The sequence below is a fragment of the Nomascus leucogenys genome, chromosome 8 (genome assembly GCF_006542625.1).
Source record: "Nomascus leucogenys isolate Asia chromosome 8, Asia_NLE_v1, whole genome shotgun sequence".
NCBI classification, from domain to species: domain Eukaryota; kingdom Metazoa; phylum Chordata; class Mammalia; order Primates; family Hylobatidae; genus Nomascus; species Nomascus leucogenys.
Genome location: NC_044388.1, coordinates 112,819,398 through 112,884,335, shown reverse-complemented (window position 1 = coordinate 112,884,335; position 64,938 = coordinate 112,819,398). Strand labels below are relative to the sequence as shown.

The following is a 64,938-nucleotide window of genomic DNA, read 5'->3' as shown; positions in this document are numbered from 1 at the left end:
CTTCTGGTCACACCTCACTATGTCCCCTTAGCTCCTATCTCTGTATGGCCTGGTTTTTCCTAGGTTATGATTATAGAGTGGGGATTATTATAATATTGGGATAAAGAGTAATTACTACCAACTAATGATTAATGATGTTCATATATAATCATATCTAAGATCTATATCTGGTATGACTATTCTTGTTTTATATTTTATTATACTGGAACAGCTCGTGTCCTCGGTCTCTTGCCTCGGCGCCTGGGTGGCTTGCCGCCCACATCTCCCACCTCAGCAATGCCCCTAGGACCCCTCTAGGCTCTCTGCAGCATCAGGAGGCAGGAGAGCCACCTGTGGGAACCCCTGTCAAGGCACCTTGCTGGCCCCGGCTGGCCCTCCTCTCTGACCGCTTGTCCTCTGCTTTCTTCCCAGGACTTTGGGGCTGCAGGGAGCCCCCGCCCACTGGGGCGGCTACTGCCCAAGGTACAGGAGGTGGCCCGGTGCCTGGGGGAGCTGCTGGCTGCGGCCTGTGCCAGCCGGGTGAGTGTACCCCAAACCCCCACGCCCACGCTGGGGCCCAGGCCAGTTTAGTGCTTCCCAGCCCTCGTCCAGGCCTGCCTAATTCTGCCCTCCTGCAGGCCCTGCCCCCGTCCTCCTCCGGGCCCCCCTGCCCTGCCCTGACGTCCACCTCACCCCCGGGCTGGCAGCAGCAGACCATCCTCATGCTGAAGGAGCAGAACCGACTCCTCACCCAGGTAGGGCAGGCATGGGAGGGGTGTGGGTGGGGGACTCCTCACCCGGCTAAGGCAGCCGGGAGGGGTGCAAGGGTGGGGGCGAGGCCTCGCAGGCCTTGACCAAGCGCACCTGCCCAGGAGGTGACCGAGAAGAGTGAACGCATCACGCAGCTGGAGCAGGAGAAGTCGGCGCTCATTAAACAGCTGTTCGAGGCCCGCGCCCTGAACCAGCAGGACGGGGGACCTCTGGATTCCACTTTCATCTAGTCCTCGTGGGCCACGTGGGCCCCCAGGGCCGGCCTGGCACTCAGCCCTTCGAGGGTGGGCGCCCCATCGCACCCACCCTCTCTGGCTGGAGACCCCCGGCAGGCCCAGGCACAGTCCCGGAGTGGGCCCCAGGCCTGTCCCCGGCTGGCCCCTGCACCAAGCGCTTGACTCCGTTTTGGCTCCTGGTGCTGACATGGGCTGGGGCTCTCTTGAGTCCGCATAGTCCGCAGCTACTACTGCCGCTGTGAGTGGACAGTGCGGTACCCCTCCACGAGTTACCGCCCCCCCCCCGTTTCCAGCGGTGCTGCCCTGGGTCCCATCTTCAGGGAAAGGCACTGCCCATGCCAGGCTGCACTTCCGACAACGGCCAGCAGAGGGCGCGGGGCGACTCCGACGCGGGTCCAAGGGCAGCGTCCCCGCTCAACCAGGGCACCAGGACGAGGTGGCTGTAGCTCGGACGGAAGCAGATGGAGGGGGTGGGGATGGCCTGTAAGCGGGGGGTGCCTGCCTGGCAGGGGAGCCCCAGGGATAGCAGTCGGACTTCAGGTCCTGGCCAAGGCTGAGGGACTGGCTGCAGCGGATCGGCACGCCGGGTGGCAGAGAGCTTGGCCTGCATGTGCCCTACAGACCTGCAGTGACCGCCTTCCTCCTCCTGGCCGGGACACTGCCCCACATTGAGTCCCACACAACAACCTGTGAGCCTGGCTCCCCGGGAGGGCCCCCAGACAGCTCCCAGGCACGTCAGAGGCAAAGCCTGTCCCCCCCACTCAGGATTCCCAAGGTCTAGGGTCCTGCTTACCCCCCTTTCCTCTCACGCCCAGCCTGACCCCAAGTTTCAGCTGGGAGAGGCCACTTCCCTCAGCCAAGGAAAACGAGAACCCCCAGGGTACAGGAGGAGGCCGGGGCAGCTCCCCTTGGGTGTCGCTCCCTCACCCCCTGCCCAGGCCCACTCCCGCTGGTGCTGGAGTACGCACTGGTGGGGGGACCCTGCTCAGCCCAGCCTGGAGGGTCCCAGCGTCACCAGAACCAGGGGCACGGCAACATCATCGATGGGTTCTGCAGCCCAGGGTCCCCGGATGCGGGGTCAGCGTGTGTGTGGGGGGCAGGGCCCCTGGATGCGGGGTCAGCATGTGTGGGGCGCAGGGTCCCCGATGTGGGGTCAGCGTGTGTGTGGGGCGCAGGGCCTCCGATGCGGGGTCAGTGTGTGTGTGGGGGGCGCAGGGTCCCCGATGCGGGGTCAGTGTGTGTGGGGGGCAGGGCCTCCGATGCGGGGTCAGCGTGTGTGGGGCGCAGGGACCCCCTGTGTCCAGGGCACTTTGGTACACTGTCCCACAAGGCACCTGTCTCAGAGGAGGGGTCCTGGCAGGCAGTGTGGCAACTCCCTTCCGGAACCCGGCTCCATGCTAACCTGCCCACAGCAACCCCACAGAGCCACATCCCCTGCTGCACCTGGCCTGCAGGGGTGTCCCAGGACAGGCCCAAGTCAGCCCAGCATGCAGCTGCCCTCCTACCCTGAGGATGGGAGTGGGCTTTCCAGGGGACATAAGGACGCCAGTCCTGGACCTCCTGGGCAGGAAAGGCAGCAGGTCCTGAGGGCCTGTGCCCCACAGCCCCAGCACCAGGTGGACCGCAGTGCAGCGGGTGGGCCAGTGGCCGCCAGGGAAAGCCCCCCATCAGCAGGCTGGGGTCTGCCCACTGGGGCCTCCCCACGTCTGCCTTTGAGGGTGCCTGCCATGCCCTGGGGGATCCTGGCATCTTTACTGGACTGGAAGCAGGAGACAGAAGTGTCTGTCCCGGGGTGACTTCATCAGGAGACCGCCCACATAGAGCTGGACCCCGAAGCTGAAGCGGAAATGCGAGACAGGCCGGCACCTCCGGAAAAACTGCCTTTCAGCCTTGGTGTTCCATGCAAGGTGCAAAACAATAGGTCCTCCAAGTTTACAGCTTGAAATCAGACTAGTGTGTGGTCCTGGAGACCACGAGCGGAGAATTTAAAGTGGCCCCGGCTGGCAGGGTCGGTGGCTGGCAGAGGCACATGCAGACTCTGCCTGGAGCCTGCCCTAGGAACGCTGGGTGGGTCAGTCTCCATGCAGGATGTGAGCAGCGTCCCTGGGCTCTATCCGCGAGGTGCCAGTAGTGTGTGCAGGTACATACACATGCATGCACACTGTTAAGAGATCTGGAAATGTCTCAGGACGTTGAAATGTGTCCTTGGGGGCAGAAGTGTCCCCGGTTGAGAATCTGCCCCAGAGGACACAACCACACCAGGCCTCAGGATTTTGTGTTGATCAAGTTCCAAGGAAAAGGAACATCTCGGCCGGGTGTGGTGGCTCACGCCTGGAATCCCAGCACTTGAGGCCAGGAGTTCGAGACCAGCCTGGGCAACGCAGTGAGAAACCCCATCTCTACAAAAAAAAAAGAAAAAGCCAGGCGCGGTGGCTCACGCCTGTAATCCCAGCACTTTGGGAGGCTGAGGCGGGTGGATCACGAGGTCAGGAGATCGAGACCATCCTGGCTAACATGGTGAAACCCCGTCTCTACTAAATGTACAAAAAATTAGCCAGGCGTGGTGGTGGGGGCCTGTAGTCCCAGCTACTTGGGAGGCTGAGGCAGGAGAATGGTGTGAACCCGGGAGACGGAGCTTGCAGTGAGCAGAGATTGCGCCACTGCACTCCAGCCTGGGCGACAGAGCGAGACTCCATCTCAAAAAGAAACAAAAGAAAATGAGGTCCCCAGGTTTAAAAATTCATGAATACCACAAGGAAACAATACACTATGAGACCCAGCAGAAGCAACAGATTGCCTCTGTAGACCCAGATACTAGAATTATCAGAGAGAATATAAAGTAACAGTGTTTTATATATCTAAAGAAATAAAAGAGATTTCTGGAAATATGAACAAGGAGTGGTATTTATAGTTTCTTACTCCATAAAAAGCATCATCTCTTAATGCTATAAAGAAGACTAGGCCGGGCGCAGTGGCTTGCGCCTGTGGTCCCAGCACTTTGGGAGGCCAAGGTGGGTGGATCACCCGAGGTCAGGAGTTTGAGACCATCCTGGCCAACATGGTGAAACCCCGTCTCTACAAAAAATACAAAAATTAGCCAGGCGTGGTGTCGGGCGCCTGTAATCTCAGCTACTCGGGAGGCTGAGGCAGGAGAATTGCTTGAACCCAGGAGGCAGAGATTGCAGTGAGCTGAGATGGCACCACTGCACTGCAGCCTGGGCTACAGAGTGAGACTCCGTCTCAAAAAATAATAAAGTAAACATTTATCGGTCGGGTGCAGTGGCTCACACCAGTAATCCCAGTCTTTTGTGAGGCAGAGGTGGGAGGGTTGCTTCAGCCCAGGAGTTTGAGGTCATTCTGGGCAATACAGCAAAACCTTGACTCTACCAAAAATACAAAAATTAGCCAGGTGTGGTGGCTCATGCCTGTGTTCCCAGCTACTGGGGCTGCTGAGGTGGGAGGATCACTTGAGCCCAGGAGTTTGAGGTTACAATGAGCTATGATGTGCCACTGCACTCCAGCTGGAGTGACAGAGCAAGACCCTGTCTCAAAATAAATAAAAGAAAGAAAAGAGAGAATTCGAGAAAGCCCAAACTTTGGGATATTTTTTTTTTGAGACGGAGTCTCGCTCTCTCGCCCAGGCTGAAGTGCAGTGGTGCGACCTCGGCTCACTGCAAGCTCCACCTCCCAGGTTCACGCCATTCTCCTGCCTCAGCCTCCCGAGTAGCTGGGACTACAGGTGCCTGCCACCACGCCTGGCTAATTTTTTGTGTTTTTAGTAGAGACAGGGTTTCACCGTGTTAGCAAGGATGGTCTCAATCTCCTGACCTTGTGATGTGCCCATCTCAGCCTCCCAAAGTGCTGGGATTACAGGCATGAGCCACCGCGCCCAGCCCAGACTTTTGGATATTAAAGCACACACGTCTAAACAACTTATGTGTCAAATTTAAAAATTAGTTGGTGTGGTGGCGCATGCCTGTAGTCCCAGCTACTCAGGAGGTGGAGGTGGGAGGATTGCCTGAGCCTGGGAGGTCGAGGCTGCTGTGAGGCCAAGATTACATCACTGCACTCCTGCCTGGGCGGTAGGGTGAGACCTTGTCTCAAACACACACACAGACACACACACACACACACACACACACACACACAACAATAAAGGTATAAATAGGTTTTCCTCTTTCATGAAAAAAATAGTAAAATAGGAAACAAACGTGACAGAAACTTGATTGAGAAAAAGTACACAAAACATTTGGCTAGATTAATCAAGAAGAAAGAGATAAGGCACAAATAAATGATATCAGGAATAAAAAAGAGCGAAATAGTCACACATGCTGCAGAAGTTAAGCTGATTGTAAGAGGACATTTTAAATGAGATTATGCCCATTTAGTTGGAGTGGGTAACTTCCTAGAAAAATACAAAATCGGCCACATGGGCACGCTCACGCCTGTAATCCCAGCACTTTGGGAAGCTGACGCGGGAGGACTGCCTGAGCCCAGGAGTTTGGAACCAGCCTGGGCAACACAGGGAAACCCTCCATCTCTACAAAAAATAAAAAAAATTGGCTGTGTGTGGCGATGTGCACCTGTGGTCCCACCTACTCTGGAGGCTGAAGTGGGAGGATCACTTGAGCTCAGGAGACAGAGGTTGCAGTGACCTGTGATTGCACCATAGCACTCCAGCGTGGGCAACAGAGTGAGTCCCTGTCTCTAAAAATAATACTAACAAATCTCAAAAAACAAAAAAGAAAGAAAGAAAAGAAAAAAAATACAAAATTGGTTCAGGAAGAATAGTTATAGGGGTCTGGCCCTGTAACTATCAAAGAAATTGAAACAGTACCGTAGAAGCCAGCACAGTGGTATATTCCTGTAGTCCCAGCTATTCCAGAGGCTGAGGTGGGAGGATTTTTGAAGCTCAGGAGGTTGAGTCTAGCTTGGGCAACATAGTAAGTCTGGTCTCTAACCCATCTCTTAAAAACAGAACATAAAACTTCCTACAGAAAAATCGGGCCTAGGTATTTTTTTTTTCAGGTGAGTTCTACCATAAATTGCAGGAACAGATAATCCAAATATTATGCTAATTTTTCCAGCTAATTTTAAAAAGTTAAAGCAATTTGTTTGTTTGTTTGTTTTTGGTAGAGACGAGGTCTCACTATGTTGCCTAGGCTGGTCTCCCAAAGTACTGGGATTACAGGTCAGGCTATCATGATATCAAAACCGTAGAGAAGGCCGGGTGCAGTGGCTCACACCTGTAATCCCAGCACTTTGGGAGGCCAAGGCAGGTGGATCACCTGAGGCCAGGAGTTTAAGACCAGCCTGGCCAACACGGGGAAACCCCGTCTCCACTAAAAATACAAAAACGAGCTGGGTGTGGTGGCACGTGCCTGCAGTCCCAGCTCCTCAGGAGGCTGACGCGCAAGAATCCCTTGAGCACGGGAGGCAGAGGTTGCAGTGAGCTGAGATTCAGCCACGGTACTCTGGCCTGAGTGACACAGCAAGACCTTGTCTCAAAAAAAAAAAAAGCCAAAGGGAAGCCAGCCATAGTGTGGACCTGTGGTCCCAGCTACTGCAGAGGCTGAGGCAGGAGGACCGTTTGAGGCCAGGAGTTTGAGGCTACAATGAGCTATGATTGCACCACTGTAGTCCAGCCTGGGCAACAGAGCAAGACCCTGTTGCTAAAACAAGCAAACCAAAGACCTGTTACCTACTTACAGGGAAGAGGCAGCGGGTGGCGGGGGAGGGGAGAGACTGTTACCAAAACACCAGGGGTTCAGTCCAGGTCCTGCTGTTTGCTGCACAGAAAGCCAATCACTGAGACCAGGAGCACCGTCAGGGGGAAGGCTTTAAGCCGGCTGCAGCCAGGGAGATGGGTGCTCAGTCTCAAATCCGTCTCCCCGACCGACTAAAATTAGGGGTTTGTAGAGCAGGGAAGCCACGTAACTAGGTGTGAGAAAACAGGAATTAGGGGCAGCTAAAGAAGAGGAGCTGCTTAACAGGAAGCTGGCGGCTGGTCGGGCAATCTTGACAGCTGGGGGTTCTGGCGTCTCACTGTCGAGACACCGTGATCTGGTGGGTTTTAGCTCTTTCATTCTATCGGGGGCCTCATGGTTGGTTTTCTGAGAAAGAAACTCAAATAGGACAAATGTCACTTTCTCAAATTTTAAGACTAGGAGGATCAATTTCTGTGTTTATTCAAAGAAACCATAAACATCAGTTCCATGGGACAATTGAGCTGGTTTCAAAATGAAAGAAGGCCAAAGCCAGGCGGGGTGGCACACACCTCTAGTCCCCAGCTACTCAGGAGGCTGAGGCAGGAGGACTGCTTGAGGCCAGGAATTTAAGACCAGACTGGGCAACATAGTGAGGCCCTGGTCTCTAATAAAAGGAGATGGGGGGCTGGGTTTGGTGGCTCACACCTATAATCTCAGTACTTTGAGAGGCCAAGGCAAGTGGATCACTTGAGGTCAGGAGTTTGAGATCAGCCTGGCCAACATGGCAAAACCCTGTCTCTACTGAAAATACAAAAATCAGGCTGGGCACAGTGGCTCACGCCTATAATCCTAGCACTTTGGGAGGCCAAGATGGGCGGATGGTCGGGAGTTCGAGACCAGCCTGGGAGCAACACGGTGAAACCCCGTCTCTATTAGAATGCAAAAAAATTAGCCTGGTGGCGCACGGCTGTAGTCCCAGCTATTTGGGAGGCTAAGTCAGAAGAATTGCTTGAACCGGGAGGCAGAGATTGCAGTGAGCCGAGATCACATCACTGCACTCCAGCCTGGGCAACAGAGGAAGAGTCTGTCTCAAAGTAAATAAATAAAATAAAATAAGATAAAATAAAATAAAATAAAATGCTCATGGCGCCAGCTGGAGCCATCGTTCAGAAAAGAATTTGGCACTTGCTAGAGAAGCAGAACACACACTTGCCTGACAACCAGCAGTTCGGTTCCAGGATGCTCCCCAGAGAAGTGCTCGAAAGAGTGCACATGCGGCCGGCGCGGTGGCTCACACCTGTCACCCCAGCACTTCGGGAGGCCGAGGCAGGCGGAGAGGCCGGGCGTGGTGGCTCACACCTGTCACCCCAGCACTTTGGGAGGCCGAGGCGGGTGGGTCGCCTGAGGTCACAAGTTTGAGACCAGCCTGGCCAATATGGTGAAACCCCATCTCTACTAAGAATACAAAACTAGTGGGGAATGGTTACAGGCGCCTGTAATCTGAGTTGCTCAGAAGGCTGAGGCGGGAAATCGCTTGAACCCGGGAGGTGGAGGTTGCAGTGAGCTGAGATCGCGTCACTGCACTCCAGCCTGAGCGATAGGGCCAGACTCCACCTCAAAAAAAAAAAAAAAAAAAAAAAAAAAAAAAAAAAAAAAAGAGTGCATATGTGCAGAGCAGCAATCTCAGCAAAGCCTAAAGCCAGACAGTGTGTTCACCAGCTGCAGTGACACGCCATCTGCATGTTCTCACTCACAGGATGGAACACAGCAAGGAACAAAGGAGCCACACCTTTCACTGTCAACAGGGTGAATCCCAAACGCCTAACGTGAGTGAAAGAAGCAAGTCCCACAACAGCACGTCCAGCACATCAGAGACCACCGATGGGGTCCTGCCGCTGCCCTGGCATTGCTCTTACCAACTGTGCATATGTGCACCTCCCATTCTGTTGTGTCTCCGACCTCGAACAGGACAGCACAGGCTTCCCCGCCTCCCGGGGGCCTTTGCAAAGTCTGCTCTCCCCAGGCCAGTGGGTGCCCTCCCCACGGGGCTCACTGTGCATGCATGGAGCCTGCCGTGCTTTGGGCCCACAGGAGGTACTCAGCAAGCGTTTGTTGAATGACTTAATGAGTACCTGCAGAAAGGGAGCAGTGAGTAAAAGGCCTTTCACAATTAAACAACTAAGGTGTTTCCGCCACAGCACAAGTTTCTTTTTTTTTCCTTTGAGATGGAATCTCGCTCTGTCGTCCAGGCTGGAGTGCAGTGGCGCAGTCTCAGCTCACTGCAACCTCCGCCTCCCAGGTTCAAGCGATTCTCCTGCCTTAGCCTCCCAAGTAGCTGGAATTACAGGTGTCTGCCACTACAGCCGGCTAATTTTTTTTTTTTTTTGACTCGCTCTGTCGCCCAGGCTGGAGTGCAGTGGCACGATCTTGGCTCACTGCAAGCTCCGCCTCCCAGGTTCACGCCATTCTCCTGCTTCAGCCTGCTGAGTAGCTGGGACTACAGGTGCCCGCCACCACGCCCAGCTAATTTTTTGTATTTTTAGTAAAGACGGGGTTTCACCATGTTAGCCAGGATGGGCTCGATCTCCTGACCTGATGATCCACCCGCCTAAGCCTTCCAAAGTGCTGGAATTACAGGCATGAGCCACCGTGCCCGGCCCACAGCCGGCTAATTTTTGTATTTCTACTAGAGATGGGGTTTCACCATGTTGGCCAGGCTGGTCTTGAACCCCTGACCTCAAGTGATCCACCTGCCTCAGCTTCCCAAAGTGCTGGAATTACAGATGTGAGCCACACAGCACAAGCTTCTGATGGGGAGACTGAGGCAGGGCAGCCAACATCTCAGCAGGCCTCAGGAAAGCCCTCTCCCTGGGAGGTCTGAGCCCTGTGTGGGAGGGAGGCTCTGAGTTCCCTCCCCCAGAGGTTCTCCCCTAACCCCTCTGCATCCGCATGTTTCCAGCTCAGCCTGGGCCAGGCCGTGTGCAGCACATCTGGAGCCCCGGTCCCCGAGAGGGTCCTGGAGGCCGAGGGCTGCCCCACCCAGAGGCCCCTCCACCCCTTCAGCTCCTGCCAGCTTCCCTCTGACGCTCTCCCAAGTCTGCCTTCCAGGGTCCCTGAGTCCATGCCAGGAAGGGGCGTTCCCCCGCCCTCACTCTGTCTCAAAGAGAGCTCAGCCTCAGCCTTTGTCCTGGCCGCTCTCGGCTCCCTGCCTCTCCCTCCGCAGGCGAAGCTGGGCACTCGGCCATGAGCCTGTCTCCCTGGGGCAGAGTCCAGCTCCCCTCTCCCTCCCCATCCTCTCAGGCCTGGCAGGCCTCCCGCTCCCTGGCCTGAGTTTTTTGTCCATGAAAAGAGTCCAGAACACCAGGAAGCCCCGCTGGGCCTGGAAGGAAGCAGGGGCACCGCAGGCCAGTGGGGGTCGCAGCACCCTGCCTCTGGGAGGCCTTTGTTCCTTCCTTTTCAGGCGTGATGTGCACTGTGCGTGCCTCTCCCTCCTCTGGGGTGTCAGGGGTGGAAGAAAGGCCTGGGGTGAGTGGGGGGGAAACTGGGGCCTGGGGCCTGGAGCTTAGCACTGGCCACACCCAGAGATTGTCTGCTGGAGCCCCGCCAGGCTGGGCTGTAAGGCTGTGAGGCAGCAGCCCCTCCCTGTGGGGTCCTGAGCTGGAAGAAAGATGCCTTTGCTGGGCCTGTGGCGCCAGACCCTCAGCCCAGGCAGCAATCCCAGCACAATTGTCACTGCCCGTTCCAGAAGGCCGGGCATGGTCTGGACCCTGCCCCGTGGGGCTGCCCTTTGCGCCCCAGCAGCCTGCACTCCCTGGTGGCCTTGCCTCGTGGCTCCCTGACGCTGTGTGGCTGGAATTATTGGGACAAGAATTCCCACTTCGCAGCAGGCGCGAAGGGGGTGGCCCCTGGCCGGGCTGGGATGCGGGGCCTGTGAGGCGTCAGAGCCGAAAGGCCAGCCATGTCGTGGGACGGAGGGGCAGGGCTTGAGTCTGGGGCCAGCTGCGCTTCGCCTGCCCCAGCCATCCCCAGAAGCCTGTTGCTGACCCGCACCCCAAGCCTGGCCTGGGGACCCTCTTCTTTGCCTTTCAGGCCACGTAGAGGCACCACCTGTTCCCGTCTGGGGGAACCCTCCTCTGGCCTCCGCAGCCCAAGCCTCTGTGCCCCTCAGGCCAAGGGGGCAGCCGGCGCGGCCGAGGCCCTGGGCTGGGAGACAGGGACCTTTGGCCCGGTCTGTGCCGCTTCTCTTCTGTTTCTCGGGTCGGTGTGACCTGGGCCGTCCCTGCCCTTCCCCGCCCCTGCGTCCTCACCTTCACCTCAGTACAGAGCTAGGTGAGGTGGATCTAACTGGGCCTCAAGGGTAGGTCCGGTCTGGGTCGGCTGAGTGTCTCTGGAGCTGACCTGCGCTGGCTCAGCGCCGCAGGCTGGCGGATCCTTGCTGGCCGGGAGGGCATCCCGCAGGCCAGCCTGGTCCTCATCAGCCCTGGGAGTTGGCGCTCAGGGCCTTGCTCCACAAACAGGTGCTGGCCCTCGGCTTCCCCCTGAGTCCCCAGCCCGGGCCCCGCGTGGCTCCGCAGCCGACAGTGCCTCATTCGTGCAAGCGAGTCTGGCCTCCTTTCCCGGGCCCAGGAAAAGCGCGGCTCTCCAGCACAGGACCCTCCGAGCCGGCCTCGCCCGCCCACCTCCACGCCAGGTCTCCTGCCTCCACGGCCGGGGGATCCCCTTGCTGAGTGGGTGGGAACGGGAAGGTGGGCCATAGCCGCGGGGCGCCCGGGCTGAGAGCCGGGAGCGGGGGAGCGGCGCCGCTGACTCAGCCGCGCCCGCGTCTCTCACCTGCGCGGGCCGGACGGCGGAAGCTTGGGAGCAGAGGCGAAACCCGTCCGCCCGTGGGCGTGGCCGGTGGTAAGCGGGGCGGGCCCGCCCGGCCTCCCGCCCCTCGTCCCGCCCCGGGGCCCCTACCCCGCGGTCCCGCGGCCTCGCCCGCCTTCGCCTCCGGCTCCCCGCACTCTCTGGGTCCACGCGTCGTCCTCCCGCGCGCCCGCCCGCCCATGGCCGTGAAGGTGCGGTCACTGCTGCCGCCGCTGCTGCTGGCTGCCGCGGGCCTCGCCGGGCTCCTACTGCTGTGCGTCCCCACCCGCGACGTCCGGGAGCCGCCCGCCTTCAAGGTGCGCGCCCGGGCACCCAGTGCACGTCTGAGGAGCAGCGGGCCGGGCCCGGAGCCGGGGAGGGGGTGCGCGGCTGGGAGCCTGAGCAGGATCAGCCCGGGACCCCCACCGTGCTCTGCTCCCGGCGGGCTGGGTGGGGTCCCGGGTTCCGCGCTCTGCGCTCCCCTACCGGGTACGCGGGGTGGCGGTGGCGCTTCCAGGACGACGCGGTGCTGGAGGAACAAGTCCCGGGAATTCCGCTCCCGCCGCCGAGTCCGTCAACGCAGCCTAGGGGGCTGTGTCCCCGCTCCCGGGATGCAGCCCAGCGATGCCCGCTAGGTGCTGCCAGACGCCCGCCCCCAGGCCTGTGCGGACCCCCATGGGCACTCCGGGCCACTTCTGCCCTGTGCCGCCGCCCCAGAGGGTGCCGTTAGAGGCACATCGACTGGGATTCAGCCCAGATGGGGATCCACAAGCCCCAGGACCCCGGGCCCCCTCCAGGACACGGGAGTGGCCCAGAAAGAGAGGAGGGCTTGACCGGAACAGCCCTGGCCGGTCCTCAGAAGGTTGGAGCAGGCTATCCCGGATCTGCACTCCAGCAGGCCCAGGGACCTCCTGACCGGCCCCTTTAACCCTTTATTGGGCTTGTTGGGGGTGGGGTGGAGAACCAAGCCCCCCAGCCCGGTGGGGAGTTAGAAGCAGGGAGCTCTGCGGCCCTGCAGGACGGCCAGGTGGCAGTGCACGCGCTGGCTTGTTGATGCTCTGGGCTCTGGGGAGGCCTTGGTCGGGATGGACTGGTGCAGCCCTTTCGCAGGCTGGAATTGGCGCCCGGGCCTGGGAGGCTGGTCCCCAGCTTTCCAGGTGGATCCAGGATGCTGGGGCAGGAGCTGGAAAGGGGCATTTACAAGCTCATGCCACCCAGGTCTGCAGGAAGGCCCACCCAGTGCCCCCAACAAGGCAGGACCAGCTTCTCTCTCTGGCCCTGGCTTGGAGGCCCACGGCCAGCCTCAGCGGGCCTTCTTCACCTGGGGACCTGCCTCCTGCATCCTCAAGTTGGGCTGCGGTCAGAGGGGTTGGAAGGAGACAGGGGAGGAAGAAAGAGGGGAGGAAGGAAGAGGGGAGGAAGGAAGAGCGAATCTAGGGGCTCCTCCTGCAGTGGGGCTTCCTCTCCCTGAGCCTGGGAACTTTGTGCCCCAGGGAAAAGTCCCTGGGGACCCTCTGTCCCTCTGTCCCTGACTCAGTCCCTTAGTCTGCCCTTGCCAGGAAGGCTGCTGCCCAGACCCTGGCATGCTGGGTTTAGGTAGTCAGGAGGGAAGAGTCACCTCCCCCCCGGTTCTCCTTCCAACCACGGTTGTCCTGGCCTCCTCTGAGCTTCTGCATGAGGCACATGACTGAGTTGGGGGGGGGGGGTGGGGGAAACTGGAGGAACCCAACTTCACGTTTGGTGTCAGGGTGTCAGGGCCCCCGGACACCCCAGGCTGACTCCCTCCCCTCCCCCCAGTACGGCATCGTCCTGGACGCTGGCTCTTCACACACGTCCATGTTTATCTACAAGTGGCCGGCAGACAAGGAGAACGACACAGGCATTGTGGGCCAGCACAGCTCCTGTGACGTTCCAGGTGAGGCCCAGCCCAGCCCAGCCAGGACACCCACTCACTGCAGGGTCTCTGGGGCCCTCTCCAGCCTTAGCCGGTACAGGTCCAAGCACTTAGGGCCTTCTGCCTATTGTTGGGTGGGGCTCACTCCAGGCAGAAGCCCTGGAAAGAGAGAGAGGCTGGGCTCCCTGCGCCTGAGTGGGGCCAGGAGTCGTTTGCATTCTAGAAAGGAAGCCCAGGCAGCAGGTGGGAGGTTTGGGCCTTGCCGGGCCCAATATTGGCTTCTGTGCCCCAGATGGAGCAGGAGGAGGTCTGGGGGCCTGGCGGGCACACCCAGGCAGGCCTCAGGAGGCCAACCTGGGTCAACCATGCCCAGGGCTTTGTCCTAGCACCTGCACCCACACCCTCTCAGCAGGCAGCAGCCTTGGTCTCTGGGTGGCACCTGGGCCCCTTTGTCTCCAACCTGGGCGTTTCTGGGGGCTTAAGCTGGGAAGGTGTGCCGCCTGGTCTGGGAGCCCACGGCCCCCACCCCCACCCTCACTCGCCTGGCCTACGGCCCACGTAGGGGCTGCCTGTGAGGCACAGGCTCATCTCTCTGCCTCCCTCTAGGTGGGGGCATCTCCAGCTACGCAGACAACCCTTCTGGGGCCGGCCAGAGTCTTGTTGGATGCCTTGAACAGGCACTTCGGGATGTGCCCAAAGACAGACATGCGGGCACGCCCCTCTACCTGGGAGCCACAGCGGGTATGCGCCTGCTCAAGTGAGTGTGCCTGTGCCCTGGCCCTGTCCCCATGATAGCCTTTGGCTGTGACCCCTTGTGGGGCGGACCCCGAGCACCCCCACAGCAGGCTCACAGCCATCTGGGGAGGAGGCCTCTTGGAGTTCTCTGTGTTTTGCAGCCTGACCAATCCAGAGGCCTCGACCAGTGTGCTCACGGCAGTGACACGCACACTGACCCAGTACCCCTTTGACTTCCGGGGTGCACGCATCCTCTCGGGCCAGGAAGAGGGGGTATTTGGCTGGGTGACTGCCAACTACCTGCTGGAGAACTTCATCAAGGTGGGCCCAGCAGCCAGCCGAAGAGCCAGGGGGCGTGGGCGCCCTGGGCCCCGGTTGACCCCACACTCCCCTCTCCACAGTACAGCTGGGTGGGCCGGTGGTTCCGGCCATGGAAGGGGACGCTGGGGGCCATGGACCTGGGGGGTGCCTCCACCCAGATCACCTTTGAGACGACCAGTCCAGCTGAGGACAGAGCCAGCGAGGTCCAGCTGCGTCTCTACGGCCAGCACTACCGAGTCTACACCCACAGCTTCCTCTGCTATGGCCGTGACCAGGTCCTCCAGAGGCTGCTGGCCAGCGCCCTCCAGGTGCCCCTCCACTCTGGCTCACCTGCACTGCACTGTCCCCTCCTGGAGCAGAGCCTGGACAACCACCGTGCTGTGGAAGGCTTCTCCAGGCTGGGCTTTAATTGGCTGGAAAGACAGGTGGGAGGGTCAGAGCATGAGCAAAGGCCCAGTGGCTGGGCCGGGCCTGGAGGAGGGAGGGCCAGGGACGGCTCTCAGAGGGAGCGTGGTCAGGGGCGTTGGGATCTGTCAAGCAGGCAGTGGGGAGCCATGATTGCCCCTGAGCACAAAAGTGAAGTTGCCAGAGTGAGACCCGTGGGAGGTTCGTCAGGCTGGTCCTCTGGAGTGGCTGTGGTGCCACCCTGTCACACTGGTGATTCCCCCAGACCCACGGCTTCCACCCCTGCTGGCCGAGGGGCTTTTCCACCCAAGTGCTGCTCGGGGATGTGTACCAGTCGCCATGCACCGTGGCCCAGCGGCCCCAGACCTTCAACAGCAGTGCCAGGGTCAGCCTGTCGGGAAGCAGTGACCCCCACCTCTGCCGAGATCTGGTTTCTGGGCTCTTCAGCTTCTCCTCCTGCCCCTTCTCCCGATGCTCTTTCAATGGGGTCTTCCAGCCCCCGGTGGCTGGGAACTTTGTCGTGAGTAGGGGCAGGCCGGCGGCTGGGAACTTTGTCGCGGGTGGCTGGGAACTTTGTCGTGGGTAGGGGCAGGCGGGTGGCTGGGAACTTTGTCGCGGGTGGCTGGGAACTTTGTCGTGGGTAGGGGCAGGCGGGTGGCTGGGAACTTTGTCGCGGGTGGCTGGGAACTTTGTCGTGGGTAGGGGCAGGCGGGTGGCTGCAGGTGCTCTGAGCCGCTGGGGTCCGGTCGCAGTGTGACTGCGCCCCCTACAGGCCTTCTCTGCCTTCTTCTACACGGTGGACTTCCTGCGGACTTTGATGGGGCTGCCCGTGGCCACCCTGCAGCAGCTGGAGGCAGCCGCGGTGAATGTCTGCAACCAGACCTGGGCGCAGGTGAGCCCCGCTCCCCCTCCTCCAGGGCTGTACGGAAGGGCTCAGCCTCCGCCTCCGCATGCCTCCCCAGCCCTGCATGGACGGGCCTCTCCGAGCACCCGCTGCAGTGGGGGCGATGGCAGGCATTAGGCTGACTCCAGAGGTGGCGGGGCTGTGGCCGGGAGGCTGTGAGCAAGTCGGGCGGGTTGGAGAAGCGTCGCCAGGCCCGACCCTCATCCCAGATCTGGAGGGCAGAGGGGAGGCCGGTGCCCAGGCTTCTGGCTTCTGCCACTGGTCCCCTCCATGGTGCCACGCAAGGGAAGATGGAAGTGGGGCTGGGCACAGGGAGTGTGCCCACCAGAGAGTCCAGGAGAAACGTTCGAGTAGTCCCAGGACTGGGGTGGTGAGCGAGGCCCCATTTTGTCTGCCCAGGGCCTAGTCTCAGACAGACTGGGGTGGGGGAGGTGGGGACAGGCGGCGAGCCAGCGGGCAGACTCGGGCCTGGAGCTCATCCTGTTCCTCTGGCCACACACCGAGGTGTTGCTGCCTCCTGCTCCCTGGTGGCCGTGCCTGCTGTCGCTCCTCACGGCCTTCCAGGCATGGACGCTGGCCGGGGAGGGATGGAAGCGTGCCCTGCCGGGGGTGCCCCTCGGACTCGGTCTTGCCATTCGTGTCCGGGCCTGTGTGGTGGTCTCTGGCCTCGCACGGCCCGTGTGTGTCTGGGGAGGGGTGAAGCACGCCGCCGGCCCCCTCTCCCCGTGGGGCCGAGACCTCCTGGTGGTCGCCTGCCTGACAGTGTCCCGCTCGCGTCCCAGCTGCAAGCTCGGGTGCCAGGGCAACGGGCCCGCCTGGCCGACTACTGCGCCGGGGCCATGTTCGTGCAGCAGCTGCTGAGTCGCGGCTACGGCTTCGACGAGCGCGCCTTCGGCGGCGTAATCTTCCAGAAGAAGGTGGGCTGGGGGCGGGGCGGGGCCGGCCTTGGGGGGGCGGGGCCTCTCGGGAGCTGAGGCCACGCCCTTCGCCGCAGGCCGCGGACACTGCAGTGGGCTGGGCGCTCGGCTACATGCTGAACCTGACCAACCTGATCCCCGCCGACCCGCCGGGGCTGCGCAAGGGCACAGACTTCAGCTCCTGGGTCGTCCTCCTGCTGCTCTTCGCCTCCGCGCTCCTGGCTGCGCTTGTCCTGCTGCTGCGTCAGGTGCACTCCGCCAAGCTCCCGAGCACCATTTAGGGGCCGGCGGGGGCAGCTGCCCCATCCCTTCCCCCACCCCTGTATCCCCACCCCGTACTCCCACCCCTCCTCCAACCCCTGTACCCCCCACCCCTGTATCCCCACCCCTCCACCCACCCTCACCCCTCTCCCACCCCTGTACCTACCTCTCTCCCCACCCCTGTATCCTGCATTCCTCCACCTGCCCTCCGTCCACCACCCCTCCACCCCACCACTGTATTCTCCATCCTTCCACCCCATCCTCAGCGTCTCTGCCCCTAAGGCAGCCCAGGAAATGGGAACTGAGACTCCGGTACCCACAGAGGCCTGGGTGGGCAAAGAGCGCTCAATCCAGCTCCTTGAACCCGTCCAGCCCGCTTCAGCCTGGGCATCATTGCAGGCCCCGTGCTCCTTCTCCTCCTCCTCAGGGCTGGGTCTCCAGAGAGTGGGGCCTTGGTTCTGAGAATCAGCCCTTAGAGGCTCCTTCTGTGGAGTTTGGGTCTGTACTGGGGAGGGTCACAGCCCACGGGCTGGCAGCCAGCCCAGCACCTACTTGTAAAAATTTTGTAATAAAAAGTTTTTCCTATAGATGTGAAAGGAGAGTGTCTGTGGGGTGGGGCATCCTTGCTGTGGCCTGTGCCCTCACCTTCCCGCTGTTCTGGCCGCACGGGCCCGCCCCTGGTCCTGAGGGTGGACACCAGCCCTCCCTACTGCCTTCTGCTCTGGAGCCAGGCCTGGGGCACTGGCTGCTCCCCTGCTGTACCGTGGCAGCCTAGAGTAGCTGCAGGATGGCTGGCCCGAAAGAACATTCCTGGGACCTTGAGTCTTCTCTGGCCAGCAGAGTTCCCCAAAACCATCACATCCAGATCTGCGTTGGTGACCAAGGCCAGACTGAAGGTTGGGTCTTGGTACAGTGAACCTGGGGGTGAGGGTAGGGGTCAGGGAGGTGGCGGAGAGTGGGTGGCAGCCAGCCAGGCGGCTTCCTAGGGGGCAGTCAGTGCTGGTAGAGACTGGAGGGAGGGCAGGCCCTCATCAGGAGGTGGCGCAGGAGTGGGAGATGAGATCAGGACCAGGACCCACAGACAGGAATCTTGCACAGAACCTGGCTGTGGAGCCAAGCCATGCAATGGCACAGGGCACCTTGCCCTTCTGACCTGGGACTGAGTGTCCTGCACCTCCAAAAGGCATCCTGCAGCCCCGGCCCTGCAGCCCCTCCCCAAGCCAGTTTTTTCCAGGATGGGAAGGCCTGGTCTTGCCCACTCGCCTCCTCACCTTTCTGGGAAGTGAGCTTAGACACTGTGTCTCTGCTCGGTGCCCTGGCGAGGAGGGTGGTGGTTCTTATTCTGCTCTTCCCTCCCCTCTTCACTTTTTTTTTTTTTTTTTGAGTCATTTGATAAACCTGAGGGCAGCCAGCCCCAGCTTTGGAGTTCTGACACTGGAAAGACCAAGGGGACACCCCGGGTTGGAGGGTCTGTCTCACTCTTGTTCTCGGAATGACTAGTCAAAGGAGGTTTCTAGTGGGATGGGGAGGGCGCGCTCTTGGGAGGCAACAGGTGAGGTGCAAGGGGGGCATCAGAGATGCCCGTTGTCAGCTGGGCACAGTGGCTCAGCCTGTAATCCCAGCACTTTGGGAGGCTGAAGCTGGCGTATCACCTGAGGTCAGGAGTTCAAGACCAGCTGAGGCAACATGGTGAAACCCCGTCTGTACTAAAAATACAAAAATTAGTCCGGCATGGTGGCACGCGCCTGTAATCCCAGCTACTCGGGAGGCAGAGGCACGAGAATCACTTGAACCCGAGAGGTGGAGGTTGCAGTGGGCCAAGATGGCACCACTGCACTCCAGCCTAGGCGACAGAGACGCTGTCTCAAAGAAAAAAAAAAAAAAAAGATGCCCATTGTCCTGGGGGAGCTAAAGGGCTGTCACCTGGGGACCGTGAACACCTTGGACAGCTCCCAGCTCCAGTCCTCAGTGGCTCCGGGTCACTCTTGCCCCCTGGTGGCCTCACTGAGCGCGGCCGCCGCGTCTCCAGCCAAAGCTGCAGTCGGGGCCGGGGCCGTTCTGTGTTCCTGTATTTGCTTTTCCCGCGAGTGGGGGTGCCCCTGCCTCTGTGGGCACACCTGTGCCTCCCTGCGCACCTGCCCAGCTCGTGAGCACCTGTCTGCGTGCGCCCGGCGCTCCTGTATCCCTGTGCGCTCGCGAGGCTAGGCCCACGCAGGTCCTCTGCGCCATCGCGGGTGCGGGTGAGGGGCTGGGAGTCCTACCGGGAAGAGGCCAGAAGGGAGCGCATCCCGGAGAAGCTCACCCGCGGCCCAAACCCAGCCGGACTTCTGGGAACTGCACCGGCCCCGGAGGCCGCAGGTGCCGAGACACCCTGAGGCCGGGAGCGGTCCAGAGAGGCCTGGAGAGGGGACCAGAACTGGAGCAGGGGGAGGGGGCGCAGTCTGGAGCCGCCCTCCCGCCCCCTCAGGTGGAGCGCGCAGGCGCAGTCTCCGCGTGCGCGCCTCGCCGGCGCCTCCATCCCGGATCCTTGCTGCAGCGTCAGCGCCGCCGCCCGTGCCTTTCCTCTTCCTCCTCCTCCTCCTTGGCCTCCGCCTCCTCTTCCTCCTCCGTCCTCCCCCGCTGCCTCCGCTGCTCCCGACGCGGAGCCCGAAGCCCGCGCCGAGCCCCCGGCCTCGCGGTGCCATGCTGCCCCGGCGGCGGCGCTGAAGGATGGCGACGCCGCTGCCTCCGCCCTCCCCGCGGCACCTGCGGCTGCTGCGGCTGCTGCTCTCCGGCCTCGTCCTCGGCGCCGCCCTGCGTGGAGCCGCCGCCGGCCACCCGGGTGAGTGAGCGCGCTGGGCGCAGGCCGCGGGGCGCCCCGGGGCCGGGATCGCCGGGCGGGGACCGGGTTGCCGGGCGCCGCCGCCCTCGTCCTGCCCAGGCCCGCAGGCCCTGCAGGCCTGGTCCGCTGGTGGCGGCGGCCCCGCCTCGCCCAGGATGGAATAAACAGGCCTGGCCGGAGGGCGCAGCACGGAGCCTCCGAAAGGCCGCGCCGGATGGGGCTTCTGCCGGTTCCCAGAGGCGTACCTGAGATTCATGGTTTCTTCCGCCGGGAGCCCGTCTGGCTCAGGCCTCGGCGCCGCGGCCATCTAGCTCTGGGCGGGCCCGCCTGGAGTCTGCCTGTGTGCGTCTCTGTGTGTCTCCGTGTTCGGGGCTCCTGCGGGTGTGGGGCTGGCCCTGTGTGCCTGCCGGCTTTGCTGCCGGTGCGCGTCCCGGGGTCGGGGTCTCAGTGCTGCTCTGCCTGTCCTCACGCCTTGGGTGGCGCTGGGCACCGGCCTTGTGCGCCATGGTGGGCGCTGAAGTTCTGGGGGCACTTGATGGCGCAGGCTCAGGGTCCTGTTCTAGCTTCAATAGGAGGGAGACTGTCGTAGCCTCAGAGCCTCCTTCTGCATCCCCTGCCCTCGAGGGCACTGGCATTCTGTCTTTGGGACTGAGGGCTGCAGGTGGACTCCGGAGGAGGGTGATAAGCCCAGGGTCCTGGGACACCCTCCCAGCTGCACAGATGGGTCCCGAGGCTCCAGAGAGCAGAGCTCCCTGCAGGAACCCAGGATGCAAAGCTGACCTTTTTCTGGGGGGACTGAACTGGGAGACTTTGCGACTGCATTCGTGCAGTCCTCCTGGCAGCCCTGCAGAAGAGGTGCTGTGAGCCCATTTTACAGGCAAGCAAACTGGGGCGTGGAGAAGTTAAGTGGATTGTGGCACAGCTTAGGCGCTGACCTGGGCAGCCTGGTTCTGCCTGTGTGGCCTCAAGGGGCCAGAGTGAGGCCGGCTTCCTCCTGGGCTCAGTGCCCCTGGATGGGAGGTGGGCATGAACCGGAGACGCTTCTGAGAATCAGAGCATGCTCAGCCAGGAAAGGCGGAGGCCACCTATTCAGGAAATGGGGCTGCAGCTGCTGTTCTGAGCCCGGGTGGGTGGTGGGTGCCAGTCCTCAGTTCACCGGCCTCTGTGGCTTCGTGTCTGCCTCACCGGGAGACCTGGCCGGGCCCTCCCTAGGCAACCCCTCCCACTCCCAGTGCCCAGTGCTTGGAAGGGAGGGCCCTCAGGCAGCCCAGACGTTGGCGAGGGGGGGGCGGGTGTGCCAGCCACTGTCCAGCTGCTCTTGTTCCTGGGACCTCTTCTCAGGAGGAGGAAGTGGGAGGATGGAGGCTCCTGGGCTGGGGAATAAGGGGCTGGGAGGGGCCTGGAACCCAGACCCTAGAGCCAGCTTTGTACCTCAGGCCCCTACCTTTGGCGTGGTGGACTGTGGCTTATCAGCACAGGAGCAGGGACTGCCTCACTCTCCAGGTGCCAAGTTGGCGGGTGGGCCCAGGTGGACCTGCTGGCACAGGTTTAATGTTTAACGTGCCCGAGTCCCGGCCCACTGATACTGGAGGCTGCTGCCCCAGGTCGTGGAGGGTGTGCAGTGCCTGGCGTTGGCTCCTGTGCCCACCTGCCACTGCGGCTGCTGAGGCTGCTGGAACTGCCTTGAAGGGAGGCGGACAGCCTGAGGGCCCTGAGTGTCAAGTTACCAAGGAAACCAAGCCAGCCAGCCAAGGTCTGGAGAAGGACGATGCCCCGTGTGGCCCCGGTGGCCCTGCCTGCAGTGTGCAGCGTGGGGCTGGGCAGAGAGGAAGAGTCCTGGTTAGCCAGAGGTGCCACTGCAGACTCCCCCGGCAGGGTTGATGGCAGGGTTCCCCGGGCTCCACTGGCTCGCTGTGACTGGGGACATTCCTTAGCTTTGAGGCAGCTCAGCTTCTGTATCCCAGAGGGGAAACTGAGGCAGAGGGCCATTGCCCCCTCACCCCGTTCTCCAGCACCAGGATAAGACTGATTAGCCACATGTGTCAGCTGGCACCGTGGCCTGGGCCCCTCATCAGCGAGATGAAAGTGTGGTTAGGAACTAGGGAACTGGGGCCTGGCCCGCCGTCCCCAGCACTGCCAACCTCGGCCTCCTGAGACCCTTGGGTGCCACCTGGCCCCTGACTGCAGCCCCTGGTGTGGTGGCTTTGGGAGTGACCTGCCTGGGTTCTGTGAGGCCAATGAGGTCAGCAGACTCCATTAGGTGTCCTTGGTGCCTGGGGGACAAGCCAGAGGCTGGAGGAGCAGCATCCCTTCCAGGCTCCACACTTGTTCAGTGCCGGGTTCAGGGGACAGCCGTACGGGAAGGAGAGGTCGCTGGCGGCATCGTTTGCTGCTCCCCAGAGGCAGACCTGGGCCCTTCCCTCTGGGACTCCCAATCTGGATGGGGTTCCTGGCTTGCTGTGGGGCATGTTGAGGCTGGAGGCTGGGCCTGTGGGGCTGCACGGCCCTGCCCGAGAAAACTCAGCACTGCCTGGACAGTGAGGCTCAGCTTCTGAGCTGAGGGCTCTATCAGGCCTGGAAGTGGACCCTGGGGAGGGGTGAGGCAGGGTAGTTCCGATAAGTCCTAGGACTGTTCGCTTCCTGGTTCTGAGCCCTGGCGGCAGAGGAAGGGCCTGTCCAGAACAATGGCCAGAACCAGGCCCGGCCAGCTCTGGGGGTGGCTGGGGCAGCGCTGCCGTGTGCAGGGGCCGAGCCCTGCGGGGCCGTGAGCCGGCCCTGCCTTCTGCTTCCTTCCCAGATGTAGCCGCCTGTCCCGGGAGCCTGGACTGTGCCCTGAAGAGGCGGGCAAGGTGTCCTCCTGGTGCACATGCCTGTGGGCCCTGCCTTCAGCCCTTCCAGGAGGACCAGCAAGGGCTCTGTGTGCCCAGGATGCGCCGGCCTCCGGGTACGAGAGCAAAGGGGGAGGTCGATGGGGGGATGTCCCTGCGTGAACCTCTTCCCGTAAGAAGCGGCCGGCTGGGCGCAGTGGCTCACGCCTGTCATCCCAGCACTGTGGGAGGCCCAGGCTGGTGGATCTCTTGAGGTCAGGAGTTCAAGACCAGCCTGGCCAACATGGTGAAACCCCGTCTCTACTAAAAATACAAAATAGCCAGGTGTGGTGCACGCGCCTGTAGCCCCAGCTACTCGGGAGGCTGAGGCAGGAGAATCGCTTTAACCCGGGAGGCGGAACTTGCAGTGAGCCGAGATTCACCACTGCACTCCAGCCTGGGCAACAGAGCGAGATTCTGTCTCACAAAAAAGAAAAAAGAAAAGAAGGCCGGGCGTGGTGGCTCACGCCTGTAATCCCAGCACTTTGGGAGGCCGAGGCAGGAGGATCATGAGGTCAGGAGATGAGACCATCCTGGCTAACATGGTGAAACCCTGTCTCTACTAAAAATACAAAAAAAAAATTAGCCGGGCGTGGTGGCGGGCGCCTGTAGTCCCAGCTACTCGGGAGGTTGAGGCAGGAGAATGGCGAGAACTCAGCAGGTGGAGGTTGCAGTGAGCCGAGATCGCGCCACTGCACTCCAGCCTGGGCGACAGAACGAGACTCCGCCTCAAAAAAAAAAAAGAAGCCTGCAGCCTCAATGCCCAGGCCTGTGCCAGGTGGTCTCAGGGCCCCTGGACCTTGTGGGGTATTGGGTCCAAGGCCTGGGAGATCCTCATTCACTCTCCACGAAGCCTCCCATCCTTTCCAAATGGAGCTGGACCCAGGCCTGGGGCAGTCAGGCCCTCCCAGGTGGCTGCACGATGCGAAATGCTGGGGTGGCCACGGGAGAGGAGGGGCCCATTCTCCCTGGGCCTGGGCTCTGCAGGGTCTGCCCAGAAGCCTTCCAGGCCCCCACTTCCCAGGCCCCCACCTCCCCGTCCCCAGGCAGCCTGCTCTTTTCTACCACTCACTGTCCTGTCCACCCGTTGGCAAATGTTTAAGGGTGCCAGCACTGGCTGGGCGCTGGGGATGCCCCACTCGCCAGCCTGAGCCGCATCTGTCGGGATGGTCAGTTACTGGGTGACTTCAGGTGTGGTGAGGGCTTTGCTCAGAGGTGCTGGGGGTGGGAGCAGCGGCTTCCTGGAGGGGGTGTTGAGAGGGGCACCGAGAAGTGGCTGTAAGGGTCTGTGTGGATGCATCGCCTGCCAACCTGGGAGTGTCCACCTGGACTGTGCAGCCCACAGTGGGTACCGGTGGGGCCCTGCCACCAGCCCCACCCCTGACAGCTGCCCCCGTTCTCCCAATGACCTGGGGAGGGGTCCCGGGTGCTTGGCTTCCTTCGGCTTCCCCCTACTCCTTGGGGAGTCCCTGCCTCTCTGCCCGAGAAGGTGCTTGGAGGTGGGGAAGCAGAAGGGGCTGTGCTGGCCGGCCCTTTATGGACATGGGTTGGGATGAGAGACCCCACTCCTTCCTTCCCCTGCCCGGTCTTTGGACATTTCCCTAGCGCCTCCTCCCCCTTGCCTTGCCTCCACTTTCCGGGAAACACTGCCCCTCACAGGAAGCGCCTGCACTGTCACCATGGCAATCTGGGAGGGAGAGGGCCTCCAGGCGTGTACCCAGTCCTCACGCTCCTGGGAGAAACCTGCCAGAAGCGGGGAGGCTGGGCCTGGGGCTACCTCCTGGATGGACCCGTCCACCTGATGGCCCCTCACCCTCCCCAGGCGGGGGTCGGCCCCAGCCCAGACTGGAAGATGAGATTGACTTTCTGGCCCAGGAGCTTGCCCGGAAGGAATCTGGACACTCAACTCCGCCCCTACCCAAGGCCCAACAGCGGCCCCCAGAGCCAGGTGAGACCCCTGCTTCCCCTGCCCCACGGCCCTGTCCCCAGCCCAGTGCTCTCACTCTAACCTGTCCTCTCTCGCAGCCACCCTGGGCTTCTCGGCACGGGGGCAGGGGCTGGAGCTGGGCCTCCCCTCCACTCCAGGAAGCCCCACGCCCACGCCCCACACCTCCCTGGGCTCCCCTGTGTCATCCGACCCGGTGCACATGTCGCCCCTGGAGCCCCGGGGAGGGCAAGGCGACGGCCTCGCCCTTGGTAGGTCTTGGTCGGGAGTGGACAGGGGCGGCAGGGCCCCCCGCAGAAGGCCACCCTCACACGCCCCCTCCCGCAGTGCTGATCCTGGCGTTCTGTGTGGCTGGTGCGGCCGCCCTCTCCGTAGCTTCTCTCTGCTGGTGCAGGTGAGCCAGTGGCCATGGGCAGGGCAGGGAGGGTGCCTCACGTTCAGAGGTCTCAGGCCCCACTCCCCACAGGCTGCAGCGTGAGATCCGCCTGACCCAGAAGGCCGACTACGCCACTGCGAAGGCCCCTGGCTCACCTGCAGCTCCCCGGATCTCGGTGTGTGGCCCCCTTCAGCCCTGAGGCTCCCGCCCAACTCTGGCCGCCACCTGACCCTTGCTTCCTCCTTCCCACAGCCTGGGGACCAGCGGCTGGCACACAGCGCGGAGATGTACCACTACCAGCACCAACGGCAGCAGATGCTGTGCCTGGAGCGGTGAGTGGCCACCCGGGCCCTGCCACCCCCACCCATCCACCCCCCATCCCCATCCCCATCCCCACCTCCATCTCCACCTCCCCTGGCCAACTTTACCCTGGGCCCTGCCACCCTCACCCACCTCCATCTCCACCTCCCTGGCCAAATTTACCCTGGGCCCTGCCACCCTCACCTGCACCCTAACCTTCACCTCCTCCGCCACCGTGCACCCTCACCTCCCCTGCCGCCCTGCACCCTCACCTCCCCTGGCCAACTTCACCCTGGGCTCTGCTCCCCTGCCACCCCAGGGCTGAGGTGGGCTGAGTGCCCACTTCCAGACTGGGCCACTGGCAGCTCGAGGGTGTGGGGAGGACCCAGCCATCCCCCCCCTACCCAGGCATAAAGACCCACCCAAGGAGCTGGACACGGCCTCCTCAGATGAGGAGAATGAGGACGGAGACTTCACGGTGTACGAGTGCCCGGGCCTGGCCCCGGTGAGTGCCTCAGGGTGCAGGGAGGGGCATACCATTTCCTGGGGTTCCCTCCCAGCAAGTATCCCCCCAGCCCACCCACTGCCCGGCCTGACACCCACGTTCGCAGACCGGGGAAATGGAGGTGCGCAACCCTCTGTTCGACCACGCCGCACTGTCCGCGCCCCTGCCGGCCCCCAGCTCACCGCCTGCGCTGCCATGACCTGGAGGCAGACAGACGCCCACCTGCTCCCTGACCGCGAGACCCCCGGGGAGGGGCAGGGCCCGGAGCTTCCCACTAAAAACATGTTTTGATGCCGTGTGCTTTTGGCTGGGCCTCGGGCTCCAGGCCCTGGGACCCCTTGCCAGGGAGACCCCCCAACCTTTGTGCCAGGAGACCTCCTGGTCCCCTGCACCTCTCCTGTTCGGTTTAGACCCCCAAACTGGAGGGGGCAGGGAGAACCGTAGAGCGCAGGAATCGGTGGGGAATTCTAGAGACAAAAGCCAATTAAAGTCCATTTCAGACCTTCGGTTTCTGCCTGTGTTGCCAGCTTCGGTTAATCTTCCGCCGCCCTCATCTCCCATTTGGGGCCCTGGTAGATGGACCCCTGAGTGGGGGGCCTGGGGTCTGCTCTTGCACCCCCAGAGGGAGGAGGCCTTTCTGTCCCCTCATTAGGAGGACCTTCCCGTCCCGTGGAGCTGGAGGAGAGGCCACGGGATCATCCCCACCCTCCTCAGCCAGGCCTCACCCCTGCAGACCCTTCTACGCAGGTGGGAGAGGGGAAGGGTGCAGTGTAGGGCTGGGCCAGCCCAGAGTTGGCTCTGCAGCCCGAAGACCCCATCCTGTGTGATAAAGAGGGCTGGAGCAGGGGACAGTCCACACACACCTGCATGTGGGTGCCCACCACCTCCAGGCAGAAGGAAAACAATGCAGACATTGAGTCTGGGTTTCTCATGGGGCCCGCGGACGCCAGGCCCTGCAGCACATGCAGAAGGGATGGCAGGCAGAGGTACCTGTGCGACACCAGCTATGCAGAGCCAGGTGGACCCAGGGGGCCAGGTGAGGGGTGTGATGGGAGGGGCCTGGACACCTGGAGCTGGGACTTGGCCACTCCTAAATTTGGAGCAAGAAGGCCCCGAGGGAGGGAGGGAGGGGAACCATGTGGTCAAAAGTGCCCAGATCAGGTCAGTACCAGGTCAGGGTGCAGGGGCTGAAACTCTCTGTCCCACTGATGCTGGGGACGTAGGAGGACTGGTTCAGAAGCCCCTCAGTGGTTGTTAGGAGTTTGGAGGTCCAGGCACCTAGACAGCCCTGGCATGTTCATGTTATTAATCAGGGTTCGCTTATTTATTTTTGAGACAGTTTCGCCCTTGTTGCCCAGGCTGGAGTGCAATGGCGTGATCTCGGCTCACCACAACCTCTGCCTCTCAGGTTCAAGCAATTCTCCTGTCTCAGCCTCTCAAGTAGCTGGGATTGCAGGTGTGCGCCACCACACCTGACTAATTTTGTATTTTTAGTAGAGATGAGGTTTCTCCATGTTGGCCAGGCTGGTCTCGAATTCCCGGCCTCAGATGATCTGCCTGCCTTGGTCTCCCAAAGTGCTGGGATTACAGGCATTAGTCACCACACCCGGCCAGTCAGGGTTCTCTTAGAGGAACAGAACTAATAGGAGATATATATAGAGAGAGAGGGGCGCCAGGTGCAGTGGCTCATGCCTGTAATCCCAGCACTTTGGGAAGCCGAGGCAGGCGGATTGCCCGAGCTCAGGAGTTCAAGACCAGCTTGGGCAACACGGTAAAACCCCCGTCTCTACTAAAATACGAGAAATTAGCCAGGCGTGGCAGCATGTGCCTGTAGTCCCAGCTATCTGGAGGCTGAGGCAGGAGAATTGCTTGAACCCAGGAGGCAGAGGTTGCAGTGAGCCAAGATTGCACCACCGTACTCCAGCCTAGAGACAGCAAGACTGTGTTAAAAAAAAAAAAAAAAAAATATGTATATATGAAGGGGAGTTTATTAAGTATTAACTCACACGATCACAAGGTCCCACAATAGGCCGTCTGCAAGCTGAGGAGCAAGGAGAGCCAGCCCGAGTCTCAAAGCTGAACTTGGAGTCCGATGTTCAAGGGCAGGAAGCGTCCAGCACGGGAGAAAGATGTAGGCTGGGACGTGGGGCCCGTAGCCTCCTTTTCACGTTTTTCTGCTATATATTCACTGGCAGCTGATTAGATGGTGCCCACCGGATGAAGGGTGGGTCTGCCTTCCACAGCCCACTGACTCTTGTGTTAATCTCTTTTGGCAACACCCTCACAGACACACCCAGGATCAATACTTTGTATCCTTCAATCCGATCAAGTTGACGGTATTAACCATCATACCTGGCATGGGGAATATGAGGCCCACTGGGCACCGTCCCTGGAGAAAGGGTGGGCCAGGCAGGCTGGGGGAAAATTGTTCACCCCTGCTGGGGGAGACTGGCTTGACCTAAGCAACATGTTTTGGGGGCCAGAGCCCACCCAGACCAGGAAGCCCCCTTGCCTCTCACCTCTCACTCCTCACCCGTGACCTTGGGCTGGCCCTCAGCTGGGAGCCTCCATGTCCCTCTGGGCACTGCTGTGACGGGGCAGGGTGTGATAGGAGCCTGTGTGTGGGCTCTGGTGTGATGGGTGCCTGCGTGCATGGGGCAGGGTGGACGCTGAGCCCATGTGGCACGCCCACAGCCACGCCCACCGTCCTTCACTCTAAGCCATTAGCCACAGGGAAAGCGGGTGGGTGCAGAGAGGCCCGGGTGTCACTCAAGGGTACAGGGCAGCGTCTGGCCCAAGGCCAGCGTGTCACTGGCTAGGAGGCTCCCCTGGAGCTCCATGGTCAGTCCCTCAGGTCACCACACTCACCTGTCCAGCTGGCCTGACGCAGGGGCCCAAGAGCAGCCTCCTAGTGTAGCCCATCTTCTTGTTGTCCTGGGGGTCCCCAACCTGTCCCCAGGGTCCCTGCTGCCCATTCTCTCAGGTATTGGCAAGGAGTGCCTCCCTCCCAGAGCAGCTGTGTGAGAGGGGAGCCGGTGGTCCTGAGCTGGGGAGGGGTTGGCAGGGGGCTGGGGTCCTCTGGTTGGGGCGTAGGCCCCCATGCAGCCTAGCACCCTGCTCCCCACTCGCCTTTTTGGATTTTTTTTTTTTTTTTTTTGAGACAGATTCTCGCTCTGTCACCCAGGCTGGAGTGCAGTGATACGATCTTGGCTCTCTGCAACCTCCATCTCCCAGGTTCAAGTGATTCTCCTGCCTCGGCCCCCTGAGTAGCTGGGATTACAGGTGACCACCACCATGCCCAGCTATTTTTAGTGGAGACGGGATTTCACCATGTTGACCAGGCTGGTCTCGAACTCCTGACCTCAGGTGATCCACCCGCCTTGGCCTCCCAAAGTGGGATTACAGGCATGAGCCACCACGCCAGCTTTTTGGCTTTCATTGGCCCCTGGCCAATTCAGACAGACGGCCTTCAACTTTGTCCAAGCTCCTGTCCCCAGCCATCAGGAGCCCCCTTGCTCCCATAGGCCCCAGGCTGTGGGTGAGCTGCCCTGGGGTCCCCAGGGACTCTGGAGACCCCAATCCTGGGCTTGGGGCCTGGCTCAGCCTTGCCTGGGGGCCCACGACTCACTTCCTTTCCACTTTACCTTCTGCTGTTCCTGTCCCTGTCCCAGGGCCCTGGCGGCAGCAACAGGCAGATTTCACCTCGGTTTCTGGCTCGACTCTGAGCCCTGAGCCCGTCTGAGCCTGCTGACCCTGACCCAGCAGCCCAGCGCCCTCCACCAGTTCCCACTTGAGGAAGCCCACGGGGCACGGATGTGCGTCTTCCAGCCTCAGCTACCTCCCCACTTGGTGCCCTGCCCACACCTGGTGACCTCCTGAGCACAGATGCCCACAGGTGACATGCCCAGACCCTGGCGGAGATGCTGGGGTGGCACTCATCTGTGCAGAGATGCCCCCAATCCAGCAAGACGCTGGGACAGGACCATGCTTGACCCACAATGTGGGGCGTGTGATCCCCTAGCCAACATCCTAGGAAGCGAGGACTTCCCCAGCTTCTGGCCCTGGGAGGCGATCTTGTTCCCCAGCCTGGGTGGCTGGGTGGGTCGGCCCCAGGTTCAGAGTCCCTGGCTGCAGCCCTCCCCTACAGCCACACAACACAGAGGAGCGGGTCCCGGCAAAACTTAGGGTGCAGAGTGGGTCCCTGGAGGACCAGAGCCCCACCCAGCAGCTCCACCTGGAGGAGAACAAGGACACAGACGTGATCCCCCCACACCCTGGGGCTCAATGGGATGAGAGTGGGAGGGGAGGGGCTGGGCTCACCGACTGCACCACCCTGTGCTGCCCCTCGACCAATCCCTCCACTTGGGGGTCCCCTTGGCCACCTGCCAGGCTCCGTGCGCACACCCACCTTTCCAAAGGCGAGGTCAGAGGGGCTTTCCAGCCCCCAGCTCCACCTGTTACTGAGAATAAAGGGCAGTCTCCCTTCTTGCCGGAGCCATGTAGCTTTGCAGCAGGCCGCCAGGGGGCGCTCGAGACACGCATCTGGACTGCCTTGCGCAAACCAACCCATGAAGCAGGTGGGGGGTCACGGAGACAGCCAGGCTCAACCCGCTCCCTGAGGCGCCCCTCGGGCTGGGGCTGGGTGCCCTCACCTTGCTGCTGCCCCGGGTGCCGCTGTCTGCAGGGGGCAGCTGGCCAGTGGTCTGCTGTTGGTCTGGAGTGGGGCCCACTGGGTTGAGGCCTGTTCAGTGGGCATCCACGGGGAAGCTGGTCCACAGTGAAGGCTCAGCTGGGAAAAGCTTGTGTCCCGATCATCACGATGCTCACAGACCACGGAGCTGGGGTTGGCTGCCTGCCTGGGTCCACACAAACCCAGGGAGTCAGGAGGCCTGGGTGGGGTGAGATGAGGGGAGAGACCCTGCCCCCGGACTTTCTCTTTGACTCATGCCCTCCTCTTTCCTCTGAGAGGCTTTCGTTCTGACCCATTTCTGGGCAAAACCCCCGAGCCCCGTTTGCCCGCTCGCAGGTTCCCACACACGACTGGGCCCCATGGCAGCCAGCCTGCCCAGGATCCTCAAGGAGGAGCAAGCTAGGGGGGGAGGGGGGGGGAGGCTCCTTCAAATCCACCCAGGGAGGGAGCAGGCTGTGGCTGCGGCTGAGGTCGGTGGCAAGGGACCCTGCCAGCCTGGCAGCACAAACAGGAAGGATGGCGCGCTCTGGCAGCCAGAGGCCGGGTCACCCGCAGGCGCGGCAGGACGGCCTCCTTCCTGCAGGAACTGCCGCCGGGTGCCTGTTGCAGGGAGAAGAGGTGGCGTGAGGCTGAAGCCGAGGGGTGGCTCCCTGGGGGCCCCCTGCCAGAGGAGGAACGCTGGGGTGGGATTAAAGGCCCAGGTGCCGCTGTGGTCATCGCCCAAAACATGGGGGGCTGGAAGGGTGGGGCTGGAGGCAGCTGCCCACTCTGGTGTCAGCCCCTAAGCCAAGCAGCTCAGGCACTGACAGTTTCCCACGGCGCCCACAGGCACCCCTCCCTCCAAACCGTCCTCCCTCCAAGCCCCCTCCCTCCAAACCCCTCCCCCAAGCCCCCTCCCTCCAAACCCTCCCTCCAAGACCCCTCCCCCAGCCCCCTCCCTCCAAACCCCCTCCCTCCAAACCCCCTCCCTCCAGCCCCCCTCCCTCTAAGCTCCCCTCCATCCAGCCTCCCTCTCTCTAAACCCCCCTCCCTTCAAGCCCCCCCCTCCAAGCTCCCTCCCTCCAGCCCCTTCCCTCCAAGCCCCCCTCCCTCCAAGCCCCATCCCTCCAGCCCCCCTCCTTCCAGCCCCCTCCCTCCAAACCCCTCCCTCCAAACCCCCTCCCTCCAGCCCCCTCCCTCCAAACCCCCTCCCTCCAAGCCCCCTCCCTCCAGCCCCCCTCCCTCCAAGCCCCTCCCTCCAGCCCCCTCCCTCCAGCCCCCTCCCTCCAAACCCCCTCCCTCCAGCCCCCTCCCTCCAACCCCCTCCCTCCAGCCCCCTCCCCCCCCCTCCCCCCCCCTCCCCCAACCCCCCCCTCCACCCCCCCCTCCACCCCTCCCTCCAGCCCCCCCCCCCCCCCTCCCTCCAGCCCCCTCCCTCCAGCCCCCCCCTCCCCCCCCCCCCCCCCCCCCCCCCCCCTCCCAAACCCCCCTCCCTCCCCAAACCCCCTCCCTCCAGCCCCCTCCCTCCAAACCCCCCCCTCCCCCCCCCCTCCAACCCCCCTCCCTCCAGCCCCCCTCCCTCCAGCCCCCCTCCCTCCAGCCCCCCTCCCTCCAGCCCCCCTCCCCCCCCCCTCCCTCCAGCCCCCCTCCCTCCAGCCCCCCCCCCCCCCCCCCCCCCCCTCCCTCCAGCCCCCCTCCCTCCAGCCCCCTCCCTCCAGCCCCCCTCCCTCCAGCCCCCCTCCCTCCAGCCCCCCCTCCCCTCCAGCCCCCCTCCCTCCAGCCCCCCTCCCTCCAGCCCCCCTCCCTCCAGCCCCCTCCCTCCAGCCGTTGCACAAGTTCCGCGGCACAGCTCAGCTAGGAGGCTACACTGTGCCACAGGGGTGGGGGCCTCTGACTGCCACCCTGTCCCAGTCTTGCCTCTGTTCCCACTGTGGAATCCTCCCACTTCAGTCTCCAGCTGCCAGCTGCCTGGTTCCCCTCCCAAGGCAGCCTTGTCCTCACTGTGGGGCCGGGAGAGGCCAGCAGTCCCTGGGCCCCAAAAGTAGAACAGGACAGGGACAGGGGTGGTGGGAGGAAGGCCCCCTCGGAGGGTGCTGGAGCAAAGGCCTGGACAACAGCTCATGGTTGCCATTCCTCCCAGGACACATGATCTGAGCCCCCAAAGGACCTGACAGGACAGACGCGTCCTCATTGCCAGAATCCCAGCGTTTTGGGAGGCCGAGGTAGAAGCATTGCTTGAGCCCAGGAGTTTGAAACCAGCCTGGACAACATAGCAAGACTCTGCCTCTACAAAAAATTTTAAAAAGTTAACCAGGCATGGTAGTGCACACCCATAGACGCAGCTACTTGGGAGGCTGAGGTGGGAGCATTGCTTGAGCCCAGGAGTTTGAGATAGCAGTGAACCGTGACTGCACCACTGCACTCCAGCCTGGGCAACAGAGCAAGACCCTGTCTCAAAAAACAGAAAACAAAAACCCACACACAAAAAAGCAAACTTGGCTGGGCGCAGTGGCTCACACCTGTAATCCCAGCACTTTGGGAGGCTGAGGCTTGTGGATCACCTGAAGTCAGGAGTTCGAGACCAGCCTGGCCAACATGGGAAAACCCCGTCTCTACTAGAAATACAAAAATTAGCTGGGCGTGGTGGCAGGCGGCTGTAATCCCAGCTACTCGGGAGGCTGAGACAGGAGAATCACTTGAACCCAGAAGGTGGAGGTTGTAGTGAGCCAAGATCGCACCACTTGATCCTGACTTCAGGTGATCCACAAACCTCGGCCTCCCAAAATGCTGGCATTACAGCCTGGGCGATAGTGCAAGACTCCCTCGCAAAAAAACAAACAAACAAACAAACAAACAAACCAAGCCTGACCTGCACTGAGATCTCCAGGACGTCACCTTGGGCGTGAGAGCTGGGTCTGGCCATGCCCGGGAGCACACAAGGTCCCGTGCAGCACAGTGGCCCTGTGGTTGGGGTGAAGAGGCCGATGGGGCCTCCCACTGTGGCTGAGGGTGGGGTGTTGGCTGGCTGGGGCTCAGAGTGACCCTGCAGGGCCATCCCAGCCTGGCTGGCGCCCAACATGGGCTGGTGTAAAGAAGGAACCTGGCCTCAAGGTTCCAGGCCCTGGCTAGAGGGAGCGGGGAGTTTGGACTTCAGGCTGGGTCCCTTCCTCTTCCTGGAGCGGGTGCCGGCCCCCAACCCGCTTGCGTCAGGGACAAAAGGACTCCTTCCCTTTCCAGCCTGGAAAGCCCCTCTGCTGCAGGCTGGAGGAAGGGACCCTGGGCCCAGCCTATAGTCAGTGGCGTCTATGGGCATGGATCTGGACGGGGAGAAGGACAAAGCAGCCTCCATCCACAGTTCATTCCGGGACCAGGCCCTTACAGGCACGCGCTGGGCTCCTGTGGGAAGACGCTAAGGGCCCCAGGACAGACCTCGTCTCTGGGCATCCGGGTTCCTAGATGGCAGAGGTGGCAGAGTGGGGTGGGGCGGCCCAATTGGGAGCCTTAGCCTCCGGCAAAAAGCTGAGCGCAGCACATCTACAATGTGTAAGATTCTCCTGGGAGACCAGGGCCCAGCTGGTGGTGCGCTGGGGGAAGTGGGTGCTGCTGCGGTGGGAGGAGCCACCTGGCCCTCTGGGGAAGTGTACTCGCTGTCCGCAGTGCCCAGGCCCGGGTAGCTGGGTGGGGGCTGGGGGGGCATCTCCGCTTAGGGTGCCCGCACCTGAGCCTTCTCTGCCCTGGGCCAAGCCTGTCCGCGCCTCCCCGTCCTCTGCCTGCCCAGATGGACATCTCTGGGCCTCTCTGGAGACCAGTGGGCTGGGCTGGGGGTCGTTGTATTGCCCTGGCTTGGCACTCCTCTTGTGGCTGTACCCCTCCCAGCAGCCCCAGGACTAGCAAGTCCCTGAGATGGGGGTGGGGACAGTGGTTGATGCCAAAGGTTGTGGGGGCAGGGGCGGGGCAGGAGCAGGAAGGTCCCCTGAGTTCCCTCACCTTGGGCAGAGATAAAAGGAGCACAGTTCCAGGCGGGGCTGAGCCAGGGCGCAGCTGTGATTTCAGGGCACCTCTGGCGGCTGCTGTGATTTGAGAATCTCGGGTCTCTTGGCTGACTGATCCTGGGAGACTGTGGATGAATAATGCTGGTGAGTGTCTGGACCTGGGGAAAGCCCCGGGCTGGGGAGAGCTAGGCAGCCTGGGAGGGGAGGACAGGGGTGGCGCTCAGTGGGGCGTGTGGGTGTCCCTGAGCCCAAGTGACAGAGCCTCCCCTCCCTTGTGCTGCTGCAGGGCACGGCCCCACCCGGAGGCTGCGGGGCTTGGAGGTCCTGGCCGGGATGGCTCTGCTCGCTGTCCTCTGGCTCCTGTGGCTGCTGCGGTCAGCCCCTCGGGGTACTCCGGCACCCCAGCCCGTGATCACCATCCTTGTCTGGCACTGGCCCTTCACTGACCAGCCCCCAGAGCTGCCCAGCGACACCTGCACCCGCTATGGCATCGCCCGCTGCCACCTGAGTGCCAACCGAAGCCTGCTGGCCAGTGCCGACGCCGTGGTCTTCCACCACCGCGAGCTGCAGACTCGGCGGTCCCACCTGCCCCTGGCCCAGCGGCCGCAAGGGCAGCCCTGGGTGTGGGCCTCTATGGAGTCGCCTAGCCACACCCACGGCCTCAGCCACCTCCGCGGCATCTTCAACTGGGTGCTGAGCTATCGGCGTGACTCGGACATCTTTGTGCCTTATGGCCGCCTGGAGCCCCACGGGGGGCCCTCCCCACCGCTGCCAGCCAAGAGCAGGGTGGCTGCCTGGGTGGTCAGCAATTTCCAGGAGCGGCAGCTGCGTGCCAGGCTGTACCGGCAGCTGGCGCCTCATCTGCGGGTGGATGTCTTTGGCCGTGCCAATGGACGGCCACTGTGCGCCAGCTGCCTGGTGCCCACCGTGGCCCAGTACCGCTTCTACCTGTCCTTTGAGAACTCTCAGCACCGTGACTACATTACGGAGAAATTCTGGCGCAACGCACTGGTGGCTGGCGCTGTGCCAGTGGTGCTGGGGCCCCCACGGGCCACCTACGAGGCCTTCGCGCCGGCTGATGCCTTTGTGCACGTGGATGACTTTGGCTCAGCCCGAGAGCTGGCGGCTTTCCTCACTGGCATGAACGAGAGCCGATACCGACGCTTCTTTGCCTGGCGTGACAGGCTCCGCGTGCGACTGTTCACCGACTGGCGGGAACGTTTCTGTGCCATCTGTGACCGCTACCCGCACCTGCCCCGCAGCCAAGTCTATGAGGACCTTGAGGGCTGGTTTCAGGCCTGAGCTCCGCTGGCCGGGGGAGGTGGGTGTGGGTGGAAGGGCTGGGTGTCGAAATCAAACCACCAGGCATCCGGCCCTTACCCGCAAGCAGCGGGCTAACGGGAGGCTGGGCACAGAGGTCAGGAAGCAGGGGTGGGGGGTGCAGGTGGGCACTGGAGCATGCAGAGGAGGTGAGAGCGGGAGGGAGGTAACGGGTGCCTGCTGCGGCAGTCGGGAGGGGAAAGGCTGCCGAGGACCCTCCCCACCCTGAACAAATCTTGGGTGGGTCAAGGCCTGGCTGGAAGAGGGTGAAAGGCAGGGCCCTTGGGGCTGGGGGCACCCCAGCCTGCAGTTTGTGGGGGCCAAACCTGGGACCCCGAGCTTCCTCTGTAGCAGAGGCACTGTGGTCCCCGAGACACAGGCACAGGTCCCCGCCACATCCACAGTTCTGAGGTCCCTGTGTGTAGGCTGGGGCAGGGCCCAGGAGACCACGGGGAGCAAACCAGCTTGTTCTGGGCTCAGGGAGGGAGGGCGGTGGACAATAAAGGTCTGACCAGTGCCTCGTGGGTCAGGCCAGTGTCTCATGGGTCACCTCCGTGCAAGGCCACAGAGCCTGCGTCTGCCCTCCCTGACATGTCGCCCCCACGGCCATGGGGCTGCTTGTTCTCCACGGGGGGTCCTGTCTCCTGACTTCAGGGCTTTGCTCACCCTCCGCCTGAGAGCCCTCCCCGTGCCAGGCTGCCCACTGGCTCCCCCAGTTCCTACAGCCTCCGCCAAACGGCCCCTTATCAGATAGCCTTCTGTGTCCCCCAAAAGGCCAAGGCGATGAGCCCAGGAGTTCGAGACCAGCCTGGGCAGTGTAGTGAAACCTCATCTCTACCAAAAATACGAGAATTAGCAGGGCGTGGTGGCTCACGCCTGTGGTCCCAGCTACTTGGGATACTGAGGTGAGAGGATCGCTTGAGCCCAGGAGGTTGTAGCTTCAGTGAGCCGTGATCACACCACGGCACTCCAGCCTGGGCAACAGAATGAGACCCTGTCTCAAAACCGAAACCAAAAACAGGCCAAGGATGGGGAAGAGTAGGGAACGGACGTCAGAGGCCTGGCCAGGCCGAAAGCGCCCATCTCCCAGGTCCACAGGCTGGAGGGTGTCTGGGACAGGGTCTGACTTGTGCCTTGGAGCTCCCTCTGGTGGCCAGTGCTGGGGAGGCACTGGGGATGCGGCCGCAGCCAGGGAGCCCCTGTAGTGGCCGGTGGGGAGTGGGGCGAGGAGGAGAGAGGCCAACCCACGGGCGGTGCTGACCAAGACCCCAACAGGCTAACCCCCGGGGGCTGGGGCACAGGGCTTGTCCCTACCCCAGGTGGGGGTGGGCAGGTTGAAGGCAGGAAGCCCCCCTCACCCATGGCCGTGGCTTGTGGGAACGACCTGCTGGTAGCTTCCTGCCCTGACCTAGCCCTGTGGACTGAGCAGGGAAAAGCAAATGTCTTGAGGCTGCGGGCTAGGGTGGGAGGCTGATCCCTCACTCACTAGCCCAGGGTCACCTTCCTGCTGCAAAGGAGCTGGGAGGACTGGGGAGCTGTGGCCTCGGAGGTCTTTCATTCACTTGAGGATGCGCCTTCTATGTGCACCCAGACACTGGACACCACACAGCCCTACTCCACCCCGTTCACAGGTGGGGAAACTGAGGTTGGGAGGCGCCGTCAGAGCCACCCATGGGGTCAGCCTGCCCTCTGTCGCCCTCTACAGGCCATGCGGAGGAACTGCCTCACCTCCCCGGGGCGCCCCAGCAGGTGCCAAGCCACAGCCGCAGAACCGCCTGACTCCGAACTCCCTGTGCAGAGACCAGACTCGCCCGGATACGGGGAGAAAAATGAGCCGCGTGCAGCAGGGGCAGCCTCGGTCCCCTGCCTGCTCCACCCACGGCGAGCGTTCCTGGGGCCTTGGGTTTCCCCCCCTCCGCTGGCTGCTCGGAACCGCGGGACGGACCCATTTGGCCACCCTGCCTTCCCTCCAGGTGGCCGCCACCTGGACTCCAAGTGCTGGTTTACAAAGCACACAGGAGACCTTTACGGGGGTGAGCTGGCGCCTCGCCAGCGTCCGCTCGGCGCGCCCCGGGGACAGTGAAGGCTTGGGGCGCCTCTGCAGAGTCGCCAGCGCGGTGGGCGCAGCGGGATGCCTCTGGGAGAAAAGCGCAGAGCCCGAGGGTCCCCTGGCCTACGAAGGCTAAGCCGGGGTCTCGGATTGGATGTGGGCGCGTCGCGTGACGCCCGGCAAGGGGCTGCCCGGAGGCTTCCCGGCGGCGGCGTGCGCAGGGTCTCGGGCCCGGGTCGGTCCCGAGTGCGGCGCGGGCGGTGGGCGCCTCCTGGCGGGCGCGGACGGAGCGCGGCGCCTTTAAGCGGGGGCGGGCGGGGCGCGGGCAGAGTCGCTGTCGCCGCGGCCGCCGGGGCGGAGCCAGCGCGGATCGGGTCCCGGACGCCCGAGCGCCCCGCCCCCGCGCGGGCGATGCCCAGCGGCGCGGCGGGCGGCGGGGCCCGGCGGGGCGCGCAGAGGAGCGGGCCGCGGCGCTGAGGCGGCGGAGCGTGGCCCCGCCATGGGCTTCCTGCACCAGCTGCAGCTGCTGCTCTGGAAGAACGTGACGCTCAAGCGCCGGAGCCCGGTGAGCCCACCCCACGCGCCCGCCCGCAGCCCGAGGCCGCGCTCCCCGCGCGCACGTGCGGACCTCCGGGCGCGCGCAGACCCCGGCAGGCGCTGGGGGCGGCGCGGGCCCGAGCCCCCTCCCCGCCGGGCCCTGCCCTCCCCTGCCGGCGCTGCGGCCTCCGGGGAGGTGGCTCGGTCGTGCCCAGCCCGGTCCCGCGTCCGCTGACATCGCGGTGCTCGGCTGAGTCACGGCACCCGCGCCCTCTGCTGCGCGCTCTCTGGGGCCGCTGTGGGCGGGGGGCAAGCGGCGCTCAGGACTCTGGCTCCCAGAGGGAGGCCCTGGTTCCCAGGACAGAAGGCAGGCCTGGGGGGCTCCATTCAGCTGCGAGGCTCCATGGTCCTTGGGCCCAGCCTCCCTGGGGTCCCGGAGGAGACCCTGTCCCTTCCCTCCGTCCACCCCTCCCCTGCCCTTGGGCCGCGGCCTGCCATAGAGGTTGGTCCCAGGCATCTCTCCACCTCCCCTCCCCCGCACCCCTCCTGGCACATCCATGACCCTTGCTCATGCTCTCGCCACTGGGAATGTCCTTGTGCCAGCCTCGGCCAGCCTGAATCTCTGCACCCCTTTGTCCTTTGGGGTCAGTTCTCCCTGAGCCTGATCCACTCTATTGCCTCCTGGTCCCCCCACCTCCTCTGGGGGCTGGGTCTACTGTTTGGAGCTGTGACCACCGGGTTCCCCAGCACTGCCTGGGCAGCCAGTGGACCTGAGGGTGCAGGACACACAGCTGTCAGGGACAGAAGTCCTGCGTGGAGCGAGGGGCTTGGGGATATGGGTGTCCTGCCATAGCCTCAGCTGGCCAGCTTGGCTCCAGCCTGGGAAGGGAAGGGACACCTCCCAGGCCACAGGCCTGGGCCAGCTTAGGTTGCTGAAGGCCCTTGGGATTGTCCAGGCCAGGGCCCAGAGCAGGTGGGGGCCTAAGGCAGACATCCTCTTGCCCAGCCAGGGCCCGGGCGGGACCCCTTGGGCTGCACCAGTCCCTGCCTGTTTATCTTTCAACATGCACTGCAGGAAACCCAGGCTGCAGTCAGCTGGGGTGGCCATCATCACCATGGCTGGCAGAATTCCCCTGGGCACCTGGCCTTGGCGGGGAGCCTGGGTTAGGTACACACCCTGGCCAGGAACCTGGAGCTGGCTGAGTGGGGTCCCATGGATCAGGCCTGCAGCCCTTGGCATTGAGTCACTGGGGACAGCAGAGCAGGGCCAAGGGAACAGGGATGTGGCATGTGGCATGCATTAGTATTAGCCCCCGGGGGTGGTTGTCAGGAAGGTCCCCACTGGGCTTGGGAGCAGAGGCTGGAATGGTGGCCCCTGTTCCAGTGGGGACAATGCTCAGGGAAGGGAGTGTGTCCTATGAAGGCACCTGGCAAGCAGGTGGGAGGTGTGCACTGTCCTGACTGCGAGAGTGGCTCCCAGCTGCTGGTTTGGGCGGCCCCTCAGGACCTTTCTGGGTCCCCACCCTACAGGGCTCCCAGAGGCCCACTGGGCCACAGTGGAGGGCCTTAGCCCATGGCTGGAGCAGGTGAGGAACTGTTTCCCCCAGGGAGGCTGAGTCCTTGCCAGGCTTGTGATGTGGGGCTGGGGCTGGTGGACACTGGGCACACTCCTGCCCGGTCCCCGCTTTCCTGAGAAGGATCTTGGACATCAGAGCTGGACTCTTGGGGCCAAGCTTGGATGACAGAGGTTTGCCCTGTGTGCCATGCGCCCTGCTGGGGCAGGGGTGCACCCTGGGCAGAGCTCAGGGTCTGGAGGGTGGGTGCCAAGGACCTCTGTGCTGCTAGCAGGCTCCTCCAAGCTCTTTGCCTCGGTTTCCCTGTCTGTGAGTGTGGCCTATCTCCTCTTAGTTAGCTGAACTTGGGTCTACCCTTGGGCTACAGGCTGCTCTTGGTGAAGAGACAGGGTCACTGTCATGAAGTCACTGGGATGGCAGGTGGCAGCGTCACTCTCAGGTCTCACCTGTTCTCCCCCCGACACAGTAGGCGGGAGCTACAGGGAGGGGTCATGCCCAGAGAGGGCATCTAGGCCTCCAGGCGATATGAAGGCACTAGGCTGGTCTCGAGGGACGGAGGTTGGGCCACCTGGAGGCACCTGTGTGGGGCACCCAGGGCGTGCTAGACCTGTGCTGCCGCCTGTAACCAGATGCTCCTGTGGCGCCCGCCGCCCGCCAGCCAGGACTCTCCTCCTCCTCCCAGCAGCTCGTGCGAGGCCGTTGCTATAGCAATCGGGGAGGCAGCCGGGCCTGTTGCCGCAGTTACGGTGCCCGTAGCAGGCCGGGTGTGGGCAGGGCTGGCGCCCCGCGCTGTGACCCCTGCCTCTGACATTGCCTCATTCCTGCAGCCACCCTCGCCCTGGTGCCTGTTGGTGCCCACAGTGCCTTGGCGAGCCCTGGGCTCCATCCTGGCTCAGGGAGCGGGTGGAGGCTGGCACGGGCTGGGGCGGGCATGGGACACCCACAGCATGATGTTCCCAGCCACAGAGCCCTATTGTCCAAGCACAGTAAACACAGCAGCCGCCCCCACCCCAGGGACCGGGGACTCGGCCCGGGCCACACAGCACACTGGGGGCTTTGAAGGGTTTTGGGATGGGGATGAGGACGAAGGATGCCTCCGAGCTGGGTGCTCGCCCTTGGGCTAGGAAGGGCAGGGCCCCTCTGTCCTGTGGGTCTCAGAGAGGGCTGGTCTGCCAAGGGATCTCTGGAGAGTAGCTGGCACAAGCTCCTTCTCCCTGAGCTGGGGGCTGGGACACAAGAACCAGTGAAGTCTTTGGTTTTCAGGTGAAGTGAGCAGAGCGCTTCTTTCTCACTCCACGCAGTCCCACTAGGGCTCACCTTGGTGCCCAGCCTGGGTTAGCAGGAGCCGACCTGGGGAAACTGAGCTCGGAGGCCCAAGACTGGCTGCCCCGGGTCAGGAGAGGGGACAGGGCAGAAAGAGGTGCCTTTGGGCCAGGTGTGGTGGCTCACGCCCAGGTGGGCGGATCACGAGGTCAGGAGATCGAAACCATCCTGGCTAACACGGTGAAACCCCATCTCTACTAAAAATACAAAAAATTAACCGGGCGTGGTGGCGGGCGCCTGTAGTCCCAGCTACTCAGGAGGCTGAGGCAGGAGAATGGCGTGAACCTGGGAGATGGAGCTTGCAGTGAGCTGAGATTGCACCACTGCACTCCAGCCTGGGCGATAGAATGAGACTCTGTCTCAAAAAAAAAAAAAAAAAAAAAAGTGCCTTGGCCTCAGGGACTGGGGCTGTCAGACCCCTTCCCAGGTCTTCTCCAAGGCTCAGGGCCCTGGGCGCAGGCCAAGCCTCTCTGAACCAGGCCTCCTCATCTCCCCAGGCCCCTATATTGGTGGGGAGGAAGGGTGAGGAAGGTGAACCCAGGGCAGTGTGGGAAGCGTGGGCGGGGCCAGTGGCTCAGATGGTCCCCAAGGTTTTGCCCAGGTAGCCCTAGAGGTGGGGAGGGAGAAGATGAGCTGGGATATACATATGGGTCAGAGTAGACCACAAGCTGGCCGATTCGTCCCTGTAGGCCCTGAGGCTCCTCAGAGGGCAGGTAGGCCCGGTGTGGGCTGGGGACGGGAAACCTGATTTGCTGAGCTGGACAATCCTTACCCTCAGTGCCCTGGCAGGGGCTCAGACCTTCAGTGGTTCTGAAGGGCCTGTGCCCACCTTCCCTGGCCCCAGGGAGCACGTGGTCCTGGCTGGGCTGGGCCGGCCCTATGGGAGGGTGGGGAGGGCCTAGGCGAGCACAGGTCTGTCCTATCCCTCACTGGGCCCATCCTTTCCAGTGGGTCCTGGCCTTCGAGATCTTCATCCCCCTGGTGCTGTTCTTCATCCTGCTGGGGCTGCGGCAGAAGAAGCCCACCATCTCCGTGAAGGAAGGTGAGCGCGGCAGGAGGCCCCAGGCACAGCCGGGGGAGCGCGGCACCTCGCATGCCTGCGCTGTGTGTGCACATCTGCACACGGGTGTCCTGCTCCCGGAGTCCCTGAGGTGCGGTGCCTGCTCCCCTGTGTGGTCCTGGGTCGTGCCTCCTGGCTGGGCTGTGGAGGTCGGGGCTGGCCTGTGGCCGCGAATGATGATGCCAACGCCTGTTCCTGGTGATGTGGGCACTCACTGGTCTCCTCTGTTCTGTTTTGATCCCCCCCCTCCCCGCATGGTCTCTTGTCCTCGGCTGGCATGCAGTCTGTAAGTGAGTGGCCACCTCCTCCTGGCTGGCCTGGGCAGCAGCTGCCGGGGGCCCATGGGCCGTCTTGGCTTGAGTGCCCTCCCCGCTTGCATTAACAGCCCTCCCGGGCCCCCTGCCGGCCTCAGGAACAGCTGGCTGCAGATGGGGGGTGGCGGGCAGTGAAGTGGGCGGTGGTAGGGAGTGAAAGGCCTGGCCACCTAAAGGCACAGCTGGTGCCTGGGTCAAGCTGAGGCAGCATCTTCTAGGGGTGGGGTGCCTCGGCTTCTGGGCTGAGTCTGGGCTGGGGCTAGAGCGGCCTGGCTACTCTCCCTTCATACTCCTTCAGGCTCCTGCACTCACTCTGCTAACCAGCTGGCCAGAGGTCAGAGGTCACTGCCCAGAGGGGGTCCTATGTCCTCCCCTGGGCTCTGTAGGCAGTGCCACACCTGAAACGTTTTCGGGGGGAGAGTGCCAGGGCATGTGGGCCTGCACTGGCTGAAAGGAAAGGAATGCTCTGGGAGTTATGGCAGAAGGGGTGGTGAGTGGCTCTTTGACCTCTGACCTGTTGGAGTCATTCGCCCCAGAACGCTTGGCCTGTAGCCCAGCTGGGGCCAGGGCTCTGTGCCGCCTTCTCCCTAACGCTGCTTCTCCTTCCTGACTTTCTCTAAATTTCTCCTCTCGGCCTCTGTCTCCCTCCCCTTCTGGATTCCTCTGTCTCTCTCTCCCCTTTTACCCCCGACCCTGCCCTCTCCTGTGGGTCTGCCAGCCTTCTACACAGCGGCGCCCCTGACGTCTGCCGGCATCCTGCCTGTCATGCAGTCGCTGTGCCCGGACGGCCAGCGGGACGAGTTCGGCTTCCTGCAGTACGCCAACTCCACGTGAGTGCCCACCCGCCCCTCGGAGCACCCACCCCTCCCCAGCCCATCCAGCGAGTGACATCCGCCATGGTGCAGGGTCACGCAGCTGCTTGAGCGCCTGGACCGCGTGGTGGAGGAAGGCAACCTGTTCGACCCAGCGCGGCCCAGCCTGGGCTCAGAGCTCGAGGCCCTGCGCCAGCATCTGGAGGCCCTCAGTGTGGGACCGGGCACCTCGGGGAGCCACCTGGACAGGTCCACAGGTGTGCCCTGTGCAGGGAAGTTGGGGGGCAGGGCTGCGGGCGTAGCTCTGCTGTCACTGGGCTGAAGCCCACATCCACCCTGGGCCCCTCTACCTGCACTGAGTTCCCAGCCACACGCAGGCTGCAGTGGCAGAGCTGTGGTGTTGGGCTCGGCTCCGAGCCCATGTGGGGGCACCTTGCTGAGGTGCAGCAGCCTCTGAGCCTCGCCTTCCTGCCTGTCCAGTGTCTTCCTTCTCTCTGGACTCGGTGACCAGAGACCCGCAGGAGCTCTGGCGTTTCCTGACACAAAACCTGTCGCTGCCCAATAGCACGGCCCAAGCCCTCTTGGCCGCCCGTGTGGACCCGCCCGAGGTAAGGCAAGGACAGCTCCCAGCCCTGGCCACTCCCTTCTGCCCCAGCCATGCCCCCTGGTTGCTGAGCCATCCTCAGGACTCGGAGCCCCTGCCTGAGTCACACCCCTGACCGTCTGAACCTTGCCCCACCGCCATCTGAGCCACACCCCCACCCCCATCTGAGCCACACCCCACCCCATCTGAGCCACGCCCCCACCATCTGAGCCACGCCCCCACCATCTGAGCCACGCCCCCATCTGAGCCATGCCCCCACCCCCATCTGAGCCACGTCCCAACCCCATCTGAGCCGCGCCCCCACCATCTGAGCCACGCCCCCACCATCTGAGCCACGCCCCCACCATCTGAGCCACGCCCCCACCACCTGAGCCACGCCCCCACACCCCCATCTGAGCCATTCTCCCACACCTCCCAGGTCTACCACCTGCTCTTTGGTCCCTCGTCTGCCCTGGATTCACAGTCTGGCCTCCACAAGGGTCAGGAGCCCTGGAGCCGCCTAGGGAGCAATCCCCTGTTCCGGATGGAGGTGAGGGCATCCATATGTGAGATGGGACTGGAGTGCTGCCTGCCTCTGGGGGTGCTTCTGCTCCGTGGGTGAGGAAAGGGCCCCCTTGGTGACTTGGAGCTCCTCCTGGGAGAGGGGGAGGGTCCCAGGGGTCTATGGCAGGCATGAGGGGTAGAGGCATGTCGTAGGACCCAGGCAGCCCCAGAGCCAGCCAGTGGGTGGGGCACGGTGAGGCCTGAGGCCCTAGTGGTTGGGGACAAAGTCGTTGCCGTGGCTCCACTGACCTCTGTGCCCACCCCAGGAGCTGCTGCTGGCTCCTGCCCTCCTGGAGCAGCTCACCTGCACGCCGGGCTCAGGGGAGCTGGGCCGGATCCTCGCTGTGCCTGAGAGTCAGAAGGGGGCCCTGCAGGGCTACCAGGATGCTGTCTGCAGTGGGCAGGCTGCTGTGCGTGCCAGGCGCTTCTCTGGGCTGTCTGCCGAGCTCCGGAGCCAGCTGGACATGGCCAAGGTCTCCCAGCAGGTAAGGCCCTGCCTGCCCACTGCCCGCCGCTTGCTGCCTGAGTTGAGGGAGGGGCTGGGGCCGCTTGGAGAGCTCAGGGCTCCTGGGCCCAGGCTGTGCGTGGGATGCTGCCTGTGGGTAGGTATCCAATGGCACCATGGCTGGTGCCCCATCCCTGCTCACCATCCCAGCTCCCGTCCTGGGCTCCCGTTACCCAGGCTGCAGACTCCCTCCCAGCACCGCCAGCTTGTGTCTCCCTGCTCCGCTCCTGACCTATCACCCACCTGCAGTCCATCTCACCCCGCACTGCCCATGTGCCTGTTTCCCCTCAGCTGGGCCTGGATGCCCCCAACGGCTCGGACTCCTCGCCACAGGCGCCACCCCCACGGAGGCTGCAGGCGCTTCTGGGGGACCTGCTGGATGCCCAGAAGGTTCTGCAGGATGTGGATGTCCTGTCGGCCCTGGCCCTGCTACTGCCCCAGGGTGCCTGCACTGGCCGGACCCCCGGACCCCCAGCCAGCGGTGCAGGTGGGGTGGCCAATGGCACTGGGGCAGGGGCAGTCGTGGGCCCCAACGCCACCGCTGAGGAGGGCACACCCTCTGCTGCAGCACCGGCCTCCCCGGACACGCTGCAGGGCCAGTGCTCAGCCTTCGTGCAGCTCTGGGCCGGCCTGCAGCCCATCTTGTGTGGCAACAACCGGTAGGTGGGCGGCAGGGGAATGGGGGTGAGGAGGACAGCCAGGGGCAGGGCCTGAGCCCTGACTCTAGGCCCTGGCTCTGGAGGTCTTATTTGGCACCCTGCCCTGTGCCCCGAAGTCCCGCCCCATCCCGATGCCCCTCCCACTCTCATGGCCCCGCCCCCTAACGGCCTGCCCCTGCCCCCTGTCCCCTGCCCCCTGCCCCAGCACCATTGAACCCGAGGCGCTGCGGCGGGGCAACATGAGCTCCCTGGGCTTCACAAGCAAGGAGCAGCGGAACCTGGGCCTCCTCGTGCACCTCATGACCAGCAACCCCAAAATCCTGTACGCGCCTGCGGGCTCTGAGGTCGACCGCGTCATTCTCAAGGTGCGCAGGTCTGGGACGCTCGGTGTTTGACCGGCAGAGTGGGAAGGGGGTCTCTGCAGGCCTGGGACCCCCGGGCAGAGGGGGTCGGCAGAATTGACACGGGAGGGGTACGGGGTGTAGCTTCGGATGGGACACAGGCTCTGCAGGTGGGGGACCAGAGGTTGCTTTTCCTTTCGGGAGCTCCAGGGGCTGCCGTGGGAAGGCACTGGAGAGTCTGCCCTGGCAGGGTCCCCTGGCTGGGGGTGGCCAGTCCAGGGCAGTGCTGGTGGAGGAGGGGTGTGTCCGGAGACCTTCCAGAGTGTCTCGTGGGTGGGCAGCTGGGCAGTTTGGGTTCTGGGTGAGAGGTCCTGTCTGGAACAAGCAGAGGCCAGGGCTGGACATTGGCCTGGGAGGGGAGGGCCTGTGGATGAGGCCAATCCTGGGTGTAGAGGGGGGTCCCTAGGATAAGGGTGGGAGAGATGAGGGTGGAGCATCGGGTACTTAAGGGACACATGGAGAGAGGTCCAGCAAAGGAGCTGGTGGGCACAGCTGGGCAGTTGGGGGTCCGGAGGACATGCTGCCCTGGGAGTGGAGGGCAAAGCAGGTTTCACCTGAGCGCCGCAGAAAGGAGTGGAGAGCCCGGGCGTGGGACTCACGCTTGAAATCCCAGCACTTTGGGAAGCCATGGTGGGAGGATCGCTTGAGCTCAGGAGTTTGAGACAAGCCTGAGCAACATAGCAGAACCCCGTCTCTACCAAAAATACAAAAATTAGCCAGGTGTGGTGGTGGGTACCTGTAATCCCAGCTACTTGGAGGGCTGAGGCGGGAGGATCCCTTGAGCCTGGGAGGTGGAGGCTGCAGTGAGCCGGGACTGCACCACTGCACTCCAGCGTGGGTGACCGAGACCCTGTCCCAGGAAAAAAAAAAAAAAAAAACGTGGGGAGGGTTGGTTGTTGGCAATGGGCCAGCCACTGGGGAGGTGAGTGGGGTGAGAGCCCCCAAGTTGGCGGGGGTCCGTCCAGAAACTCCATGCCCCTACCTCACCCTCTGCAGGCCAACGAGACTTTTGCCTTTGTGGGCAACGTGACTCACTATGCTCAGGTCTGGCTCAACATCTCGGCGGAGATCCGCAGCTTCCTGGAGCAGGGCAGGCTGCAGCAACACCTGCACTGGCTGCAGCAGGTTCCAAGGGGGCCCGCGAGGGAGGCGGCTGCGGGTGGCGCGGGGAACCCCTCTCTGCCCAGCTCGGCAGGCGCAGGTCCCCCCTGAGCCGCTCCTCTACCCCTAGTATGTAGCAGAGCTGCGGCTGCACCCCGAGGCACTGAACCTGTCGCTGGATGAGCTGCCGCCGGCCCTGAGACAGGACAACTTCTCGCTGCCCAGTGGCATGGCCCTCCTGCAGCAGCTGGATACCATTGACAACGCGGCCTGCGGCTGGATCCAGTTCATGTCCAAGGTGAGAGGTGGGACCTCTGAGCCAACCCCCGACACCCCCTGCCTCACGCATGCCCAGGGCGGGCTCCAGCGATGCCCCTCCCACTAGGTGAGCGTGGACATCTTCAAGGGCTTCCCCGACGAGGAGAGCATTGTCAACTACACCCTCAACCAGGCCTACCAGGACAACGTCACTGTGTTTGCCAGTGAGCTGCCCCCCCGCCCCGCCCCAGCCCCCCCGCCCCGCCCCAGCCCCCCACAGACCTTCCTCCCCAGCCCAGCCCCACCCATACCCCTGGGCCCTCCCACTCCTTGGCCGCGCCCTGGCCGCGCCCCCTCACCCGCCACTTCCCCTCCCCACCCCTGCCCCTTCCAAAGGGCCCCAGCCCACAACACGCCCCCTCCCTGCACCTCCTCACTTCTGCCCACCTTTCCCCTGGGGCCCCCACCCCAGCCCTGTCCCACCTTTCCCTGGACCCTCCTGTCCCTGCCCCCACACCTTGGCCCCGCCCCCGTGCCTTGCTCCCCCCCAACCACGCCTTGGCCCCACCCCTGCATCTTGGCCCCGCCCCAACCTCCCGGCCCCAGGTGTGATCTTCCAGACCCGGAAGGACGGCTCACTCCCGCCTCACGTGCACTACAAGATCCGCCAGAACTCCAGCTTCACCGAGAAAACCAACGAGATCCGCCGCGCCTACTGGCGGCCTGGGCCGAATACTGGCGGCCGCTTCTACTTCCTCTATGGCTTCGTCTGGATCCAGGGTGAGGGGCGGGCCCGGAAGACCGGCTGGAGGATTCCTGGGGGAGGACAGGTGGGAGGACAAGAGGGCCTGCCCCGCACCTGATGGCTGCCCCCACCCACAGACATGATGGAGCGCGCCATCATCGACACCTTTGTGGGGCACGACGTGGTGGAGCCGGGCAGCTACGTGCAGATGTTCCCCTACCCCTGCTACACACGCGATGAGTGAGTGCTGGGCGCCCGGGGCTAGGCTGGGGCTGGGGCTGAGTGGCGCCTGAGCGCGGCCTTCCCGCAGCTTCCTGTTTGTCATTGAGCACATGATGCCGCTGTGCATGGTGATCTCCTGGGTCTACTCCGTGGCCATGACCATCCAGCACATCGTGGCGGAGAAGGAGCACCGGCTCAAGGAGGTGCGCGGGCCGGGACTCTCCCTGGAGGCGCGGGCTGGCAGGGAGGGGCGGCGTCCTCCCCGGGGCCTGCCCCAAGCCCCTGGCCCACCCGCAGGTGATGAAGACCATGGGCCTGAACAACGCGGTGCACTGGGTGGCCTGGTTCATCACCGGCTTTGTGCAGCTGTCCATCTCCGTGACAGCGCTCACCGCCATCCTGAAGTACGGCCAAGTGCTCATGCACAGCCACGTGGTCATCATCTGGCTCTTCCTGGCCGTCTACGCGGTGGCCACCATCATGTTCTGGTGAGTGCGGGCCATGCTGGGAGGGACTCGGGGCAGGCACTGGCCCAGCAAGCTCGCCCCACATCCTCTCAGAGCCCCCTGGACCCTGGTACGGGCTCGCCCAGGAGGCCGGGCGTGCGGGTGGCTGACGGCGCACATGGCCCCTGCCCACCCAGCTTCCTGGTGTCTGTGCTGTACTCCAAGGCCAAGCTGGCCTCGGCCTGCGGCGGCATCATCTACTTCCTGAGCTACGTGCCCTACATGTACGTGGCGATCCGAGAGGAGGTGGCGCACGATAAGATCACGGCCTTCGAGAAGTGCATCGCGGTGAGGGTCGCGGGCAGGCGGGCGGGCGGGCAGCTGGGGTGCCGGGCCACCCCACGTGCTGACACCACTGCCTTCTCAGTCCCTCATGTCCACGACGGCCTTTGGCCTGGGCTCCAAGTACTTCGCGCTGTACGAGGTGGCCGGTGTGGGCATCCAGTGGCACACCTTCAGCCAGTCCCCAGTGGAGGGGGACGACTTCAACCTGCTCCTGGCCGTCACCATGCTGATGGTGGACGCCGTGGTCTATGGCATTCTCACGTGGTACATTGAGGCTGTGCACCCAGGTACTGGCCAGCCCTTGGAGGGCAGGGGAGAGGCAGAGGTCCCCAGCCAGGGTTGGGACCAGTGCTCTGGGTCCACTCCTGGATGCAGCACGGGTGGCTCCCTGGGTGGGCACGTGGCCCACGTGGTGGCTGGTCACCCCAGGCCCTAGGTCAGCCTCCCCTCCCCTCCCCGACCCCCAGGCATGTACGGGCTGCCCCGGCCCTGGTACTTCCCACTGCAGAAGTCCTACTGGCTGGGCAGTGGGCGGACAGAAGCCTGGGAGTGGAGCTGGCCGTGGGCACGCACCCCCCGCCTCAGTGTCATGGAGGAGGACCAGGCCTGTGCCATGGAGAGCCGACGCTTTGGTGAGGCTGGTGCCAGAATGGTGGCTGGGGTGGGCGCTGGGTTTGGAGTCCTGGGTGGCCTTGGCGCCGCCCCCACCCTGCTGATCCACAGCCCTGGTGCAGAGGAGACCCGTGGCATGGAGGAGGAGCCCACCCACCTGCCTCTGGTTGTCTGCGTGGACAAACTCACCAAGGTCTACAAGCACGACAAGAAGCTGGCCCTGAACAAGCTGAGCCTGAATCTCTACGAGAACCAGGTGGTCTCCTTCTTGGGCCACAACGGGGCGGGCAAGACCACCACCATGTGAGTGTCGGAGGGGCGGGGCGGTGGCCTCTGCTGACCGGAGCAGGAGTCCTAGCCAGGGGCAGGGTGGGGCCCCTGCAGAGGGCGTGGGGTCGTGACCCCACCCACCTACCCAGGTCCATCCTGACCGGCCTGTTCCCTCCGACGTCGGGTTCCGCCACCATCTACGGGCACGACATCCGCACGGAGATGGATGAGATCCGCAAGAACCTGGGCATGTGCCCGCAGCACAACGTGCTCTTTGACCGGCTCACGGTGGAGGAGCACCTCTGGTTCTACTCACGGCTCAAGAGCATGGCCCAGGAGGAGATCCGCAGAGAGATGGACAAGTGGGCGGGCTGGGCGGGGGCGGGGGGCGGGGGGGTGGAGGCCCTGGGGCTCTGCATGGCGCCAGCCCCATGCCCCACCTCCCTGTCCCAGGATGATCGAGGACCTGGAGCTCTCCAACAAGCGGCACTCACTGGTGCAGACATTGTCGGGTGGCATGAAGCGCAAGCTGTCCGTGGCCATCGCCTTCGTGGGCGGCTCTCGTGCCATCATCCTGGACGAGCCCACAGCGGGCGTGGACCCCTACGCGCGCCGCGCCATCTGGGACCTCATCCTCAAGTACAAGCCAGGTGAGTGGGGTGCCATACGGGCAGCGGTGTGGGCGGTGCCTCCCCTGCCCCCTGACCCTGGGTCTGGCCTTGTCCTAGGCCGCACCATCCTTCTGTCCACCCACCACATGGATGAGGCTGACCTGCTTGGGGACCGCATTGCCATCATCTCCCACGGCAAGCTCAAGTGCTGCGGCTCCCCGCTCTTCCTCAAGGGCACCTATGGTGACGGGTACCGCCTCACGCTGGTCAAGCGGCCCGCCGAGCCGGGGGGCCCCCAAGGTCTGTGTCGAAGCTGCCTGAGCTGGCCTTGGGCCACCCCCTCCCCGGGACCCCCACCTGAGAATCCACAATGGAGAGGCTGGGCCCTTACCATCACCCACTGGGCCCAGGATGCCTGCTAGGGCCTGGCCCGCCCTCTCCAATGCCCAAATCTTGACCCAGTTGGGTTCCCATTGGGGGTCCCTCCTCCCAGTCCCTGAGTGAATTCCTTCCTGCTCCCACATCCCCCACAGAGCCAGGGCTGGCATCCAGCCCCCCAGGTCGGGCCCCGCTGAGCAGCTGCTCCGAGCTCCAGGTGTCCCAGTTCATCCGCAAGCACGTGGCCTCCTGCCTGCTGGTCTCGGACACAAGCACGGAGCTCTCCTACATCCTGCCCAGCGAGGCTGCCAAGAAGGGGGCTTTCGAGCGCCTTTTCCAGGTGTGAGGGCCAAGAGCAGGCCAGGGCGCAAGGGTCGGGAGGCAGTTGCAGGCGGTGGAGGTGGACGCACTCCTGCCTGGGTGTCCCTGCCGCAGCCTCCCCCTCCACCGCCCCTGCAGCACCTGGAACGCAGCCTGGATGCGCTGCACCTCAGCAGCTTCGGGCTGATGGACACGACCCTGGAGGAAGTGTTCCTCAAGGTGTCGGAGGAGGATCAGTCGCTGGAGAACAGTGAGGCCGGTGAGGGGCTCAGGCCGCTCGCTCAGCCCACCCCACCCACCAGGCCCCAGCTCGAGCCTGCGCTGTCACTCCTGCCCGGTGTCTGGGGGCGCCACCCTGGTACTGGGTGGGAACCAGGGGACGCCCCAGGGTTAGCCTGCCGTCCTGGGTGGGTGGTCACGGTGGCCAGAGGTCCCGGACAGGTGTACGAGCCTGGGAATTGGGGTCAAGACCGGGAATGGGGGTCCCGGGCAGGCCTAGTGGCCAGTAGCCACGAGCGTCCCCTCGGCCCTTCCACTGCGGCAGATGTGAAGGAGTCCAGGAAGGACGTGCTCCCCGGGGCAGAGGGCCCGGCGTCTGGGGAGGCTCACGCTGGCAATCTGGCCCGGTGCTCGGAGCTGACCCAGTCGCAGGCATCACTGCAGTCGGTGTCATCTGTGGGCTCTGCCTGCGGCGACGAGGGAGCTGGCTACGCTGACGTTTATGGAGACTACCGCCCCCTCTTTGATAACCCACAGGACCCAGACAATGTCAGCCTGCAAGGTGGGGGTGGCCGGGTGAGGCTGGGACAGCAAGGGAGGGGGAGCAGGGTTGGGGGGAGCGGCACGGGGGCGGCCAGTGGGGAGAGGGTAGCACGCAGCCCCTGCTCAGCCCCTACCTCTCTGCACAGAGGTGGAGGTGGAGGCCCTGTCGAGGGTCGGCCAGGGCAGCAGCAAGCTGGATGGCGGGTGGCTGAAGGTGCGCCAGTTCCACGGGCTGCTGGTCAAACGCTTCCACTGCGCCCGCCGCAACTCCAAGGCACTCTTCTCCCAGATCCTGCTGCCGGCCTTCTTCGTCTGCGTGGCCATGACCGTGGCCCTGTCCGTCCCCGAGATTGGTAGGCCACCGGCTGCACGGGGGTGCTGGGCTTGCGTCCCCGCACCGCCCACCGGGAGCCCTGATGATGCCCACTCCTGAGCTTCCTGACTCTGAGCCTCACCCCGCACCTGAGGCTGGGCATGCACCGGGGTTCATCCGGGAGTCCTGCCTCCTTGGGGCCCAGACCCCAGGCATGGATCCTTTGGGGTTGGGGGAAGGGGACCGAGGCTTGGGGGCCGCTGGCCAGTAGGCAGAACCTGCTCAGGCCTCCCTGCTTGCCCTGCCAGGTGATCTGCCCCCGCTGGTCCTGTCACCTTCCCAGTACCACAACTACACCCAGCCCCGTGGCAATTTCATCCCCTATGCCAACGAGGAGCGCCGCGAGTACCGGTGAGGCTGCCAGTGGGGGCAGCCTTGGTGGGCGGGGCGGGTGAGGGGGTGGGGACAGCCTTCGTGGGCAGGGCAGGTGAGGGGGCGGAGACTGGCAGCCCCACCTCACACTGTCGTGCCCGCAGGCTGCGGCTGTCACCCGACGCCAGCCCCCAGCAGCTTGTGAGCACGTTCCGGCTGCCATCGGGGGTGGGTGCCACCTGCGTGCTCAAGTCTCCCGCCAACGGCTCGCTGGGGCCCACGTTGAACCTGAGCAGCGGGGAGTCGCGCCTGCTGGCGGCTAGGTTCTTTGACAGCATGTGTCTGGAGTCCTTCACACAGGGGCTGCCGCTGTCCAACTTCGTGCCGCCCCCACCCTCGCCCGCCCCATCTGACTCGCCAGCGTCCCCGGATGAGGACCTGCAGGCCTGGAACGTCTCCCTGCCGCCCACCGCTGGGCCAGGTAGCGGTTCAGGGGGCCTGCTGGGGGGCAGGGGCAGCGAGGAGTCCTTCTCACTGCACCATGCTGTGCCCACAGAAATGTGGACGTCGGCACCCTCCCTGCCGCGCCTGGTACGGGAGCCCGTCCGCTGCACCTGCTCCTCGCAGGGCACCGGCTTCTCCTGCCCCAGCAGTGTGGGCGGGCACCCGCCCCAGATGCGGGTGGTCACAGGCGACATCCTGACCGACATCACCGGCCACAACGTCTCTGAGTACCTGCTCTTCACCTCCGACCGCTTCCGACTGCACCGGTGAGCTGGGTGGGGAGGCTGTGGGTGAGGGTGGCGGGCCACCGGCCACCTAGTCTCAACTCCTGCCCCTCTAGCCTCACTGCCTGCCTAGCCTCACCGCCCCTCCCACCTGCCTGCCCAGGTATGGGGCCATCACCTTTGGAAACGTCCTCAAGTCCATCCCAGCCTCATTTGGCACCAGGGCCCCACCCATGGTACGGAAGATCGCAGTGCGCAGGGCTGCCCAGGTGAGCGAGGCTGCAGCCCTGGGGCCCCGCGGTGTGTAGCGCCGCCTGAGATCTGCGGGGACCCACGGGGCTCCTGGGGCCTTTCCGTGTCCTCTTTCTTCTGCAGGTTTTCTACAACAACAAGGGCTATCACAGCATGCCCACCTACCTCAACAGCCTCAACAACGCCATTCTACGCGCCAACCTGCCCAAGAGCAAGGGCAACCCGGCGGCTTATGGTGAGCTGACGCGGATGGGGCGAGGCAGGGAGGAGCTGGGGCCGGGCCGGATGGCGCAGGGGCCTGAAGCTGCCGCCCCCGCCCCGCCGTGTGCAGGCATCACCGTCACCAACCACCCCATGAACAAGACCAGCGCCAGCCTCTCCCTGGATTACCTGTAAGTGTGGCCAGCGGGGGATGAGGTGGGGCAGGTGGGCGCTGCAGCCCCGGCCGTGAGGACTGAGGGCTTCCTTGCCTCAGGCTGCAGGGCACGGATGTTGTCATCGCCATCTTCATCATCGTGGCCATGTCGTTCGTGCCGGCCAGCTTCGTCGTCTTCCTCGTGGCCGAAAAGTCCACCAAGGCCAAGCACCTGCAGTTTGTCAGCGGCTGCAACCCCGTCATCTACTGGCTGGCGAACTACATGTGGGACATGGTGCGCCCGGCGTGGCCACGGGGGTGCCCCGGCCCTTCTCATCCCCCATCCCTGCCCCGCCCCGGGTCTCTCACCAGCCGCCCCCACCCCTGCAGCTCAACTACCTGGTCCCCGCCACCTGCTGCGTCATCATCCTATTTGTGTTCGACCTGCCGGCCTACACGTCGCCCACCAACTTCCCTGCCGTCCTCTCCCTCTTCCTGCTCTATGGGTAAGGGGGAGCGGAGTGGGGTGCGGCCTCAGGTGGGGCCGGGGCTGCCTGGTGACCACTGCCCGCCACCTGCCCGCAGGTGGTCCATCACGCCCATCATGTACCCGGCCTCCTTCTGGTTCGAGGTCCCCAGCTCGGCCTACGTGTTCCTCATCGTCATCAATCTCTTCATCGGCATCACCGCCACTGTGGCCACCTTCCTGCTACAGCTCTTCGAGCATGACAAGGTGGGGTGGCGGCCACGCGGTGGGGGCGGCGGGCCCTGCGGAGGCTGTGCCCCTGATCCCAGCCACCCCGCAGGACCTGAAGGTCGTCAACAGTTACCTGAAAAGCTGCTTCCTCATTTTCCCCAACTACAACCTGGGCCACGGGCTCATGGAGATGGCCTACAACGAGTACATCAACGAGTACTACGCCAAGATTGGTGAGGGGGCCCGCGGGGCAGGGGAGGCGTTGGGGGCCCCGCAAGGCCCAGAGCACAGGCCCTGAGCTGGCTCCCCACAGGCCAGTTTGATAAGATGAAGTCCCCGTTCGAGTGGGACATTGTCACCCGCGGGCTGGTGGCCATGGCGGTTGAGGGCGTCGTGGGCTTCCTCTTGACCATCATGTGCCAGTACAACTTCCTGCGGCAGCCACAGTGAGCGGGGCGCATGGCAGGATGGGGGCAGGGGGCAGGGCAGGAGCAGGGATGGGATCAAGGGGTGGGGCAGGGTGGGGCGGGGTGGGGCAGGGTGGGGCAGGGGACAGCAGAGGGGCCTGCCCACCCTTCCTGCATGCCACAGCCAGAGGACGCGAGGCCGGTGGCAGGGAGGGGCGGTGGGGGTGGCGAGCTGCCGGACACTGTCCACCCTGTCCCCCAAGGCGCATGCCCGTGTCTACCAAGCCTGTGGAGGATGATGTGGACGTGGCCAGCGAGCGGCAGCGAGTGCTCCGGGGAGACGCGGACAACGACATGGTCAAGATTGAGAACCTGACCAAGGTGGGCTCTGGGCGTGTGGGGTGGGGCCTGGGTGGAGTGGGCCAGGGCCAGGGAGGTGGGGCCCCAGCAGTGCAGGTGGAGCCTGGGTGGGCAGGACCCTGAGCTCTGGGGGTGGGGCTTGCATGGGGTGGGGCCGTGGGGCATGTGGGCAGGGCGCCCCCTGGGCTCTGGAGGTGGGGCAGGGCCGGGGTGGGGTGGGGCCAGAGGGGCAGGGTTGGGGGCAGGATGGAGTTGGGGTCGCTGCACCCCACGCCCCTATGCCCCCATGCCCCGCTGAGCGGGCAGGCTCCTGGCCAGGTCTACAAGTCCCGGAAGATTGGCCGCATCCTGGCCGTTGACCGCCTGTGCCTGGGTGTGCGTCCTGGAGAGTGCTTCGGGCTCCTGGGCGTCAACGGTGCGGGCAAGACCAGCACTTTCAAGATGCTGACCGGAGACGAGAGCACGACAGGGGGCGAGGCCTTCGTCAACGGACACAGGTGCGGCGGGAGCCCTGGGTGGGTGGGGCCTCCACGTCCTCACGCACTGACGGCCGCCGCCGTGTCCCCAGCGTGCTGAAGGAGCTGCTCCAGGTGCAGCAGAGCCTCGGCTACTGCCCGCAGTGCGACGCGCTGTTCGACGAGCTCACGGCCCGGGAGCACCTGCAGCTGTACACGCGGCTGCGCGGCATCTCCTGGAAGGACGAGGCCCGGGTGAGGATCTGTGGGGCAGGGTGGGGAGCCAGCACGCCGGGCGACCCTGCCTCCGCTGACACCTGCGTTCCCCGGCCAGGTGGTAAAGTGGGCTCTGGAGAAGCTGGAGCTGACCAAGTACGCAGACAAGCCGGCCGGCACCTACAGCGGCGGCAACAAGCGGAAGCTCTCCACGGCCATCGCCCTCATTGGGTACCCAGCCTTCATCTTCCTGGTGAGCTCTGGGTGGGGTGGGGGGCGGCTGCCTGGCCTTTGACTTCCTGGTGAGCACAGGCAGGGGCAGTGTTCAGGCCGGGGTGTGTGGGCCTGGCAGCGGCTGAGCCTGCCGCCCATCTCCAGGACGAGCCCACCACGGGCATGGACCCCAAGGCCCGGCGCTTCCTCTGGAACCTCATCCTCGACCTCATCAAGACAGGGCGTTCGGTGGTGCTGACATCACACAGGTGAGGGCGCCCCCTCTCCCCCTTTGTGCCCCCACCGCGCAGCACCCCTTCCGGTGCCAGCCTGTGCGTGTCCTGCAGCATGGAGGAGTGCGAGGCGCTGTGCACGCGGCTGGCCATCATGGTGAACGGTCGCCTGCGGTGCCTGGGCAGCATCCAGCACCTGAAGAACCGGTGAGCCGGGACGGGCCCAGGGATGGGGCCAGGGGTGGGGCCAGGAGTGGGGGTGGCTGCAGGGCTGTGAGGGCTGTGGGGCCAGGGGGCTGGGGGGACTGGGGCAGTGGGGCCAGGGGAGGGGCCTGGAGGGCTGTGGGAGGCTGTGGGGCTTCCTGAGGTGCCTGTGGGGCTGGGAGGCGGGGGGCTGGGGCTCTGGCTGGTCGGCGCAGGGCTCCGGGCCACCGGCCTGTCCCACTAGGTTTGGAGATGGCTACATGATCACGGTGCGGACCAAGAGCAGCCAGAGCGTGAAGGACGTGGTGCGGTTCTTCAACCGCAACTTCCCGGAAGCTATGCTTAAGGTGTGCCGTCCTGGGCAGGGTTGCAGAGGGGGCGCGACTGGGCGGGGGGCGCTGCCAGGCCTCTGACCTCCCCCCTCTGCAGGAGCGGCACCACACGAAGGTGCAGTACCAGCTCAAGTCGGAACACATCTCGCTGGCCCAGGTGTTCAGCAAGATGGAGCAGGTGTCTGGCGTGCTGGGCATCGAGGACTATTCGGTCAGCCAGACCACACTGGACAATGTGAGCGCCCCGAGGGCACTGCGCACCACACCTGCCCCTCCCCCCACCCGCCCTGTTCCCCCCACCCGACACCTCCACTCCCCACACGCCTGCCCCACCCACCAGGTGTTCGTGAACTTCGCCAAGAAGCAGAGTGACAACCTGGAGCAGCAGGAGACGGAGCCGCCGTCCGCACTGCAGTCGCCTCTCGGCTGCTTGCTCAGCCTGCTCCGGCCCCGGCCTGCCCCCACGGAGCTCCGGGCACTTGTGGCAGACGAGCCGGAGGATCTGGACACGGAGGACGAGGGCCTCATCAGCTTCGAGGAGGAGCGGGTGAGCAGGCTGCCCTCACGGCTGTCCAGGGCTCTGCCCACTGGACCCAGGCTGCCTGGAGGCTCCAGCCCCGGGTGGGGTGGGGGGAGAACTGGCCCCAGGATGCTTGCTGTCCAGAGGTCAAGGGGGCAGAATGGGCAAGGGAGACTTGCAGACAGGCCTGGAGAGACCAACTGCATGGTCCAGACTTGCTGGAGTCTTTGAGGGGGACAGAGCCAGGGTGGGGCAGAGGGGACCAGGGCCTGGGAACAGGGGACCGATGTAGACTCAGTGGCCCCCAGACTTGGCAGATGGAGGCCCAGGAGAGCCCACAGAGGGAGCTCGTGGGGAGACCCTTCGTCCAGGCCCAGCCTGCAGGAGGGCCGGGGCGGGCCAGCACAAGTGTCCTCAGCCCCACCAGGGGGTGGCACAGGATGCCCTATAAGCCTGACCTCGCCTCTGCACAGGCCCAGCTGTCCTTCAACACGGACACGCTCTGCTGACCACTCAGAGCTGGACCAGGGACTCAACAATGGGGACAGAAGTCCCCCAGTGCCTGCCAGGGCCTGGAGTGGAGGTTCAGGACCAAGGGGCTCTGGCCCTCCAGCCCCCGTACTCGGCCATGCCCTGTGGTCATTGCGGTTGCCGCCCCTAATTGTGCCAAAGGCTGACCCGGCCCAGGCTGCACACACCCTCGCCCTGCTTTGCCTTAAAGCCTCGGGGTCTGCCCGGCCCCTCACCCCTGCCTGGCTCTGCTCACCGCCCAAGGCGACGCCGGCTGGACCAGGCACTGCTGGCCTTTCTCCTGCCCGGCCTCGGAACCAGTTTTTTTCTCCTACAATGAAGGCTGATGCCGAGAGCGGGCTGTGGGCGGAGCTGGGTCAGTCCCATATTTATTTTGCTTTGAGAAGAGGCTCCTCTGGCCCTGATCTCCTGCAGGGAGGTGGCTGTCTCACGGGAAGCCATCAGCTTGGGCCAGCTGGCAGGTGGCAAGAATGGAGAAGCTGACCCTGCTGGCCAGGCAAGGGGCCAGACCCCCCCCACCCCCAGCTGCCATCGCTCTCCCACCCAGCTTGGCCCCCTGCCCGCCCACCTGCCTGGGAGCCGGGCCTGTACATAGCGCACAGATGTTTGTTTTAAATAAATAAACAAAATGCCTGCGGGCCTGCGTGTGTGGGTTGGGAGGGGTGGGGAGGATGGGCCCATCAGGTGGGTTAGCACTCCAGCAGGTCCTGCCCCTCAGGCACAGGTGCTGGCGGGGGGTGGCCGGGTCAGCCTGGAGGAGGGAAACTGAGGCAGGGTGGTTCACCGTGGTTCACTGTCCCCTCCCATCCCACCCTCAGGGGTTGCTCCCGGCCCCCTTCCCCTTAGCCTTCATCTTCCCGTTCACCCACCCTCTCTAAGCCTCTTTCACCCCTTGCTGCCCATGTGGGGCCTGCAGCGGCCTGGGCTGGGCTGTCTCCGTGTCATGGAAGGGACAGGGAGGGCTTCCAAGAGGAGGCGACCTCCAGGAGGAGACTGAAGTCTGTGAAGATTCCTTAAGGGAAGGGCATCCCAGCCAGAGGGCAGGGCACAGGCCAAGGCCCCAGGGAGGCTTTGAGGCTCCTGGAAGCCTTGAGGCTCATCGGCGGTGGAGCCTGGTGCACTGTGGGCAGGAGACAGGAGAGGGGCATGAATGGCCCCCAGAGCTCACGCCCCGTGATCTGGGCCAAGTTCAGACTCTTGCCTTAGGCCATTTCAAGGCTCCTCAGGAGGGTGGAGGGTGGACTCAGTGAGGGCTAGTGCCACATGGGGGACAACAGGGGAGGGTCCTGTGGGCTTGAGGGCACTGGGTGTGCTGGGCACAGACATCCACTTGGGTTCCTTTGAGACGCTCCCCGTGGCCACCTGAGAGGCAGTGGCATGGGTGTGCTGGAGTCCCTGAGAGGCTGGGTCACTGGGGTGAAGCTGTCCTGGGCCCTGGGGGCGGTTAACTCTGGAAGAACCGAGAGGAACACCCGCTCACTGGAGGGGCTGGTGTGGGTTTGGTGGTCGGCCAAGGGAAATGCATGGGGGAGCCGCCAGGAGGCAGGACGTTGGGGCTTCAGGCCGAAGCAGCCTCCGTCCTGCAACTGTAGGGGCTGAATCATGGCAGGAAGAGGTCGAGAAAGGAGCATGGCCCAGCCGAGGCCCAGGGAGACCCCGCGCACAGGACCAGGCCAGGCTGCAGCTGGACAGCCGCCCACAGACCGACACAGTTCATGGGGGCATCATCTCCAGAGGCTTCATTTTGACCATGTGTAATGCAGCGCTGGAAGCAAACACACCCCCCAGCATCTTCCTCAGAACATTTTCCGCCGGGCGCAGTGGCTCACGCCTGTCATCCCAGCACTTTGGGAGGCCGAGGCAGGTGGATCATCTGAGGTCAGGAGTTCGAGACCAGCCTGGCCAACATGGTGAAACCCCATCTCTACTAAAACTACAAAAATTAGCCGGGTGTGGTGGCGATGGCCTGTAGTCCCAGCTGCTCGGGAGCCTAAGGCAGAAGAATCACTTGAACCCGGCAGGTAGAGGCTGCAGTGAGCCGAGGTCGCGCCATTACACTCCAGCCTGGACGACAGAGTGAAACTCTGTGTCAAAACAACAGCAAAAAGAACATTTTAAACTTTCAGAAAAGTTGCGAGAATAGCAGAGCGCACGCCGCGTCTTCAGCCGACGCTCCTGTGAAATCTTGCCACACGCGCTGTCACTCTACCCACTTTTGTGCTGCCCCATGTGTAAGCAAGCAGCAGCTGCTGTGACCCGCCAGCCCCAGGCCCTGCAGCCTCCTTCCCCCAAGAGCCAGGGTAGCCCAGAGTTAACAAGGGGTACAGCAAGGCTTTTCCGGGCCCTGGTGGCCTAGGCATGCCCTTTATTTTTATTTTTTATTATTATTTGTTTGAGATGGAGTCTCGCTCTCTTGCCCAGGCTGGAGCGGGGCGCGATCTTGGCTCACTGCAAGCTCTGCCTCCTGGGTTCACGCCATTCTCCTGCCTCAGCCTCCCAAGTAGCTAGGACTACAGGCGCCCACCACCACGCCCGGCTGATTTGTGTGTGTGTGTGTGTGTGTATTTTTAGTAGAAATGGGGTTTCACCATGTTGGCCAGGCTGGTCTCGAATTCCCAACCTCAGGTGATTGCCCAGCCTCAACCTCCCAAAGTGTTGGGATTACATGGATGAGCCACCGCGCCCGGCCAATTTTTGTATTTTTAGTAGAGATGGGGTTTCACCATGTTGGCCAGGCTGGTCTCGAACTCCCGACCTCAGGTAATCTCCCAGCCTCGTCCTCCCGAAGTGCTGGGATGACAGGTGTGAGCCACCGCGCCCGGCCCTAGGCATGCTCTTTAGAGTTTTTCCAAAAAACCAGGATCAGCCAGGTGCTGTGGCTCAGGCCTGTCATCCCAGCACTTTGGGAGGCTGAGGTAGGCAGATCACCTGAAATCAGGAGTTCAGCTTGGCCAACATGGCGAAATTAGCTGGGCATTGTAGCTGGGCATTGTAGCGCCTGTAATCCCAGCTACATGGGAGACTGAGGCAGGAGAATCACTAGAATCTGGGAGGCGGAGGTTGCAGTGAGCTGAGATTTTGCCACTGCGCTCCAGCCTGGGTGACAGAGTGAGACTCCGTCTCAAAAAAAAAAAAAAAAAAGAAAAAGGAAAGGCCGGGCCCGGTGGCTCACACCTGTAATCCCAGCACTTTGAGAGGCCGAGGCGGGTGGATCACCTGAGGTCGGGAGTTCAAGACCAGGCTGACCAATATGGAGAAACCCCGTCTCTACTGAAAAGAGAAAATTAGTCGGGTGTGGTGGCACATGCCTGTAATCCCAGCTACTCGGGAGGCTGAGGCAGGAGAATCGCTTGAGCCTGGGAGGTGGAGGTTGCGGTGAGCTGAGGTTGTGCCACTGCATTCCAGCCTCGGCGACAGAGCAGGACTCTGTCTCAAAAAAAAAAAAAAAAAAAGGAAACGGAAATCCAGGATCCAACCAGGAGGCACTCCTTGTGTTTTGCTGCCTTCCCCGGGCCCCTCTGACCCGTCCCCAGCCTTGGCGTTCTTGCCCTTCCCCGGGGACAGGCTCCACAGGCCCAGGCTGAGCTCTAGATGTGTCTGATCTTTGCCTCCTGGCCGGATACAGGTTGGATGTTTTTGGTCAGAGCAGCACTGGGACACGCTGTGTCGGTCACATCCAGGTGTCCATCTGTCCCTCAGCAGGTGATGCTGAATGTGGCTGCCTGGTTGAGGCCCAGTTCTCCCTCCCTTAGATGTGGGAACGAGATCTGGGTGCTGTGTGGCCGCACCCCCCGACCCCTGTCACCTAGGGCCAGCGGCTGCAAAATGGCCATTTCCTGCATCTATTCCATTTTTGCATCTACTAGCTGGCATTTTTCTCTCACCAAAGGCCCCCTCCACTTTAAAAAAATCTATCACTACAGACTTGCAGGTTTAAAAAAATTAATGTGTTAACATTCGTTACTGTCATCTTTTAATTACTTATTTTGAGACAGAGTCTTGCTCTGTCACCCAGGCTGGAGTGTGGTGGTGCAATCATAGCTCACCGTAGCCTCCAACTCCTGGGCTCAAGTGATCCTCCTGCCTCAGCCTCCTTACAGGCATGTGCCACCACACACGACTAATTTTTATTTTTGTTTTTGTATAGATGGGGTCTTGCTATATTGCCCAGGCTGATCTTCAACTCCTGATCTCAAGGGATTCTCCTACTTCAGCCTCCCAGAGTGTTGGGATTACAGGCATGAGCCACTGCATCTGGCTCTTTTAAAATTTTTTGACGGTGGTAAAATCTATGTAACATTTATCACATTAACCATTCATAACGCACAATTCACTCGTCTTATGTCCAGATTCCCTGAGGTCCAGCCAGCGGTGCCCCTCCAGCGGGTGCCCCTCCAGCGCGGCTTCTGTGTCTTCGTAACCAGCCCCTGATGTGTTTTGAATGCGTCCCGTCTTCCCTGCCCCACACCTGGAATCAGCCTCTCTCCAAGGAGCCTGTCTCGGTCCCACCAGGGCTGCTGTGCAAAGGACGCTGGACGGGTGGCACTCATGCCTTACAGCTCTGGAGGCTCCAAGTCCGAGGTCAGGACGCCAGCATGGCTGGGTGCTGGTAAGGTCTCTTCTGGGTTGTGGACTGAGCTCTCTGGGGTCCCTTTTATGAGGGCGCTGATCCTGGTCATGAGGGTGTCACCTTCATGACCTACCCACCTCCAAAAGACCCCGCTTCTTTTTTCTTTTCTTTTCTTTTTTTTTTTTTGAGACAGAGTCTCACTCTGTCACCAGGCTGGAGTGCAGTGGCACGATCTCGGCTCACTGCAAGCTCCGCCTCCCAGGTTCAAGTGATTCTCCTGCCTTAGCCTCCTGAGTAGCTGGGATTACAGGCATGTGCCACCACACCCGGCTAATTTTGTATTTTTAGTAGAGACAGGGTTTCTCCATCTTGGTCTGGCTGGTCTGGAACTCCCAACCTCAGGTGATCCACCCACCTTGGCCTCCCAAAGTGCTGGGATTACAGGCGTGAGCCACCGTGCCTGGCCTAGGGGCCAGGGTTTACAACACACAAATTTTGGGGAGGACACATTCAGTCCCTAGCAGGACCCTGGTTCCTTTTAGGGAAGATGGGTTTTGGAACCAGACTCTGAGCTCTGGTCTGCACACAGCTCCTGGGGTCTCATGCACAGAGCAGAGAAATCTCTGCACAAGTTCCCACCAATACCCCAACGCCCCCAGCCCTCCGGCTCCCCAAACAGGTGTGTGTCTCCCTTCAGAACAGAGCTGCTCAAATGTCACTGGGGTGTGGCCCTGTGCAGGCCGAAGCAGGAGGATCACTGGAGCCCAGGAGGTGGAGGCTGCAGTGAGCTATGACTGCGCCATTGCACTCCAGCCTGGGCGACAGAGTGAAACCCTGTCTCAAAAAAAAAAAAAGAAAAAGAAAAAGCCCCTTGGAAGGGGCCTACAGGGAGGGGTGTTGGGGAGGGAGAGAGTTCTAACCCACCAGTCGGTCAGTCCCAGAGCAGCAGCCCCGGGACCTCAGCTTGGGCCCCTCTAACGCTGGCTCTATGAATCAGGAGCAGGGGCCACAGGGGACGGGAGGTTTAGGGATAACCCCATGGCCTGGGGGACCAGGGTGTAGTTAAGGTTAGTGGCTGTGATACTGTTTTTACTTCAAAACATTAAGAAACTGTGGTAGAAAATGTGGTATTACAAAAATGTGGTAGAAAATGCAAACAGTGTGGACAGACAGGAAGCAAAATTGAAAGTCTGTTTCTGCCTGTCAGGGGTCATCCCACAGATGGCTCCTTGCGTCTTTTTTCAGCTCTGTACGAGCAGAGACTCAGAATGACAGATCCTAACGCTGATTTTCTTCAATTGCCTGGCTTTTCCCCCACTTTATTTATTAGCTTGCTAGCGCTGCCATGCAAAGGACCACAAAGTGGTCTTTTGTTTTGTTTAAAACAACAGAAACTGACTTTGGGAGGCCGAGGTGGGTGGATCGCTTGACGTCAGGAGTTTGAGACCAGCCTGGCCAACATGGTGAAACCCCGTCTCTATTAAAAATACAAAAGTTAGCCGGGCGTGGTGGTGGGCGCCTGTAATCCTAGCTACTGGGGAGGCTGGGGCAGGAGAGTCGCTTCAGCCCAGGAGGCGAGGGTTGCAATGAGCTGAGATTATGCCATTGCACTCCAGCCTGGGTGACAGTGAGACTCCATCTTAAAACAACAACAACGCCGGGCATGGTCGCTCACGCCTGTAATCTCAGCACTTTGGGAGGCTGAGGCGGGCGGATCACGAGGTCAGGAGATCGAGACCATCCTGGCTAACACGGTGAAACCCCATCTTTACCAAAAATACAAAAAAATTAGCTGGGCGCGGTGGCGGCCGCCTGTAGTCCCAGCTACGCGGGAGGCCGAGGCAGGAGAATGGTGTGAACCCGGGAGGTGGAGGTTGCAGTGAGCCGAGATTGTGCCACTGCGCTCCAGCCTGGGCGACAGAGCGAGACTCCATCTCATAAAAACAACAACAAAAA

The 64,938-nt window shown here is 63.0% G+C and overlaps 6 protein-coding genes across 11 annotated transcripts in view; 5 read left to right on the top strand and 1 right to left on the bottom strand.

Moving 5' to 3' along the window:
* The window catches only part of SAPCD2 (suppressor APC domain containing 2), a 9,015-nt gene extending 5,616 nt beyond the window's left edge, over nt 1-3,399 (top strand). The window contains exons 4-7 of the mRNA XM_030818252.1: nt 412-519; nt 618-734; nt 852-988; nt 1,022-3,399. Coding sequence (XP_030674112.1) covers nt 412-519; nt 618-734; nt 852-980 — 354 coding nt within the window. The 3' untranslated portion in view covers nt 981-988; nt 1,022-3,399. The remainder of the gene's footprint in view (nt 1-411; nt 520-617; nt 735-851; nt 989-1,021) is intronic.
* A 7,127-nt stretch (nt 3,400-10,526) lies between these two features.
* On the top strand, nt 10,527-17,572 carry ENTPD2 (ectonucleoside triphosphate diphosphohydrolase 2). Of its 2 annotated transcripts, XM_030818251.1 has the most exons (10): nt 10,527-11,023; nt 11,212-11,856; nt 13,337-13,454; nt 14,040-14,190; nt 14,330-14,489; nt 14,570-14,797; nt 15,160-15,414; nt 15,667-15,786; nt 16,581-16,715; nt 16,793-17,572. In XM_030818251.1, the coding sequence occupies exons 2-10, from the start codon at nt 11,740-11,742 to the stop codon at nt 16,994-16,996; spliced, it is 1,488 nt and encodes a 495-aa protein (XP_030674111.1). In that variant the 5' UTR covers nt 10,527-11,023; nt 11,212-11,739; the 3' UTR covers nt 16,997-17,572. The 2 variants fall into 2 exon arrangements, with proteins under 2 accessions (XP_030674111.1, XP_030674110.1); XM_030818250.1 differs by lacking the exons at nt 10,527-11,023; nt 11,212-11,856 and adding an exon at nt 11,890-12,757 and having other exon boundaries at nt 16,793-17,563.
* Nucleotides 17,573-18,981: 1,409 nt separating this feature from the next.
* On the top strand, nt 18,982-26,298 carry NPDC1 (neural proliferation, differentiation and control 1). 2 transcript variants are annotated; one of them, XM_003279802.3, is made up of 9 exons: nt 18,982-19,797; nt 22,595-22,741; nt 24,487-24,612; nt 24,690-24,860; nt 24,937-25,003; nt 25,076-25,160; nt 25,238-25,317; nt 25,694-25,790; nt 25,897-26,298. In XM_003279802.3, exons 1-9 carry the CDS (start codon nt 19,686-19,688, stop codon nt 25,987-25,989), a joined length of 978 nt encoding a protein of 325 aa, XP_003279850.2. In that variant the 5' UTR covers nt 18,982-19,685; the 3' UTR covers nt 25,990-26,298. The 2 variants fall into 2 exon arrangements, with proteins under 2 accessions (XP_003279850.2, XP_030674109.1); XM_030818249.1 differs by lacking the exon at nt 24,690-24,860.
* A 3,621-nt stretch (nt 26,299-29,919) lies between these two features.
* On the bottom strand, nt 29,920-33,514 carry C8H9orf139 (chromosome 8 C9orf139 homolog). The gene is given in 7 exon segments (XM_030818248.1): nt 29,920-30,341; nt 30,443-30,700; nt 30,702-31,013; nt 31,015-31,080; nt 33,329-33,367; nt 33,370-33,429; nt 33,431-33,514. Coding segments are annotated over 6 exon segments (591 nt in total). The 3' UTR covers nt 29,920-30,341; nt 30,443-30,670.
* Nucleotides 33,515-33,568: 54 nt separating this feature from the next.
* Nucleotides 33,569-36,288, top strand: FUT7 (fucosyltransferase 7). The gene is made up of 2 exons (XM_003279801.3): nt 33,569-34,595; nt 34,738-36,288. Exons 1-2 carry the CDS (start codon nt 34,583-34,585, stop codon nt 35,751-35,753), a joined length of 1,029 nt encoding a protein of 342 aa, XP_003279849.1. The 5' UTR covers nt 33,569-34,582; the 3' UTR covers nt 35,754-36,288.
* A 1,880-nt stretch (nt 36,289-38,168) lies between these two features.
* ABCA2 (ATP binding cassette subfamily A member 2) lies at nt 38,169-59,045 on the top strand. Of its 4 annotated transcripts, XM_030818245.1 has the most exons (49): nt 38,170-38,386; nt 42,204-42,297; nt 42,599-42,601; nt 43,348-43,459; nt 43,535-43,698; nt 43,922-44,049; nt 44,464-44,574; nt 44,855-45,073; nt 45,385-45,752; nt 45,958-46,117; nt 47,150-47,278; nt 47,385-47,552; nt 47,640-47,736; nt 48,119-48,292; nt 48,395-48,497; nt 48,568-48,682; nt 48,777-48,967; nt 49,123-49,273; nt 49,353-49,557; nt 49,738-49,902; nt 50,005-50,185; nt 50,302-50,514; nt 50,606-50,802; nt 50,881-51,063; nt 51,297-51,481; nt 51,601-51,721; nt 52,007-52,243; nt 52,371-52,577; nt 52,846-52,948; nt 53,074-53,390; nt 53,466-53,679; nt 53,801-53,906; nt 54,013-54,124; nt 54,221-54,281; nt 54,365-54,539; nt 54,635-54,750; nt 54,830-54,977; nt 55,051-55,174; nt 55,255-55,387; nt 55,612-55,729; nt 56,027-56,205; nt 56,277-56,418; nt 56,498-56,632; nt 56,758-56,861; nt 56,940-57,032; nt 57,274-57,376; nt 57,459-57,596; nt 57,702-57,908; nt 58,355-59,045. In XM_030818245.1, exons 1-49 carry the CDS (start codon nt 38,321-38,323, stop codon nt 58,388-58,390), a joined length of 7,311 nt encoding a protein of 2,436 aa, XP_030674105.1. In that variant the 5' UTR covers nt 38,170-38,320; the 3' UTR covers nt 58,391-59,045. The 4 variants fall into 4 exon arrangements, with proteins under 4 accessions (XP_030674103.1, XP_030674104.1, XP_030674105.1 ...); XM_030818243.1 differs by having other exon boundaries at nt 38,169-38,386; nt 53,074-53,679; XM_030818246.1 differs by lacking the exon at nt 42,599-42,601 and having other exon boundaries at nt 38,321-38,386.
* Nucleotides 59,046-64,938: the final 5,893 nt, after the last annotated feature.

What these genes read in the sequence shown, in the direction of transcription:
- ABCA2 (XM_030818243.1), top strand. Translation starts at nt 38,321, where the DNA reads ATGGGCTTCCTGCACCAGCTGCAGCTGCTGCTCTGGAAGAACGTGACG. An exon ending in TGGCTTCGTCTGGATCCAGG is followed by an intron (nt 48,293 to 48,394) that starts GTGAGGGGCGGG and finishes CCCCACCCACAG; the next exon opens with ACATGATGGAGCGCGCCATC. An exon ending in GCGGGCAAGACCACCACCAT is followed by an intron (nt 50,186 to 50,301) that starts GTGAGTGTCGGA and finishes CCACCTACCCAG; the next exon opens with GTCCATCCTGACCGGCCTGT.
- ENTPD2 (XM_030818250.1), top strand. Translation starts at nt 12,593, where the DNA reads ATGCTCTGGGCTCTGGGGAGGCCTTGGTCGGGATGGACTGGTGCAGCC. An exon ending in TACAAGCTCATGCCACCCAG is followed by an intron (nt 12,758 to 13,336) that starts GTCTGCAGGAAG and finishes CCCTCCCCCCAG; the next exon opens with TACGGCATCGTCCTGGACGC. An exon ending in GCGTAATCTTCCAGAAGAAG is followed by an intron (nt 16,716 to 16,792) that starts GTGGGCTGGGGG and finishes CCTTCGCCGCAG; the next exon opens with GCCGCGGACACTGCAGTGGG.
- NPDC1 (XM_003279802.3), top strand. Translation starts at nt 19,686, where the DNA reads ATGGCGACGCCGCTGCCTCCGCCCTCCCCGCGGCACCTGCGGCTGCTG. An exon ending in AGCCGCCGCCGGCCACCCGG is followed by an intron (nt 19,798 to 22,594) that starts GTGAGTGAGCGC and finishes CTTCCTTCCCAG; the next exon opens with ATGTAGCCGCCTGTCCCGGG. An exon ending in CTGCAGCTCCCCGGATCTCG is followed by an intron (nt 25,161 to 25,237) that starts GTGTGTGGCCCC and finishes TCCTTCCCACAG; the next exon opens with CCTGGGGACCAGCGGCTGGC.